Here is a 59087-nt window from a genome sequence, read left to right on the forward strand (position 1 = left end):
AATATGTATACATTTGCATTGCTAGCATTGCTATATAGTGCATAAAAGAAAACTCTAAAACCATGCCTTTATTGTACCTTCATTGATTCATGTTATCATTATAAGAAAAGAACATGGAAACCCAGGCAATCAAATTCCCACTTTAATATATATAATGCCTATAACTGATACATTCACTGCTCCAAAACCAGTGCATGTGATTACTACTGCTTTTCCATAGCAGATATAATCAAAGGATCGCTGTTTTTCTCATCTGGTTTCAGATGGAGACTGAAGTATGGTAGGATCTCACCACCAAACGAACACTCAGTAAATGAGTAGATGTGAGACTGAGACATCACATCATAAAAGGACACGAGACCTTCTTCATAATCTACATACACCCCGACTTTCCGAGGTTTCCCTTTAAATGGAAGGTGCACGGGCGGTATTGTCCGGGCTGCATATTTTTTGTCTCCATAAAAGACAATAACCCAGTAACCTTTGTCAGGGGTCACTAAAAATTTCCCCTTGCGGTAAGCATCACATCTGGCCACACCCACATCCCACCCAGTCTTGTTGCTGACCTCCACCTCCCAGTATGATTTCCCTGATTTCAGCCTGTTGAGCCCCAGGACACTTCCAAATATATCAGACCTCTGGGGAGAATTAGGATCTTTTGCTGTTTTTCCACCTTTTCTCACTTCTTTCCCATTATCAGAAATTACAAGACTTGAGTGTGCAGAAGTCGGGTCCAGCTTCACGTCCACTACAGTCAAAAGAATACACTTAATTAAAAAAACTGAACCATGTGGTAAGTAGATCTATAAACATCACACATAGGTCAACACATAAAAATCACTCTTTATTCCTTTTTTTAATCAACATTTTTGTTAAAGGGCTCCATCACACCAAAATATGGCACTAAGTATTGATGGAGTCCAATCAGACTGACCTTTCCAGACCTCACCGTAACAGAGAAGACTTACTAAATAAAGCAGGTTGCTTAGCCAGCTAGGGCTTTAATTTGTTTTATTGTTAATGTTTTTTAATGTTATTTGTCTAATATCTGTGCTAGATTTCAATTCTCACATTATTCAAATGCAACAAATTCATTTTGTTGAATTTTAGGAAAAAGATGGATGGGTTGCCCACCCAGTTCAGAAACAACATACTTGTGTTATATGGTTTCTCTATATCACCAGCTCTCGGTATCAACAGGATAACAAGTGAAAAATAATAAATAAATTCTGGATAATATTAAACTGATCTTTGCCATTATTTTCTAAACAAACGCAGAAAATTACATGAGAAAATAATATCCAGATTGGGGAAGTGCATACTAAATTGTGCTTAGAAATTACTTAACTTTAGCAAAAGAACAAATTCAACTCTAGAAATTAAAAACATGTTTAAAACTGAAATCAAAGGCTTTTATTCTGAAAACTGACTTACTGTATCAAACTGATGTCTAATTTTGAACATGTCATTATTATTTTATAAGCATATTGGTTTTCCTTTAAAAGGAAAATTTAAAATAAAACAGGGCTTTTATGTTGAAAATCTGGTGCACTGTCATGGTCCTGGGTCATTTGACCAAGTGTTTTTTGTTTTCTATTATTATAATATATTCTGGTTGTGGTTTCTAGCTCATTGGTTTTGGTTTGGTTCTTCTTCAGTTTAGTGTTAGTCATCCCTACCTGTGTGTTTCCCTCTGTGTAAAGTCTGTGTTTCTTTATATGTGTGAGTTCCTGTTTTATTTTGAAGGTCAGTGTCTCAGGTTATTGTATTCTGTTTTCATATCTCTCAGTCTCGTCAGCTCCAATTTTCCCCAGCTGTGTCTCCTCCCGTTTCTCATTTCCTGATTGCCTCTTTGTGTATATAACTCCTGTGTTTTCTGGTGTGCGTAGCTGGTTCGTCTTTGTATTTCCCAAGTCGTTTCCCTGAATCTCCCTGCATCTCTACTTCTGGTTTGTTTCTGTTAGATTTCCAAGTTTAGGTTTTGCTTAGTTTCCATGGTCACCCTTGTCATATCTGTTTGTATCACAAACTCACTTGCATCTGAGCTGCCTGCCTAAAGGGTCCTTTAATAATTTACGCACGGCTTGCCCAGCAAACTGTGACATGCACACCTGTTCCCTGTTTTTACTCACTGTTAACATTGTTTTTATACTGCTGTAATTTTTTTTTTTAAATACACACCTGCAAATGTAGAAATCCTCTTGAGGTCTGTGGAAACACACATTTGAGTAAGCTGCAGTATGTCTAAAGTTAAATTAATACAAGTCACGAGAGACCAAAAGACTTACCTTTGGATGCGAGTTTTTCTATTTCCTGGCCAATTTGCTTCATCATGGCTGAAGTCGTACCTCGCAGTGTCCCGAAGAAGAGTGAAGTGTTGTCACATAAAGTTTTCCAGTTAGCAGATTCTTTCAGGCCTGTTACAGGAGAAAGCTGTGCATGTGTGCAAAGGTAAAAGTTAGCTTACAGCAGGCACGATTAAATTGAATGAATCAGAAATAACACTGAAAATGCACAGATGTTGTAAATGAAATTTTTCCTCTTTTAAGGGAATTTATGCTCCAGTAGATGGATCTCAGATCCTTGAGGTTCACCTCCAAGTCTGGGTTGTTGTCTAGGTCATCAGTGGCTTTTTTGAGCACATCAATTTCTCTTTGCAGCTTGTGGGTGAGATCTTGTGCTTCTCTTTTCACTTTCCGTCTCCTAAAGATAACAGAGAGGGCACGTGGGAATCCATTTTATTAAAACATAATGCACCAAAGGAGCACAAAGAATCCTTGCGATGTTAAAATGTTCTTCAACGATGCTGACAGACTAACTTCTATATGCCTCACAGGACCAACCTGTCGTCCACAGTCTGGCATGCTTTCTCTTTAGCATCCTCCGCAATTTTCATCACCTCTGAGAAGAAACTGTTGATCTCCAGCCATTCGGCATCCAAGCTACCCTGAATAGCCATAAGAGAGTAACGGCGTCAAAGCAATATCAAAATAAAGGATTTTCTTTTTTTTTAAAAAATGTTGCGGTCTTTACATTGCAGTTTATTTCAGATGATTTGACCTCGGCCATCTTGTGGTCTCGGGAATCAATTTTCTGCCGTAAATCAGCTTTCATCTTTTCTTGTCTTTCCTTGAAAAGGGACAATGGAAAATGTTAAAATACTCAAAGTTTATACAGGTTATAAGTCTTATACTAGCAGTCATGTCAGCAGCTCTATGAGTCACTGCGTAGTTTGGATTTGCCAGTACTAGAGTCACACATTTTTCAGGTTTGTCATAAAAAAGCATTAGTTACCTGAGCCATGTCACAAATGTTAACCTCCTGGTGAAGCTAGACAAACAGCCAGTTCATTACCTAACTGTTAATGTGTTTATTTCAGGCTTTACCTCAAGTAATCTGAGTATTTGAACTCCACCTCTGTGCTTTTTCTAATGGAATTATCAGACAGGATTGTCTGTGAGGTACTACCTTGTGCTTCAGTTTTGGAGGATGAAACTCTGGTAATGAATGACTGTATATTCACTGTGTTGAAACTGCAGTACCTTTTGTCGCCTTTTAGCCTTCTCTCTCTCCCGTTCTCTCTCCCTTTCCCTCTCTAGTTCTCTCTCTCGTTCTTCTCTCTCTCTTTCTTGTCTCTCTCGTTCTTGTCTTGCTCGTTCTCTCTCTCGTTCTTGTCTCTCTCGCTCTTCTCTCTCCCGTTCTTGTCTCTCTCGTTCTTGTCTTGCTCGTTCTCTCTCTCGCTCTTCTCTCTCTCGTTCTTGTCTCTCTCGTTCTTGTCTCTCTCGTTCTTGTCTTGCTCGTTCTCTCTCTCGCTCTTCTCTCTCTCGTTCTTGTCTCTCTCGTTCTTGTCTTGCTCGTTCTCTCTCTCGGTCTTGTCTCTCTTGAGCCCCTGTAAGAAAAGAAGATCAATGTTATCATGTTGTTCTTCAGAGTCTTGTTCCTGTCATGAACTAACTTAAACATCTAACTCTGCATATTACTGTGGTTGTCTGACTGGAGGATCAGACAATCCTCCAGTGATCAGTTATCAGCTATGTGTTTTTGTCTTTGTTTTTTCAGTGCAGAAACTGTAAAAACCAAGCCATAGTACATATTAAATATCGTAGGAGATGGCAAAAAAGAAATCATGTTTGATGAAACTGTAGATTTAATTGATGTAAGTTTGACAAATATGGGGCAAATATTCTAAAAAAAAGTAATTATCTAAAACATGAAAATAGATTATCACTGTAAACCAGTGAGTTTTAGTTAGATAGTCACTCCCCGACCCTGTAGCAACACAAACTGACCACTGTACAAACACATTGGTAGACTCACTATAATCCAGACTCATACACATGCCCATCGAAGGCTCTCGTCTGATTAGAGATCCCATAAAGGCCGGCATAGGATGGAAACTAGATTGCCCACTTTCAGGGATCCTCATTCCCTTTGGTGTGCAGCCCATCCTTCCCTGGTGAACTCTCAGGCCACGGTAAGTTGTGAAAGACCGGCCGCAGTGACAGAAGTGTTGCTCCATGTTGGATGAGTTGAGTATCTGTAGGGGACTGATAAGGTACAAACAAGCAGGTATAAAGACATGCACTGTCCAGAAAATGTGATCAGTAGATTTTGACTTACAGTGTATTATTTTTCGTTGTGCATTATTTTTTCAATCTTAATGGAGGAAGAATTAAATAAGTAATCTGTGATCCACCCATGAGGGTGATTCAATACAAATTCATATAATAAAAAAAAAAATGAGCTAGAACTAAAGTTTTATGTCTTGGGGAATTTTGAGTTTTGAGGATTTTTTTTAATTACAGCTATTGTAAAATGTCTGAATTTAAATCTCTAAATCACTTATATTGTAGTCATGGAGTATTTGATGTCAATCTGGAGATGTGTGGACAGTGATTAGGCACCCTCTAGTGTTACAGATTACATGTTACAGTCTTGCACACAGAGCCAGATGAAAACAGGAATTTAAATAGGGAAAGTTCTGTTTCTGTAACATTATAGCTTCAAACAGTTTTCAGTAATAAACTAATAAATGCCTAGTAAAATAAAATTAAAAGCAACAATCAAAATAACTTGTGGTTTTATAGTAATCCAAATCAACTTGAAGTAGCTAACAGCATATTTAGACTACATTTAGCTATATAATGTTATAACACGATGTTTATTAAGCATATATGCAGAATTTGTTTTTTAATTAAGTTGAGTTACTGATTGAATCATCACAGTTCTAATACACACTATACTCACAGTGTCTGCATAATCTATTTTTAGAGTTCGACAATGGATATTATTATATTTTATTTGAGTCAACCCAAGTTCATTTCTCTACACACCTACACACATAACTCATGCATAGCTGTGCACATACCCTATACCCTGGATCAGGATCAATGATAACAACTTGCTGTTCTACAACTTGTGAAACACTAGACATGCAGTCTAAAGTTATGTATTTTAATTTACGTGACTTTAGATAACATCTAAGCAAGGCCCAAGGCACAATGATTTTTCTTTTAAACACATTCTTAAACACATATATACCACTGCAGCATGTCATTCACTTGTCTTTTCTTTTGCAGCCTGTGTTTTGTCCTGTCTTACGCTCTCTTTCTATTTTCCTTTCACTTTCTCCTCACCTCTCCAACTGGTTGAGGCACTTCTTGCCAGGAGGACTGGTTCTGCCGGAGGTTTGTCCTGTGGAAAGGGAGCTTTTATTTCCCACCACTGCAGTAGTGCTTACAAATGGGGAATTTCTGGATTATTGAGGTTTTCTCAAGAATATCAAAGTCTTTACCTCACATTGTAAAATGAATTCTTATTTATTTATTATTAATTCTTTAGTTTATGCAGGAATAAAAGTGAGTTAACAAGCAATTAATGTGATGATTAAAAAGTTGCTGATTTACTCGATATTTCTTTGTTCTGTTTTATGAGTGAAACTTGAATCAATGATTAAAATCCTAGGAAATGTTGTCTTAAATGAAACTCCAAGTTTTCATGTGTTAAAATGCATCACAGATTTTTTTTTTTTTAAATTCAATCTAGTGTCAAATGCTTGAATTTTAATCTCTAAGTCACTTATATTTTACTAACGGAAAAATAAACCTGGATGTTTTTATAATTTGTTATATAATATATATATATATATATATATATATATATATATATATATATATATATATATTTTTTTTTTTTTTTTTTTTTTTAAAGAACAAAAAAAACCAAATATTAAATTAAAGACGCTTAAACACACTTATCTGCCCAGCAGCCTACCTGTGCTCCTGACAGCGGTGCTCCACTGTGTGACCTGTCACCTGTTGTTGCATCTTTTTAATGCATTGTCAGTTTTTCAGTTTCATTTCAGTCAAACCCGAAACTTTTCCACCAATGCACAAAGGTGGAGCTACAATACATTTCTCTGATATACTTCTGTGTTTTGGAAACACCATTAAAAGTAAAGCTGTAATACAGAAAAAACTGAACATCTTTATTAAAACTTTTAAAAGTGACATACAAATAGTAGCAGTGAATATACATTTTGTTTCCTCAAATTTTACTCTACTTGTACTTAAAAGAAGTAAAAATATCACAATTCAAAACTTATCCAAATCCAATGCAACCTGTTAGATGACATCAATCAAAGCGCACGATCTGATATCGTCATGTTGGTGTTGTTCCCAGATCAACATAGTAAATGTTGTTCCAGGATCAAAATTGCAAGTGACCAATCAGAATGTCATAATTTTGCGACTTCGGAAAAAATCGCCGTAAAACAAGAAACTGTACTTAAGCTGCGAGAAACCGCCTCTGTCCGCCGATCAATGGACCCTGACCCTAAACCTTTAATAAACGCTAAGCAGAATTGATATTGTCCTTGCAACATTGGAATTTCATAAATGCACGAATGGCTTGGCGCGCCAAAGAATAACGTCACAACAATGTGATTGGTCACTTGCAATGTTGATCCCGAAACAACATTTACTATGTTGTTCCAGAAACAACACCAGCATGACGATATCAGATCATCCAGTCAAAGCTATTCAATGGTCACTAAAAATATCTGACAGATTTAGTCAGCCACTCTGTGGAATCTGAAGCTAAATTCCTTTTTGTCACATGAATGGAGGTCATCAAACACGCAAGGCTTGGTGTGCAGACACTCCTTATTTTTTGAGCGTGACAGGAGGTTCATATTCTCTGGTCCAATTAAACGTTGAACACAAAAGTGTGCTGTGTGTAACACTGTGTGAAAATGGTCTCTAAGAACAGACTGGACATTAAGATGCACACTGAAATAGCAGTAGAGTTCCTGAACAAAGTAAAGTGAAGTAAGACTTAACAAAAAAACAGTAATTGTTAGAAATGAGTCTGAACTGTGATATTGTAGAATGACACAAAACTTCCACATTAAAACTAAAATGAAATAAATAAAACCTACGACGCCACAATAGAACAAAACATAGCAAATGTTTAAACTGAGAAAATGTACCATACCAAGACAAATATTGGCTCATTTTAAGTTTGATGACACGAACAAGCCTCAGAAAAGTAGGGACAGGGCCGTGTTTACCACTGTGTAGCATCCTGTCCTCCTTTAACAACAGTCTGTAAATGTGTGGGACTGAGAAAATATGATATAAATATGATATAGGATTCTAGCTGCTCAAGAGTCCTCGGTCTTCGTTGTTGCATTTATTGTTTCATGATGCTCCAAACCTTTTTAGGAGGTAAAGGGTCTGGACTGCATGCATGTCGGTTCAGAACTCAGACTTCTACTCTAGTCGTGCTGGTGTAGCTTATGCAAGTTCGATGAGGAAGATCTGGAGTCTACATCTGTCTGCTTTCCCAGGTGTTGACAACTAATCTAAGCTTTAAGTCACTTTCACTTTCCAACGCTGTCAAGCTAATTGTGACATCACCGATCTAGTCCAATCATCTTTCTGCCAGCTTTCTTCAGCCCAATCAGCCTTCACTCCGCCTATCTCACTTTCACATGACATCTGACATTCTCCCTTGCAGATGCCTTCGTGCAACCCAGCTCCTCTTCGTCACTGCCTCTCCCTCATCACTCAGGCTTCATCCAAGCCTCCATAAAAATTCCTTCATGCTCTAAAACCTGTATATACCTTTCCACATTAATAGTGCCTTTCCAAAACAGGCTGGTAACAAACAAGGCGGGATAACAAAAAGAATGCTTTCTCTAATCAGGGTGAGTAGAAACACCTTGGAAAAAATAAAAGTTGAAAATAATTGAAGGTAATGAGGGAGGATGCAATTCTAAAGACAAAGCACAAAGGACACATAGCTAATAAAATGAAAGAGAGAAAATCTAAAAAGGGAAACGTCTAACGCAGAAAGTAAAATGTGATAAAAACAAAAGGACTTTGGAGAGGAGACTGATCCATGAAAAATGGTAGAAACAAAAGGTAAAAAATCAACACTACTACCAAATGCAGCTATAATCATATAACAATACCAAAATCCAACTTCGTAGTTCAAAACTAACAATGAATACTGTGAGGAGAAATTGTAGAAGGCAAAGGAACTCAGACTCAAGATATCTTTTACATGTGCACACATGGACGATCCCCCCCCTCATCGCCCGATCCATCCTGCAGCAACGTGTGCAGGACAGATGTGACAGAGAGGAAAGACCGCCCAGGGCATCCAAAATGTCCTTTATTTATACTTAAAGCAAGTTTCCACAGCAGTAGGAGTGGCATGTATGGAACTGATAATTTTCCTTAAAAGGAGAAACTGTTCGCTTGTCAGCTGAAACAGGAGATAACTTGGTATGTATAGAAATGCAGACATTCCCATAAAAGGAGAGAAAGAGAGGGAGAGCACCAGTCTGTCTGTTTAAAACCGGATGTCACCGCATTCCTCTTACACATATGGCTTCAATCTCTCTTCCTGTGTTGGCTCCAATTCACAACCTCTTCTTCATGAAGCTACAACTAAGCATAATCACAAAATTAAAAATCTTTCATCAAATACCAATGAAAGCCAAATAAAAACAGATATCATTACAGCAAAGTGTTGCAGCTTTAAGGCAGGGATGACTCCGGGAGTTGCTTTCTCACTGCATATGCTTTATTTCACAAGCAGATCCATGACAAAAACTTACAGCAGCTTCTCTCCAACTCCTAGCCCTTGGCTGCGGTGGAAAAAGAAACGACTCCAATCCCTTTCAAGGAACATATGTACAAAAAAGTTTTCCTGACACACCAATGGGGCGTTCAATGCCATCTTGTAAATATGAGTACTCTGGCAGAATAACAGTTCAAATGAAAAATACACCAGAACAAACAAGCAAACAAAAAAGATGTGTGGGGTACCTTTGAACCAATGAACAAAGTATAACAATTTATACTTTTTAACATAACCCGACTCCGTCAATATGTGTATCTCTCACAAAAGCTTAAAATGAAAACTATGTTTATATGGTCTTATTTATGATGGTATCATGATGAGGTTTCATGTATTTTTCTCTTTGTATAGCTGCAAATAAACTGTAGCTGAAAGTGTATTTAGAAGAAATGTAACTGTTCCTTTTACATGTGGATTACATTTAGGGACCAGTTGATCAAATCCATAATTCCTCATTTAGGTTTTAGAGAACAGACTGTGATACAGTGTTCCAGGGAAAAGTAATACAAAAAACACGAGACTAGACAAGGAGATAAGAGGCTAAGCAGGGAAGCTAAGGGAGAGGAGGAGGAGGAGGAGGAGGAGAGGAGAAAAGTGCGACTGCCTTCGTCAAGAGCAAGAGACGAAGCAATGTTGAATATTATTACACAGGAAATAAACAACTGCACGTAAAATAATCACACCGTGACACCTCTGCCTTTCTAAATGGAGGGACAGTAACTGCGTGTGTGTGTAAGTGTGTAAAACCTGCAAATAGTCATAGTAACAGTATTTTGTCTCTATCTGCCATTCTGCAATTCATCTCATGTAAACAATAACGTGGCGCACAGCGTGACGTGAAAAAAGGCACATACCTTTGACGTTGCGTGATAAACTCTGTGTTCCTCGTTATTAAGATATTCATTGTGTGTACTCATGTTGTACAGTGTTTAACTGCATTATGGTTACTGTGGTTTAACAGAGACAGTATTTTAGTTGTCACCACAAGGAGGCACTGTTTCATTGTAAGAGCACGGATGCTGCGTCATCACGCCCCTAAAAAAAAAAAAAAAGTAGACCACAACGAAAATGGCACCCATGAGAAAAGTTTTGCCGCGTGTTAATGAGGAATAAAGTTCCCAAAATATTAAGGACATTTTTGCCTCCGTCGTCATTTTCCTTCGAGTTGATCGCTGTCGATGCTGCAATACTCAACAGGTTATGGGCCCAGGGCCGACTCGAAGAAGAGTTTTTTCTCATGAAGATCCGGAGCCACAACGGATAGCGGGCTAACGGCTAAATAGCAACATGGATCAACGCGGAGCAAGCAGGCTGCCTCGACTCATGTTTGACGGAGATGAGACCAGATATGAACTTTGGGAAACTAAGGTGCTAGGATATTTGCACTTGTTGGGATTAAAAGACACTGTTCTGAAGGAACCGAACAGTGAGGCTGAAGTAGCAGCAGACGGTAAGAAGAACGCTTACGCTGAGTTAATCCAATTTTTGGACGATAAAAGCCTCTCACTGATTATGAGAGATGCCCCTGATAATGGGAGAAGAGCATTAGAAATATTGAGGGACTACTACGCTGAGAAGGGGAAGCCCCGAATCATCAACCTGTACACCATCACTTCAGAAAAAGAGGGAAGAGACTGTCACAGACTATGTCATTAGAGCAGAGGCCGCCATTACAGCACTGCGCAATTCGGGTGAGACTTTAGGTGATGGATTATTGATTGCTATGGTTTTAAAAGGTCTACCTGAAAGTTTTAAGCCATTTGCAATACACGTTACTCACGATAAAGACGATATGACATTTGCCGAGTTCAAAACAAAGCTACGGAGTTTCGAAGACACTGAAAAGTCAAGCGCTTCGGGGTGTAGCGACAACGTAATGAAAACAGGAGGAAGAACCGGGCGTGAGCACACGAGATCCAGCGCACAATGCAGATACAAGAGCGATGTGGACATTGTGTGTTTCAAGTGTGGACTAAAAGGCCACCGAGCAAAAGTGTGCAGATGGAGGACGTGGTGCAGTCATTGCAAAAGCAGCACACACACAGTGATACCACATGTAGACATAAAGACAAACAAGATGGCGCGCGGAAGGTCGCAGATGAGAGCGGCAACGGATCCAAAGCAGAAACGCCAGATTATGCCTTCAGGATTAAGGGCGTAGACATCAAAGTCCAGCAGTCAGCGTACAGCATTGAGGAGAAAGGCCTGTTGGTGGACACTGGGGCTACCTCACACATCATTAACAGCATCGCCAAATTCAAGAGCTTCGACAACGCGTTCAGACCGGAGTCACACAGCGTAGAACTGGTAGACGGTACCCAGTGCAGGGGCGTCGCCCAACAGAGGGGGGACGCAGAGGTGTTCCTGATTGACAGTACAGGCCAGCGACGCAAAGCAACGCTGAAAGATGCGCTGTTTATTCCATCATACCCCCAGAACATATTCTCTGTAAAGTCAGCTATTGCATTAGGAGCAACAGTCACCTTTAAACAAGGGCAGGACACGTTGACCCACAAAGACGGTACTAACTTTAACATTCATGTGTATGGCAAGTTGTACTATTTGCAGACTGAAGTTGAGGGTAATGATAAGTGTAACACCTGTCACAACATACAGGCATGGCATGAGATATTAGGTCATTGCAACTATGAAGATGTAGCAAGATTGCAAGGTGTGGTTAACGGTATGCAGATTAAGGGGAGAACCGATAGACCTGAAAAGGAATGTGAAGTGTGTATCCAGGGAAAGTTTGCACAAACCCGAAACAGAGATCCTAATACAAGAGCAAAGGCTCCTTTACAAATGGTACACACAGATTTAGCAGGTCCGATAGCCACTGAATCTATTGATGGGTACAAATATGTCCAGTCATTCACTGATAATTATTCAAACTCAGTGTTTGTATATTTCCTGAAGACGAAAACTGATACAGTGCAGGCAACAGAGAAATTTCTAGCGGCTGTTGCACCATATGGCAATGTAAAATGCATTAGATCAGACAATGGGACAGAGTTCACATGCAGAGATTTCCAAACCCTGTTAAGGAAAAATGGCATTAAGCATGAGATATCAGCCCCGTACTCACCCCATCAGAACGGTACAGCCGAGAGGGGGTGGCGTACTCTTTTCGAGATGGGCAAGTGCATGCTAATTGAGAGTCAGCTACCGAAATTGTGGCGCCCTGAGTATTTTGAGCATGAAGAACAAGTCTCAGATGTGTTCCTTATGTGTTCGTGCCCACCCCCCATCATCTTTTTTTGCTATTTGTTGTGACAATAGTTTGCATCATAACACAGAGTGAAAAGCTCATTTGCTCCCACCTGATGTGATGTTAGGGCGATATTTAGTTTCGCCAGTAGATGGCAGTGGCGGCTCAGCCAAACAGGTAACTGGCAAAATAATCCTTCACAAAAGTAACGCAGGCCAGTTATTACAATGGAAGCCGCCAGTAACGAATAAGGGAGTTGTTTCACGTTATCTGTGGGTAATGCTAATAACATTTGTGCGCTAGCTAAGTCATGTTAGCCTCCTGCATTAATCTCTGTAACCGTGTTGTTCCATCAGTAAGGTGAAAGGAAACTGTTAGCTGGTTTCAGTTAAAGTTATGGGAAATGGACCAGCCAGTACATGTTATGTTGTCTATTGTTTACTGGTCATTTTCTCTGTGTGTTAAGGGCTGATTAATACATGGCCAGTGGGAGACTGCGGCACCCACGGTGTGGGACGGAGAGATTTCGCAGGTCTTTCCTCCCCACTGCTGTCAGACTCCACAACAAAGACTTTAACTGAACAAACACACACATCCACACATGTGCAATAACACTAAGTGCAATAATCTTTTCTGGCATCGTTGTATTTTTACTCAGTTGTATATAGCATTCGTATTCTATTTTTATCTTATTGTATATTTTTATTCTATTTTATTCTACTGTATATAGTATATTATTTTATTCTATTCTGTACAGTTGTGTACTGTATTTATTCTTATTGTATTCTAATTTTTGCGTCATAACTTTTGCACTGTCCACTTCCTGCTGTGACAAAACAAATTTCCCACGTGTGGGACTAATAAAGGTTATCTTATCTTATCTTATCTTATTACACGTAATGCTACAAAAGTAACGCAGGCCAGTTATTACAATGGAAGCCGCCAGTAACACTGAATTGTTTTGCTGTGTTTCAGCGCAATAAATCTTCATGTGCACCTGAATGAACCCTGTCGTCCTTCAGTGTGTAACAAAATGCCTATGGAACTATGCCATTCAAACTGCTGCTGTAACACGGAACAGATGCTTTAATAAGCGAACAGGGAAAACACCCTGGACATTAAATATCATTTTGTAAGGAACATTGTAAATGAAGAGAAAATGTGTCTGTTATATTGCACCACTGAATAAATGGTTGCAGATGTTATGACCAAACCTGTTTCTAAGCTAAAACTTGCTAAGTTTGCTAACGTTATGTTTGGTGCTTAAAAGAAAAAAGAGAGAAAAAGAAAAAAGGAAGTGTGGTTGAGATTGTACAACTGTTTATCGTTTATTGTACAACTTTTCTTTAGATTCCAGCAACCTGAGTACAAGAGGGGGTGTTAAGATATTCATTGTGTGTACTCATGTTGTACAGTGTTTAACTGCATTATGGTTACTGTGGTTTAACAGAGACAGTATTTTAGTTGTCACCACAAGGAGGCACTGTTTCATTGTAAGAGCACGGATGCTGCGTCATCACGCCCCTAAAAAAAAAAAGTAGACCACAACGAAAATGGCACCCATGAGAAAAGTTTTGCCGCGTGTTGATGAGGAATAAAGTTCCCAAAATATTAAGGACATTTTTGCCTCCGTCGTCATTTTCCTTCGAGTTGATCGCTGTCGATGCTGCAATGCTCAACACTCGTCCACACGTAAACGCAAAAAAAGAGTTTCAAAAATCTCAGTTTTCAGTGATTCGAAACACGGTTTACGTGTGGACGAAACAGCTGCGTTTTTCAAAAATACCCGTGTAGGTGCGTAAAAGAGTTAGTAGTTTATTTTATTACTACCTGTAATTTATTGCAGATTACTTGTATTTGCTTAATTGTTTACTAAATGTTTGAGGTGTGAAATAAACCGCAATGGAGCAAAATATGTGTGTGTGGTTGGAGGATGTGTTTGTGCGCGCGAACATTTTTCTTGTAAAACAAAGGGGGGCCCAGCAAAAAAAAAAAAGTTTGGGAACCGCTGATCTAAGTGCATGATGATAATGCTTGACATGTGACACTCAGAGGTTTAGGCTTCAAATTTCCTCATGATGTACACAAAGGAAATCATTCAAATTTTATCAGGCACAGATGAGTGGGTCTCTTCTGCTCTATCTTGGACTGTAAGGACATTTTTAATTGCAAGTTGGAGACTGATCACTTGGATAATGCCAAGAGTTCTCAGGTCAATGAAGCAGTTTTTGAGAATATGACTTTTTTTTCATTAGGGTCGAACTATAAAGAATTTCCTGTATAAATAAATGTACCAAGAACTCTTGTAAGGAGTGTAGACTGTTACACTTGCAACTGAGTATTTATTTATAATGACAGACAGATCATCGGTTTGCAGCATGTCACTTTAAACAGGAGATCATTATGACAAAAAGTAGTTACATGGTTTTTGTGACAGTTTACAATATAAATGATAGGTTTGTAGCATAAACCTATTCGCTGGAACGTTAAGGACAATTTAATTACACAGCAAAGCAAGACACGAGTAGGCAAAGTTCTTCATGTTTCTCGTGCACGGGAGAGAACCGGACAAACGCCGTTCCTTCGCTTGACCCCAGTTGTTCTCGCCCGCTCCCCCGTAACACTGCTCTTTTATTGAGGTTACATGAATATGCATAGGTTCATTAACATATGACGTCTACATACAAACAAAGAGTACCTTGCCTGTGTGTGTGTGTGTGTGTGTGTGTGTGTGTGTGTGTGTGACCCCATAAAGACTTCCCTAACCCTGCTGGTCTGGAAGTCCAGCAGTTCATTTAAACAAAAGGCACTTAGACTAAAACAGATATAGCTACATTTATCCTACCGTAAAACAATAAGACAAGGTACGACCTCTCCCATGCTCCCAGAGTGCTCTGGAATGCACACAAAGTTTGCAGACTATTAAGGATCAAACCTCTACCAATCTAAACTAATTATAAAACTCTAAGCATATATGACAATCAACAATACAAATCTAACAATAAATGCTCTGGTTTGTTGGATTAGATTTTAATATTTAGAAATATTATCATTAAGACCAGTTTATAAGTGTAAGTGCACAAAGACAAAAATATTGCAAAGATAAAAAATAAACAGCAAATATGAAAACCAAAACTAACATCGTTTCTGACATCCAACAACAAAAGTGCAACAATGGAGTAATGAAGCAATAATAAAGAAAGTAAGTAAATATGATATCACTGAATCAGGCAGTCAAAAGGAAACTATATTTACTTTAGTGAATATCAGATATTGCCAATTTTTTGCTGGTTACAACAATGTTTGTTTGTTTTTTTTGTTTGTTGTTTTTCTATTAGTTGAACTTTTGCCAGTAAAAAAAAAAAAGAGCCAGTGACACACATCAGAAATCTTATTTAAAACAAACAAAATTATATGTCTCATTGTCTCTCTGACTGACCCACTCATACTGTCCTCCTCTCATCATGCCCACAGCCCTGCCACAATCCTCAGTCTTTCCCTCTCTGCTCCACTTCTCATAACAGACCAGCTTGTCATTGACCCAGAACCACAGATCCAGAGTGCAGGAGTAGCGCAGGCCGAGCCAGACAAAAGGACTCGAGGCATTCTTGGCTCTCACCTCTGCCCATCTCTGTTGGTAAGGGTTAGTGATGGAGACCAGTCCTCTGTGAGACTCTCTGCAGTAATCCAAGGCCTCCTTCCAGGTCTTGTTTTCTTTGATCAGGATCAGTTTATCTGCCATAAAGAAAAAACAACACATTCAGTTGAATCTAGTGAGCTGTAAACATGAGAAACTCTCTGTGCTGTTTATTTTGTTCCAATTAAAAAAAAAAAACCTAGAAAAAGCGTGTGTGTTGCTCTGCCCTCAGTAGAAACCAGTATAATAACAATAATGAACTTTGTGCAGACAGGTCGACAACATCCTGAAATATTTGTGTTTTTAAACTTTTAGGAATCCAAAACAACTTCTCTCCATATTTACAGACAACAGAGACTTTAAAACGTTGGTTGAACCTACCAGTAGCTCAAAGTTATCCCACAGATATTTAAAGTCATCTGACTGTCAACTAAGTGTGTTCATGTTTATGAGATTAATTCAGCAAACATGCAGATGTAGGTGGAGGAAAAATATACAACATGTTCAGTTGGATCTTGTCAGTGATTCCAGTGATCCTCCTTTTAGAGAAACCAGTCAGACACATGTTGATAAAAACTCACCATCATAACAGAAGAAGGGTTTTTCTTTGTCACATTCATCAGAGCTCCATTTTCCTGATCTGTTTAACAGAGTCATAGCACATGTCTTGTTGCTTTGTTCATCATTGAATAACTGCATATCCCAGTATCTGAAAGAGGAATTACTCCCATCTGACCACCTCCAGCTGTCTCTGAACAGACCCATCCACACACTCGTGCTACGGCCAATGAACAGAGCCTTCATTTCTTCTCCATCTACCTGATCGAGTCCACTGGCCAAGTCAGTGTGATTTGATCTGCAGTAGCTCTGAGCCTGTGTCCAGTTCATAGATGTTTCAATCAAATACAATTTTTTATTGTCTTTCTTCTTTTCTGTGAAACAAACAGAAAAACACACAAAGACATCCCCCAATAATTTGTTTGTCTTTTTTCTCAATTTACAATTATGTGATTCAATTATATTTTTATATCATGATTTTATAATATTATTTAATATTATGTACATCTCCTCACCATCATAGCAGATGAACCACATAGTACTGTCACATGAAACATCTGCCAGCTTTTTATCTCCATTATCGTATCTTTACCTCCCACAGTTCCCAGGCGGTTCTTTAACAGTTCTTCCATTCAGATTCCAGCTGCTGTCATTATGAATGTATTCCACTCCTGGCAGAGACCAATGCCACATCCTGTTTCCACCTGTGTTGTTCAGTCCAATCCAGGCTTCTCCTTGATTCTGTGCAGAGTTACGGAGTCTGCTCATGTCTGTCATGTCAAACACTTTGGCCAGGTCTGTATATTTCTCTCTGCAGTAGCTCTGTGCTTCATACCAGCTCTTGTTTTCTTTAATAAAGTGGTACTCATACAGGCGGCATGTAAAGAGGCAACACTGACCTGAAATACAGAAATATGATAAACAAAAAAGTCACATTAGCAAATCAAACATAAGGTTGAAACTGTCACATAAATGAGACTCTGACTGCAGTGATTGTGCACATATGAGAAGACTGAGTGAATCTAAGCTAAAGTCCTTTATTTGCCCCTTTCATACATACAATAGGTCCAGGTACATTGGAAATCTTATGCAGAACTGAGAGTAACAGTCAAATAAGTACAAATACACACATACATATAAGGTATAAAACAAAGTGCCTGCAGAGGTATTATATAAGATTTTTTTTAAAACAGAAATTTAAAAAAAAAACATGTCAAGTAGTAATCAGTAGTAATTAAGTAGTAATCTACAGTCATTTTATTTAAATTAAAAACTGTATATTTGGTGAAACAATCCACTTACCCATCAGAATAAGCAGATACAGACTCCACTGCATCTTTGATCTGACAGATGAAAGTGATGTTTTATTGCTCAAGGAAACAAAGATTTGAACAGAACTTCTTTGATGCACACTTTACGTCAGGAAAGAAAAGATGGATTAAACAGAAAGCTAGATAAAGAAAAATAGTGTGAACATTATGAACCAGAACAGAAATTAATTCATTTTTAATAATTCAGCAGCTCATGGAGAAGGTAATGAAACCATTAATGTTACTCATCTTGGAAGTTCTTGTTATTTTAAGCTCACAAGTCTTTTCAGTAAAAGTTGTGCAAGATAAAAGTTTCTTTTTTGTAACACATCACAAATTATTTTAAATATTCTCTACACATCACCTCTGTATCACAATCATGAAATGATATTACAGTTTTTAAACTTTCATGTGATAATTTCTTCTCTATCCGATGTGTTCATGAAGACAGCTCTCAGGTAAATATTGAAACACAGTATAGAGAGCTCTTTTTGTCCTGGTCAGGATTTGAATATTAAAATAAAAGTCTGACTTTCCCTCTGAATGAATGATCCACTGATGTGAGGGATTTTTATATTCCAGTTATGAAAGATGTCATTTACATTATGAGAAAGAGAGACAGAGACAGATTCATCATGTGCTTGGTGATATGATGCAGGACTGTTGGCCTACCAGGATAAAATTTCTGCTTCCTACATTTGAGTCATTTTAATAAATTTGACTATTAAGGCACACCGAGTAGCTAACTCTACTTCTGCTTTCGCTCATAAACAAATTCTGTGCTGTGAGTGGGATCCAAACATCATGCTCAGTGAAATGATGTCTATTTTTGTGTAAGGCATACAGACTTTAACACGTGACCATCAGGCAGTGTCATAGAGGCTGAGATCTCTCGGCTCAACTCTGGCCAGAAGTGAAGTGAAAAGATGTTTTATCTCTGTTGTGGGCCGTGCTATCCTCTATGCTGTTGCATGCTGGGGCAGCAGGTTGAGGGTCAGAGATGCCAACAGACTAAATTAACTGATCCACAAGGCCGATAAAGTTGTGGGGATGGAGCTGGACTCCATTAAGGTGGTGTCTGACAGGCAGATGTTGTCCAAGAAAAAGACAATGTTGGATAATACCTCCCACCCACTCCATGACGCACTGGCTAGTCACAGGAGCACATTCAGTGAGAGACTGAGATTACCAAAAAGCACCACAGAACGACACAGGAAATCATTCCTGCCTGTGGCCATCTCCCTGTACAACTCCTCCATCTAACACACTGTAAACACTGCAATAGTTACACCCTGGCCACTTTCTCATTACTTTCATTGCATTACATCCTGCAACACCTCGACCGCCCGGGAACTTATGCCAGGGTCCTGTTTGTGGACTTTAGTTCGGCTTTTAACACCATCGTGCCTGAACTTCTCTCCTCCAAACTCTCCCAGCTCAGCATGTCACCAGCTACCTGTCAGTGGATCACCAGCTTCCTGACAGATAGAAAGCAACAAGTGAGGCTGGGGGAGATCACCTCTGAAACTCGGTCCCTCAGTATTGGTGCCCCTCAAGGATGTGTCCTCTCACCACTACTCTTCTCCCTCTACACTAACTGTCATGAATCGCTGTGCGGCAGGCAGGAGTTGGACCCAAAAGGCAGGCACTCAGGCACGAAGTTTAAACACAAAGAACTCAGCTTTATTCGCTGGCAGGAGAAAGTCAAACAAAGCAAACTAAACTGGAAACTCACAAACTAAACCCACAGAGAGACACAGGGAGAGCCACACAGCATGAGGGACGACGCGACACTGACTCAGAGAAACACAGGGTTAAAATACACTGGGAAGTAACGAGGGGAATGAGACACAGAAGGAGGGCACAGCTGGGAGAAATCAGGACTGACGAGACAAGCAAAGCAGGACACATTCACATAAGACACGGACCTTCAAGGTAAAACAGGAAGTATCACACAGAGACGCAAACTTGACACAGTGGAGACAGCAACTAAGAAACACAGAGACATAAACCATAAGGCAGAGGACTCTAAGAACCGAGAGACACAGAGGGGAACTCAAACATGCAGACACAGACTTACACAGAACAGAGGGGACACAGAGAAACATGAAGGGCAAGGGATCGAAACTAGAAACCATAGAATAACTCACACAAGTACAATAATACAAACATCACAAGGAACTAAAAATGCTGGGTCAGGAGACCCAGGACCGTGACAGTACCCCCCCTAGTAAGGGCTGGCTCCAGACAGCCCAAAACCAGAAAAACAAAACCAAACAGAAAACAACCCAGGGCGGGCGGCGGGGGTCCAGGACGGAGGGCTCGGAACAGAAAACAAAAGCAGAGCACAGCAAACACCGGGCAGTTCAGGGGGCCGACCATGCGGACGGCAACGGCGGCGGGGAAACAGTTCAGGGGGCCGGCCGCGCGGAAGGCAGCGGTGGCGGCGAAGGAGACGACGGAGCAGTTCAGGGGGCCGGCCGCGCAGAAGGCAGCGGCGGCGGCGAAGGAGATGGAGCTGTTCAGGAGGCCGGCCGCATGGAAAGCGGCGGCGGCTCTCAAGTGTCAGGCATACTGGCCGAGGCTCGGTGGGCACAGGACCAGTCGAGGCAGGACCAGACGGGAATGAAGACTCGGAGGAGGCCGGACCAGACGAGGATGAAGACTCTGAGGCTGCAGCTGGCGAGGATGAAGACTCTGAGGCTGCAGCTGGCGAGGATGATGACGCTGGTGGAGCGACAGGAGGCTGAACGGGCCCCTCGGACCCTCCAGCGGAGACGGGAGGCTGAACAGGCCCCTCGGACCCTCCAGCGGACGAGGCGGGTGGCGGCGCGGGAGCCGCGGAGTGCTGGATGGACTCCTCCGAGCTTCCAGCAGGGGCTGATGTAGAGCCAGAGGGTATTGGGACCCCTGGCTGAATGTTAAGCTGACCAGAAGACTGTACTGCTATCGGGGACTGGGCCAATGGTTCAGGTGCGAGCTGAGCTACTGGAAACACGGGGAGCTGAGCTACTGGTGGAGGTGAAGCAGATGACTGCACGGGAGACTGATTTGAGGGCGTCTGTACTGATGTCTGTAGTAACGGTGGTGGTGAGAGTGGAGTAGGTGGTGGAGTCGATAACTTCACAGGGGAATAAACTAGAGGTAGTGGGGACGGTTGTGGTGCTGGTGGTTGAGTGGATGACTGTGCTAAGGGAGGCTGCACTGGGGAAAGCTGAGCTGCAGGAGACTGCACTAGAGACTGCAGTGACGGTTGTGGTGAGAGTGGAGTTGGTGGTTGAGTAGACGACTGAGCTAAAGGCAACTGAGGAGGTAACTGAGTGGCAGACTGAACTGAGGGAGACTGAAGTGATGGTAGGGGTGAAAACGGAGCTTGTGGTGGAGTTAACGACTGTGCTAGCGGGGACACAGGAGACGGAGCTAGCGCTTCTGGCTGGGCAGCTAAGTGAAAAAACACAGCCCCGGAATAAACAGTCCCAGAGTCAGGAAACTCCTGATTGTCCCTTCCACTCACCACAGCTGGCAACTCAGAAGTCTCGGGGTCCGGCTGTGGCGGTGGGTGTCGGCGGCGGGAACGCCGTTTCTTTTTTGATGATGGCTCTGACGGGCCGAGCAGCTCCACGTCCGGCCCTTCAGGCAGGTGGGCAGTAGCAGCTGGGGGATGAAGGTGGAGCTCATTTTGGATTAAATCCTGTTCGAGTGGGTGGAGCGCACTGAGTAGCCAAGGAAGACCAGAGATTAAACGCTGTAGTCTGGTTTCCACAGCACGGCGAAATTCCCTCCCCTCATGTTCGAGCCACAGATGCAGGAGTCTTTCCACGGAGTAGATTATGTCCAGACGCAGTTCTTCTGGTGGGTTGAGTGCTGCTGGGTCCATGTCTGGTCGCGTCGTACTGTCATGAATCGCTGTGCGGCAGGCAGGAGTTGGACCCAAAAGGCAGGCACGAAGTTTAAACACAAAGAACTCAGCTTTATTCGCTGGCAGGAGAAAGTACACAGAACAGAGGGGGACACAGAGAAACAACCATAGAATAACTCACACAAGTACAATAATACAAACATCACAAGGAACTAAAAACGCTGGGTCAGGAGACCCAGGACCGTGACACTAACGACTGCACCTCCAAGAACTCAGCTGTTAAACTCCTAAAGTTTGCAGATGACACCACTGTCATTGGCCTCATTCAGGATGGTGATGAGTCTGCATACCAGCAGGAAGTTGAGCAGCTGGTACTCTGGTGCAGTCAGCACAATCTGGAGCTGAACACTCTTAAAACTGTAGAGATGACAGTGGACTTCAGGAGACATCCCTCAACTCCGCCCCCCCCCCCCCTCACCATATCAGACAGCCCTGTGTCAACTGTGAAGACCTTCAGGTTCCTGGGTACAACCATCTCCCAGGACCTGAAGTGGGAGACCAACATCAACTCCATCCTCAAAAAGACCCAGCAGAGGATGTACTTCCTGAGACAACTGGGGAAGTACAGTCTCCCACAGGAGCTGCTGATCCAGTTCTACACTGCAGTCATTGAGTCTGTCCTGTGCTCCTCCATCACGGTCTGGTATGGTGCAGCCACTAAACAGGACAGGAGCAGACTGCAGTGGTCTGTACGGGCAGTAGAAAAGATCATTGGCGCCCCCCCCCCCTGCCCTCCATCCAGGATCTGTACCTCTCAAGAACCAGGAAACGGGAAAATCATAACAGACCCCTCACACCCTGGACACAGACTTTTTGACCTGCTGCCCTCTGGCAGACGGTACAGAAGCCTGGAGACCAGGACCACCCAAAATAGGAACAGTTTCTTTCCCCTTGCCATCTCCCTCCTAAACAGTTGACCTGTCACACTGCTCCCACTGCCAGACTGCAGCTGCACCTTATGTACATTCTGTAGTATTCATTCCACCTCATTTCTGTATTCTATGCATATAAGTTTAGATTGGTTATTTATAGTTTGTTTACACAGCTTTGTGTATGTATGTGTATGCATGTGTAATGTATATATAGACACGTGTGCGTGTGTGTGTGTGTGTGTGTGTGTGTGTGTGTGTGTGTGTGTGTGTGTGTGTGTGTGTGTGTGTGTGTGATTTACATTGCTGTGCTTGAGAGCCTCCATCTACCGGAACCAAATTCCTTGTATGTGTCTGCACATATACTTGGCCAATAAACACGATTCTGATTCTGATTCATATATTGCTTTAGTAAGTATCCAAAACATACAAGTTTCATTTATATAATTTTTCAAGGAATCTTATATCTGTTTTCACTCTTGTGTGCTTTTCATACAAGTTTCACACAAGACAGATACAAACTTAATAAGATTTATATACATCTTTTCCATATGGGTGTGTAGCTAGCACATCATTTAATACCAGCTAGCCCAACTACAGTAAACCTACAAAAGCCACTGCTATTATGTTTTCTGTCTTCGTTTATGCCGGAAGTGATAGCAGAGCTCAGGCACGTGCAGGGGGGGGGGGGCTAGAGGGGCTTGAGCACCCGCCCCTTTCCTGATGGGTGCCCAAAGTGCCCTTTTGTTGAGGCAACTTTTTAAAAAAAAAAATTATTATTATTATTTTTTTAATGTGTGTGTGCGTGCGGAGTCCTTTCTGTGCCCCTCAACAATAATATTTAACTATTAATCACAGTTTTGCTAAATAAAAGGATCTGGCTTGCATCAGTCACATGATCACTATTAACCAATGATCGCCCTTGACGGCAGAACGCGCTGGTTACGAGCCGGGAACGAGCTCACAAAGAGCACGCGCATTTGTTGCGGTCCGGAGCTGTAGGAGAAACACAAGTTAACTCAGAGACACAGACTGATGTGACAAAACCAGTAAGTAGGTGTACAGCGCACACTGTAGTGTATAGCACCAAGGAGTATTGGCTTATTACGTACACGTTGGTAAGCTGTCTTGTTGCAACTGACGAACTGAAACAAACGAGCGTGCTGTGTGTGCAACAGCGCGACAAACATTACCTGTCCTTTTATTAACTGCACAAGTAGTGCTGGTCATAGCTGCTGGCTACCTGGCTGTCATGGGTCTGTAGCTCTGTCACCGTTTTAGGGAACATATTTAGTTTTAAAGTATTTAGAAACATATTTAGTTTTAAAGTAAGTTTCCGGGCTTTTCCTGCCTTTCTGAGGGGATTATATTTCACTAAAAAACGATCTAATATGCATGTCCACATAATTATGCATTATTATAATTATAATATTTTAAAAAACACACGCTGTATTTTAAAAAACATACATTAAGAAGCAGATTATATTAGATTTATATTTTAAATAAGACAAAAGTTGGATTTTACAGCAGTAAAATTATTGTATCTCTACAGTTTAAAAATGTAAACGGTGGCGCCAGTGTCCGGCAGCCTCGCCTCTGTCAGTGCGCCCCAGGGTGGCTGTGGCTACAATGTAGCTTGCTATCGCCTGTGTGTGAATGGGTGGATGACTGAATGTAGTGTAAAGTGCTTAGGGGTCCTTAAGGACTAGAAAAGCGCTATACAAATGCAGGCCATTTACCATGTACCCATCAGGTAAAACATTGGCGACGTTTGCTTTGCCTTGTTGCCCATATTAGATTCTTGATGAATGTGTGTTGTTGTTATTCAGCCTGGTTCAATGTGCCCCTTTTTAACTTTGAGCACCCGCCCCTTTTAACCTCTCTGCACGGCCCTGGCAGAGCTGTACGTTTTAATTTTTGCTGTGGCGGTTAAGATGTCGGATTTTTGGCTTCACGACCCTCCTTTGTGGTTCGTACATGTCGAAACTCAGTTTGCTTTTCGTGGCGTTTCGGCCAACGACACGAAATACCACCATGTGGTTGCCTTGCTGGATCCACTGTCCACCCGCCATGTGATGACCCTCATCTGGGATCTCAAGGGAAATACACCGCTGTCAAGGTGCTGCAGCGTTGCTACTCCCTCTCTGATGCAGAGCGGGCCAAGAAACTCCTCTCTCTCCCAGGCCTGGGTGATGGTACCACTCTCGAGGTCATGGAGAGCATACTGTCCTTGCTAGGAATGGATGACGGCAGATTCCTCTTCACTCAAGAATTCCTCCAACATTTGGTGGTGCAAGCTGGTAAGCCTGGTACTTTTCCCATGAAGTATTTGTTAGTGCTCATTACAAGGCAAATGAGTCAATGTAAAGGTTTCTTTGACACAAACTGATACCAGATGTTACTGTTGTTTTAAATCAGGGATGTCGAACTCCAGGCCTGAAGAGCCAACAAGTTTAATATGAACAACGGAATTTTTTTCAGCAGTATCACTCAGATGTGTACAAGTGTCATAAAATAGCAGATTCACTCATTGCACTCCTTTGTATGCTTACATATAAATATAATATAAAAATAATATAAATAATATAAATATAAATGAAGAAGTTCACTCTTGTGAAGTTTTCATTGTTTACACACAATGGGTGTAAAACAATAAAACTGAAGTACAAAAAACAGAAAAGAAAACAAAGAGCACCAGCCACGGAGCTAAAATATGTCACTGCACTGTCAGGTATCACCTTTATTAATAATTCATTATATTTCACATCATTGATCATTAATAAAATAATCACAAATATGCAATCAATAAATAAAATATAGTTGAAGTATTTTTCCCTTGTACAGCATTCACACTGAGTTACTAAGTTTAATGTGAACAACTGTCTGTGAAGGTCCTCAGTCATCCAGGTCATGGTAGTCTAAGGAGCTTGGAGAGAAAAGCGTCTGGACTTCTTTAAGTTGTTTGAATATGTGAACAACTGAATTTTTTTTCAACGGTATCATGAAATAATACACACTCACGCATATGTGTACAAATGTCATAAAATAGCAAATTCACTCAGTGCACTCATTTCTACACTTTACATATAAAAATAACTTTCTTCTCTTTCTACAGGAACTAAATTCTTCTCATGACTGATGTGTGACAGAGTCATTGTGGTAGCTACAAACTTGCAGCCACTTGCGGCCCACGTCACCTCTACTTGATGTGAAGAAATATAATGCAATTTGGCCCTTGAAGTTTTTTTTGTTGTCGAGTGCGATGTTAAAATAAGTTCTTTAACCCTTTAAGACCTACCATAGAACCAAGTCCGCCAGAGCTTATATTATATTTTTACATGCTGTGGAGCCATTTTTGGGAGCATTTCAAGTTGATATACATCAATACAACCATTATAGCCCAAATTTTAATAATATGTATGCATTAAGTGCATAGTAATTACATAAATTGCAAAAAAGTGCAATAAACTACAAAAAAATTGAAAATCGTTTTTGTTTTTTTTAACATATATTTCTAGTTAGAGAAATTTAAGAGGCTTATCCCTCAAAACTCTAAATACAAAAAAGTTGCACAAAATAGTTTCCCACCACAGGAACTTTATTTTGAGTGTCTTCATAGTTTTATTTTTGAAATACACCAATTTTTATATGCTGCAGGAAAAACGAAAATAAATATTATACTGCAAATTTGCAAAAAAACCCCAAACAGAATATGCATCACAATAAACTATTCCCAACAGTGCAATATGAGTCCTAAGCATCCCAGAAACAACACAGAAAGTCATAAAGTCAAAGATAACTTTTAAAAACACCAGTATAGGCTCATGAGGCCCTGATGGTAAAAAACTACATTTCCACGAAAATGACGTCACTTCCGGTTTAGCTGATCAGATCGGCAAAGCGTGTTTCTGGAATATTGTGTTTTTGTTCCTGCAAGCGCTTTTTATGCAGTTTTTGCAAAGCTATATGTGGAAGGAAACTGTGACCTAGGACAAGCTGATGGCATAAGATGTAAGTACAACTCCTCCGGTTTCATATGCAAAAAAAATTATTGCGCTACCTTACGTGGTTGCAGTGCTACCGGGATTTAAAAATAGTTACGCAAAACAGAGCGTGCCCACTCCGACCGGTTTTAAAAGGTTAAAACCCCAAAAATGATTTCATATATAGGCAATATGTCACAATGTTTGAAACGGACTCACGTGCAGACCAGGTATCCTTGATAAAGAGAAAGTGCGTTTATTTACAGTGAGACAACAGGTGAGAATATATATACAGTGTGGCGGGGGAAAGGGTCCGGGGCTCCAGGGTCCAGGGGGAAGCAGGGATTAATCCAATAAACGCTCTCAAAACAATAGCAGAAGTGCTGCCACGTGTCTGCCAGAAAGAGAGGACCAATTTGTTTATTTGATAGTTCAATGAAAGGCTTCAGTTAGTTAAGAGTTATTAAAAAACAACTTGCATTCATGTTTGCAGTTTTGTCTTGTTATACAATATTTCAACTTTAAAAAACAAACAAAACACTGTTTACGGAAATGTTTGTGGGTGTTTTCTTGTTTGTTTGTTTTGTACACAAAAAAAGAAAAAAAAAAGAAAAAGAAAAACACTAAAGTGGCCCTCCAATGAGATGACAGTGCCAGCAGTGGCTCACACCTCATTAAAGTTTGAGACCCCTGGTCATGTTATTGAAATCACACAGTAAAGTGATCTTTGCTTACTTTTTGATGTTTTGATCATTTTATTTGCCTTGAAGTTCTCTTTCAAATCAAGCACCTGGGGCAGATTCTTCTCATATTTTGCAAAGCATCGCCTCATCATGACACTGACACACATTTTTATATAAACCTGGAAAATACTGAAGGTTTTAGGATTTAGAAACAAAGCAAGGTATGATATGCAAAGTTGGAAACTCATTTTAATAACTGTCTAGTCAAAGGGTTTGAGAAATGTCAAAAGAAAAACAAATAAAAATAAAGTGATTGTGGTTAAGGCTGCTAGCACATTAGCAGAAGTAAAGAACTGTAGTTCATGCAGTTATTTGTAAATACAAAACAAGCTTTTTGTATCTGTGAACAGAGGGTAGCTTTGTAGATTGTGATCCTTCACTGCCAAGTAACTTCTGCTTTATTATTTATATATTTTATGAAGGAAGATTAAAGTGACCTTTGCTTACCATTTTTTTTGTTTTGTTTTTTAAATTAATTCTGTTACACTATTAGAGATGTGTTTTAAATCCAAAACCTCGAGCAGATTCGTCCCATATGCTACAACATTGTATCTTTATTACACTGAAACATAATCTATGTTATTTTTATATAAACCTGGAAATAATCTGAAACTCTTAGAATTTAAAAACAAACTTTTTACTCTCTGCAGATTTTCTCATATTTACAGTGGAATTATTTTAACCTGCACAGTGTTTTCCTTTTAACTTTACAGTAGTCAGTGTGTGCACACAGGAAACACAGACCAGTTGTGTGCATTGTAACTCATTAAAAGTGACAGCCCTCAGCCAATCAAGTCATTTCTTCAGATCGACTTTAAAAATGTGCTTAATTTAAAGATAGCTTTTTCAGATGAATTAAAAAGAAACATGTTGACCCTCACTAAGAGTTCTGCCTTGTGGTTTGTGGGAAAAACTCCATAATGCAGCAGAATAATGAACCCGATCACACCTTACACAGCTTTACATGTTTAAAAGCAAACAGTGCTGACTGTGATGGACTCATTACTGACTTCTCTTACAGTTAACTGAACTCAGCCACACTGATTATTCACAAGGGTGCAGAGAAAGTCAGCACCATTCTCACATACATGACTCACAGTATCAGGTCTGCACAAACTCGTGGGGTCCATGCAGCGACAGTGTTGCTGTCAGTACAGTAAAAGTGGGAGTGGGGTCAGGGTGGGTGTTTGGAGTGGGTACTTTATCTGACTTTATATAATGAAAGTAACATGAACATCCCATTCATTATCCAGAACCTTCTTCCATATAGCACAAAGTGACACACGTTGGAGAAAGTGTGCAGCAGGAAGAAAGTCAAACACACTGGCAACATCTAGAGGACAAATAAGGAATAACAGTCTGAAAAACTACAACATCAAATACATTTTACTCTTTTAGGCTACGTTCACACTGCAGGTCTTAATGCTCAATTCCGATTTTTTGATCAAATCAGATTTTTTTTGTCTGCTTGTTCACACTACAGATAAAATGTGACAGCAAACGCGCTCTAGTGTGAACGCTCAAAGCGGCCCACATGCTCAACAGAAGATGTCACACACAACGCGCTCTGTTTAGACCCAGAGCAAACAGTATTGTTTGACTGATGGCCCTTAATATAAAGACTTCGGACTTCACGTTTCCCAATTTTTGCTGTAAGTTATTTTGTTATTTACATAATAATGTAGATAACCTAATAATTATCCTCATTGCTGTTTTAGAGGAGCGGTGCTTCAAAGGACAGTTGCAGATTTCTGTCAGAATCTGCAGATTATACAGTACAAATAAAATGTTCACGTTTCTCCAACGTTGTCTTCCCAGCAGTTTCACCGGATGGCCAGGAAGCGTTCACGATGTCTTCTCGGGCGCTTCTCCGGCGCTGATAATTGGCGTCTGTCTTGTGTCAGTGACGTAAAAGACGGATTTAATGCGATTTGACCGTTCACACAGCAGTCGCTTTCTAAAACATCAGATATGTATCGGATTCAGTGCCACATAGAAGGTTAGTAGATCGGTCAAATCTGTGTGTCAAAGTATCTTTGGGCAGGTGCTGAGCACTGAGTTGCCCCCAGTGCTCCCACTGGAGGGTGAATGTCAGGTTAAAAGAGCTTAGGCAAGAAAAAAAAACAAAACACTTTTGTCAATGAATGAATGAGGCTTGTAGTAAGAAAGTGCTTTTTGTCAGTAAGTCACACGTGTAAGGATTTTAAGGGTTTTCTGTAGAAATAAATGTACCAAGAACTACTGTAAGGAGTGTTGATTGTTACACTTGCAACTGAATATTTATTTATCTTGACACACACAGATTGTCAGAGGTTGTGTGTGGAGGCGTGGAAGAGATGACCCAAACGCAAGACTCACGGTGCAGAAATGATGAGGATTTATTGGAGTGGGTGAATAAACAACGCAGGAACGGCAGAACTGACTAGCTGACTGAAAGACTGAGTGGCTGGCTGAATAACTGAGCACTAACGGGAACGACTACATAACATCACACAAACATCAATGACACGACAAGGGCTGAAGGGAAGAGAGGGCTTAAATACACGACTAACAATGACAACGATTGGAGACAGGTGAGTGAACAGCTGAACCTAATGAACTAATGATAAATGGGAAGAGGACTGAACATAATGCACACAGACCAAGGCTAACACAATAAAACAGGAAGTGGAACAGGCAGTAGATAAACAGTGAACGTGAACTGAAAATACTGGGTCAACGACCCAGAAACCCTGACACAGATCACTAGTTTACAGCACATCACTTTAAATAGTCATATGAAAAAAATAGTTACCTTGGTGAAAGTTTACAATATAAATGCTCTGGTTTGTCGCATTAGTTTTAATATTTACTAACCATTAAAGATTAGAAATATTATCACTAAGACCAGTTTATAAGTGCACAAAGACAAAAAGATTACAAAGATAATAAAAATAAAATAAACAGCAAATATGAAAACTGAAACTAACTTTGTTTCTGACGTCCAATAAGAAAAGTGTAATAATAGAGTAATGCAATGAAGAAAGTAAGTATAATATCGCTGAATCCGACAGTCAAGAGGAAAATAATAAACCATATTACTTCAGTGCAGATCAGACTTTATCAGTGTTGAGCCATTTACAGCTAAAGATTTGATTTTTGCTTCTAGCTGAAATTTTGTCATCACCAAAAGAATCAGGCATCATGACTGAATCAGGCAGTCAAAAGGAAACTATATTTACTTTACTGAATATCAGATATTGCCAATTTTGTGCTGGTTAAAACAATGTTTGTTTTTTTTGTTTGTTGTTTTGCTATTAGTTGAACTTTTGCCAGTAAAAAAAAAAAAAGAGCCAGTGACACACATCAGAAATCTTATTTAAAACAAACAAAATTATATGTCTCATTGTCTCTCTGACTGACCCACTCGTACTGTCCTCCACTCTGCATGCCCACAGCCCTGCCACAATCCTCAGTCTTTCCCTCACTGCTCCACTTCTCATAACAGACCAGCTTGTCATTGACCCAGAACCACAGATCCAGAGTGCAGGAGTAGCGCAGGCCGAGCCAGACAAAAGGACTCGAGGCATTCTTGGCTCTCACCTCTGCCCATCTCTGTTGGTAAGGGTTAGTGATGGAGACCAGTCCTCTGTGAGACTCTCTGCAGTAATCCAAGGCCTCCTCCCAGGTCTTGTTTTCTTTGATCAGGATCAGTTTATCTGCCATAAAGAAAAAACAACACATTCAGTTGAATCTAGTGAGCTGTAAACATGAGAAACTCTCTGTGCTGTTTATTTTGTTCCAATTAAAAAAAAAAAAAACCTAGAAAAAGCGTGTGTGTTACTCTGCCCTCAGTAGAAACCAGTATAATAACAATAATGAACTTTGTGCAGACAGGTCGACAACATCCTGAAATGTTTGTGTTTTTAAACTATTAGGAATCCAAAACAACTTCTCTCCATATTTACAGACAACAGAGACTTTAAAACGTTGGTTGAACATAAAAGTAGCTCAAAGTTATCCCACAGATATTTAAAGTCATCTGACTGTCAACTAAGTGTGTTCATGTTTATGAGATTAATTCAGCAAACATGCAGATGTAGGTGGAGGAAAAATATACAACATGTTCAGTTGGATCTTGTCAGTGATTCCAGTGATCCTCCTTTTAGAGAAACCAATCAGACAAATGTTGATAAAAACTCACCATCATAACAGAAGAAGGGTTTTTCTTTGTCACATTCATCAGAGCTCCATTTTCCTGATCTGTTTAACAGAGTCATAGCACATGTCTTGTTGCTTTGTTCATCATTGAATAACTCCATATCCCAGTATCTGAAAGAGGAATTACTCCCATCTGACCACCTCCAGCTGTCTCTGAACAGACCCATCCACACACTCATGTTACGGCCAATGAACAGAGCCTTCATTTCTTCTCCATCTACCTGATCGAGTCCACTGGCCAAGTCAGTGTGATTTGATCTGCAGTAGCTCTGAGCCTGTGTCCAGTTCTTCTTCTCCTCAATCAAATACAATGTTTTATTGTCTTTTTTCTTTTCTGTAAAACAAACAGAAAAACACACAAAGACATCCCTCAATTATTTCTCACCTGAAATTCTGTCTGTCTCTATCTTCTCACTTCACAATTATGTGATTGCATTATATTTTTATATCATGATATTATAATAATATTTAATATTATTCATATCTCCTCACCATCATAGCAGATGAACCACATAGTACGGTGACATGAAACATCTGCCAGCTTTTTATCTCCATTATCGTATCTTTTCCTCCCACAGTTTCCAGGCAGTTCTTTACCAGTTCTTCCATTCAGATTCCAGCTGCTGTCATTATGAATGTATTCCACTCCTGGCAGAGACCAACGCCACGTCCTGTTTCCACCTGTGTTGTTGTTCAGTCCAATCCAGGCTTCTCCTTGATTCTGTGCGGAGTTACAGAGTCTGCTCATGTCTGTCATGTCAAACACTTTGGCCAGGTCTGTATATTTCTCTCTGCAGTATCTCTGTGCTTCATACCAGCTCTTGTTTTCTTTAATAAAGTGGTACTCATACAGGCGGCATGTAAAGAGGCAACACTGACCTAATATACAGAAATATGATATAGAGATTATATGAGATTATTGAATTCACTTAAAAAAGTAAAAAACAACAACAACAACAAAACGTGTGAGGTCATAATCTGCATTAATTTTAATTTTAAACAAACAATAAACAATCCACTTACCCATCAGAATAAGCAGATACAGACTCCACTGCATCTTTGATCTGACAGATGAAAGTGATGCTTTATTGCTCAAGGAAACAAAGATTTGAACAGAACTTCTTCGATGCACACTTTATGTCAGGAAAGAAAAGATGGATTAAACAGAAAGCAAGATAAAGAAAAATAGTGTGAACATTTTGAACCAGAACAGAAATTAATTCATTTTTAATAATTCAGCAGCTCATGGAGAAGGTAATGAAACCATTAATGTTACTCATCTTGGAAGTTCTTGTTATTTTAAGCTCACAAGTCTTTTCAGTAAACCTCGTGCAAGATAAATGTTTCTTTTTTGTAACACATCACAAAATATTTTCAATATTCTCTACACATCACCTCTGTATCACAATCATGAAATGATATTACAGTTTTTAAACTTACATGTGATAATTTCTTCTCTATCCGATGTGTTCATGAAGACAGCTCTCAGGTAAATATTGAAACACAGTATAGAGAGCTCTTTTTGTCCTGGTCAGGATTTGAATATTAAAATAAAAGTCTGACTTTCCCTCTGAATGAATGATCCACTGATGTGAGGGATTTTTATATTCCAGTTATGAAAGATGTCATTTACATTATGAGAAAGAGAGACAGAGACAGATTCATCATGTGCTTGGTGATATGATGCAGGACTGTTGGCCTACCAGGATAAAATTTCTGCTTCCTACATTTGAGTCATTTGAATAAATTTGTGTATCGAGTCACACCATATTGAGTAGTGTCGCGAAATCGATCAATGTAGAGCAGTGTCACAAACCACGGAGGCCCCAGAACAGTGCAATCAAACGTTGAGTTTATTAACAGCCCAGAGAAAACATCAACATATGTCTTCTGACCAAAATACATGTTGTGGACACTTATAAAGCAGTGGGGTACACGCCCATGGCGTCAATGACAGATTAAAATAGGTTCCAGACATTAGTCACAGTTAATCGTACATCTTGTACATCTTTAATAGCTATAACCAGACATAGAACTTCTCATTTTGATAACACCTTCAAGGTAATAATAAATAATAAAGGTAATAATCTTAAGCCCAAGGGCTGGTTATAACCTCCAGTCATCTGTTACCAAGTAGAATAAAATGCAACAGGTTTGCAACAAGAAGCTGGAAACATTTGGGCCTCTGCTCAGGCCTATTCCTAGTTTATATGTATTATATGTACTGTAAGCATGCATTGCAGTTATCCTTCTATGTTCTAGTTTCCCTCAGCATGTATCACCTGGACAGTTACGCCAGTGAAGCTTAAGACCCTTGATGAACCGAACATCAACTCAAAATAGGCACAGATATGCAATGTGTATAAAATACTTCTAACCATACTTGTAATAAAAGTTAACAAAATGGAAGGATCCTCAAATGGACATCTTCAATAAACAACTGTAATGCAGTATCAATACTGTGAGAAATATTATTAGATGAAATAATGCTGTAAAGAATGTTATTAATGCAGGTATAATGATGCAGATTATATGGCAGCAATAAAAGAATTTCTGTATCTCCACAGTAGCTAACTCTACTTCTGCTTTCGCTCATAAACAAATTCTGTGCTGTGAGTGGGATCCAAACATCATGCTCAGTGAAATGATGTCTATTTTTGTGTAAGGCATACAGACTTTAACATGAGACCATCAGGCAGTGTCATAGAGGCTGAGATCTCTCGGCTCGACTCTGGCCAGAAATGAAGTGAAAAGATCAACATCCAGTCTTATATGTGATTTATAGATTGTATAGATTAAGGAAATTGTGATTGACAGACCCAAAGTTTTAAAGAGATAGTAATGTCAAAGTGCAAAGTGACGTGCAGAGTGATGTCCTTTACAGCATATCTCATTTTTGGGGGTTCAACTGTGGTCCACAGATGGGGGAGAACTTTTTTTGACTCTACTTAATCTCTTGTGCATTATAACATCAGTGTTGTCATCTGTAGACCTCCATGGGGTCATTGTGGACGTCAAACTTTGACTCATTTTGGATGTTGTTTGTATACTGCCTCTGTAGGCTCTGTATTCACATGTTTCCAGAGGGTGGAGGACATGTTTTCTACATGCTAAGAGTTCATTTTTCTGTAGCTTTGTTTACATATTTTTATGCATCCCCAGTTATCATATGTGGCTGAGACAAACAAATGAAGTCATTGGAGAATGATCTGGAACAGCATGGCACAGTACGAAATGGGCTAGATTACAACAGTTATGTGTGAAGGAATGCAGAGAGATCAGCGGACATCTACAAGGTAGCGCAGACTCTTGACACTAACGGTGTGTTCACACCGAACGCGATGGACGCGAATAAAACGCCCCAAACGCCCCTAATTTGACTCGTGTACATTCGCGTCTCAACGCGTGTCCAAGAAAAATCCATCGCGCGTCAAAATATGATATTTTGACGCGCGTGAACCGGAAATGTGGGAGGAATGTGGGAGGGAGTTGTGCCAGACCGGTATCTTTGCAAGATGGCAGCTATCGAGCTAGCGCTTGAAGAGAGAGTCTCCCTTCTCTATGTACTGTGGAGAGCAGAGCAGCAGCGTAAAAGACGTCCTCGCCGTACCTGGGTCCATCAGGTCCTCCAGAGGCATGAGCAGTTTGGTGAGTTTCACCACTTGCTCCAGGAGCTGCGCCTGGATGACGGCCGATTCCAGCGCTATCACCATCGGCCAGTTTGAGGACCTGCTTTCCCTCGTCGGTCCCAGCATCGCCCGCCTAGACACCAACTACAGACGCTCAATCCCACCTGCAGAGCGCCTGTCCGTCTGCCTGAGGTTAGTAAAACTATTTAATACGGTAGTCCTTTATTGATATCTGTGCTAATATGCTAATCCATCCAGTTATACACTGCTAACATGGATGTGCTATGCTAACAGTGAATGCTGTCGGTGTTTACTGAAAGCAAACTGTGGTACAGAGACGACTCTTTATAATATTTCTAGTGATACTCAGAAGCTCTCATCAAGTCCCGATTTAATTCGATTTATGCTGTTATCAGTGTTTGCATGATAGCATGGCTGTGGTGTCACATCAATGTATGCGCTCGGTGTTTGCTGATATCAAACTGTAGCATTAGGACCACTGAGTTAACCTTTGTAGTGATACTCACTCCTTTTTATTTAGACCTGGTTTAATTCTGGGATAGTTGAATATTTGTATATAATCCCTGCAGCTGTCAGACTCTATAGCAGGGGTCACAGCCTTTATTAAAACAGAGTTAGATAAAACTGAACAGTTTGGTTCATCTTTAGTTACATGGTTCTATCTTGATAAGCTGTCTTATCACAGATTAATTTTTCAAAAATATTAATGATTTAAGCAAGGAAAGGGCTACATGTCAACACACAACTCTTTATTTCTATTAATGTCTTACTTAATTCCTACCTGATTGACATGTTTAGGAATTGTGAGTGATTGGCTCACTGTAGTGGCAAAAGTTGCTACCAATCAAATTATGATATGTTAAAGTTAAAACAAAACACAACTGTTTTAGATATTATCTAATATACATTTTGTAATTATCCTTATAATTACAAAAGGTTTTATGTAAGATTCATGTTTTGTGATTTAAATCTGACATCACAAAAGTATTTTGGAATTTGAATAATGTATTTTGTAACTGCAGCACACATAATACTGATTTTGAACAATTTTGTCCAGGTTCCTTGTCACCGGGGACTCCTTCAGGACCATCGCGTTCAGTTTCAGAGTCGGTGTGTCCACGGTGAGCCAGATCACCCCCCAGGCAGCGACGTCCATCTGGGACTGTCTAGTGGACGACTTCATGGCTGTGCCTTCACCTGGAGACTGGCGGTCCATCACAGAGGGATTCCAGGAGCGCTGGAACTTTCCTCTGTGCTGTGCAGCTCTGGATGGGAAGCACATCCAGACAAAGGCACCCCATATATCATATAGGAGACACACACATTGATATACACTAAATATTCATTTCATTTCTTTTTTGTGGTGCCCAAATTGATGCACCTGCTTGATTTTGTTTAAACAATTATTGCACACTTTCTGTAAATCCAGTAAACTTCTTTTCACTTCTCAAATATCACTGTGTGTGTCTCCTGTATGATATTTAACTGACATTTTTTATTGTAACAACCAACAATTTATACAGGAAAATAATGTCTATTAACAAGGTTGCCCAAACTTCTGCATCCCACTGTATCAGTATATTTTGTCATTAGTATAATATGAAATAAATTCTACATGTGTCAAGTCGTGTGCCAACATTTGCTGTGTAGTAGAACTGAGACATTAGTCATTATAAACATTTATTTAAAATAATATTAAAAGTCTCAAACAGAAAAACATTAAACATAAATATATAAAATATAAGAATTTACAGAGAGACAGGAATAAAAAGGACCAGCTGCTCTCCAGAGCAGGAACAAGGCTGAGGAGGAAATGCTCCATTGGAGACTGGTGTGGCCTCTTCAGGGACTCCAGGATGGCCAGCTCCACCGCCGATGGACCGTCCTGGGACCCGTCCCTCATCTGCCTCGGAGCCGTCCTCCTCTGTGGGCCTGTAAAACAGCACAAAACACAAAGAAATGAGAAGGCTGCTACTAGATTTTAATTTCAACATTGAAAAAAAAAAAAACAATAACAGGATATAATCAGATTGGTTGTAGATATTTAGTAAAGGTGATCACAAGGGAATCCCACCGACTAAAAAGGTATCAGTGCTTGCTGTACATATCTGTGGGTGCAGCAGCAGGAGCTCAGGGACTGGGGATGCTCTGCTGCAGAATCAGTTGGTTCTATCAATACAGTATTAAATGTTAACAGGTTCGATATAATAATCGTAGAGTAGACAGTGGTCCCTCATTTATTGCAGGGGTTCTCAGAATAACTAGCCCCTGGTCACAGTTCTCACAATTGATTCTCAAAGTGCAAACCTTTGTAGATTGCAAAACGTAAAAGTATTATTATGCCGCGGTTTGTCTTCATCTGCCCGCCACTTTCGTGCGCCTTTTTCCCTCACGGTGCAGGTGTCTATTTCCGAATGAGGCTCATAGTTATGGGTGTTTTTGTGCTGTTTTTTCTATTGGACGCGATGGTTATCAAAACCAAACGTGATAAATTTGGCAAGCGCAGGAGATTTGTCAATCAGGCTGCAGAATGCAATGCTGTACTGTGCAATAAAAAATCAGCGAAAAAGCAAAGCAGTGACGGATGAACAGCGGGACCACTGTGTGCTGTTTATTAATAAACAATAAAATATATTCCTAAATGATAACATGCATAAAAGCAGAACGGTATTTGTACATCAGTGGGAAAATAGCGGTGGCTTGCTAGCTTTTGTGCGGCTTCCCCGGGTCAGTGAAAACTTTCAAAAGAGAAATGAATGAACTTACCAGGTTGCCCGATCTCTTCACATATCTTCCTCCAAGCTCGGTCCTTTTTATTCCTGTCTCGGTACTGAAAGCAGCTGGTGTTGTACAGCTCCGAGTTGTTTGCTACCGCATTGATTAGCCTTCCCCTCCATTGAAGTATGAAAGGCTTTGGCTGGATCTGCCCCTTTGACCTAGGTAACAGCCACGTCACCAGGCTCCTGATTGGTTGTCGCGGCGCGATTTGACGCTGGAGTTCAGATTTTTCCAACTCGAGCGGTAGACGCGAAACGCGCGTATGCACAAAATGCAACACAAAAACTCACGCGCGTGGTTTTATTCGCGAGTCAAACGCGCCAGACGCGCTACACTGACGCGCGTTTCACGCGTTTTGGCGTTTTCGCGACGCAAATCTGCTTCCGAATTTTCGCGGGACCCGCAATCGCGCGTCATCGCGCCTTTCCATTGACTTTACATGTAAACCTGACGCTCTATTCGCGTCCATCGCGTTCGGTGTGAACACACCGTAAGACAAAAGTGAGCAGCTGCTCGGTGGATTTCGCAGACATGTCAAGTTTCTCACAGACAGTTTGTAAAATGTGCGGATCAACAAAGACTGTTGAGCAGACAGTTCAGCAGACGTGCACAAACTTCACAACCACATTCATTTCCTCTTACAATCATCAGCTCTCCACAATAAACCAGGAAACTTGTAAAGGTGAATCATATATAATTACCGTATTTCCCGGACTACAAAGCGCACCTGAATATTAGCCGCACAAGCTAAAATCAGGGGAAAATCCTGTTTTGTACATACATTAGCCGCACCTGACTAAAAGCCGCAGGTGTTTCAATGTTGACTTATCATATGTAAGAGAATATGCACAAAGCGAATTGTCAGGAAAGAGATGGCTGTTTGGAGACACACCCCTTTTATTAATATTTTGAAAATCAAGTTATGGGTACATATTTGCACATGTGCTGTGCTTCATAAATGAGTAACAAATGTAGTACATAACAGTAACCTACAGCACACCAGAAAAATAGATTCGGACTACCTTTTAGGCTCAGGTGCAGTGACACGGCTTTAACAAGAAGAAAAGTCAGTCATTCACCACCATCTTCCTGCGCACTAAAACCACCAAAGTCCTCTTCTCCAGTGTCGGATACGAACAGGCTCAGGGTGGCTTCGTCATCCACTCTCAGCTTCTTTCCTTCGTTGTCACTTTCAAAACCAAAGATAATCCTCATTGTCATTGTCAGTGTCGGAGTCGAACACCCTCTGAAGGGCCGTGGCGGTGTCCTCCTCTTCATCATGCAGCAGTCCAGCCCTTCGAAATCCGTTGGTGATCGTGGATGTTTGCACACTTTTCCACGCTGTCAGAATCCACCGGTGGAGTTGAGCACAACTTGCTTTTCGCAAGTTTATCGCCGCTCGTCATCCACGACTCCCGCTGAACGCATAGCGCTACTTTGAAGTTTGTTTTTCGCGCTACTTGTACGGCACTATGTTGCCTGGCGGATGGACATGTGACCAACATACCACTCTTGAACCCCGATCCTTCCGCCAGGCAACGTAGTGCCGTACAACAGCGGAACAAACAAAACAAATCGTCTTACGATATCACAAAAATCATGGAAAATCTATAGAAAAGCGGCACCTGACTAAAAGCCGCAGGGTTCAAAGCTTGTGCAAAAAGTAGCGGCTTATAGCCCGACAATTACGGTACTATATCTCTTAAACTTATTAAACACATTGTGCTCCTTTTAAAAGCAATTTCAAGAATTTTCTAAACACTTTAATTATTCTCATTTTACATTTTAATGGATTTTAACATTTTTAATATTTCAGTGCATTTTAATTTGTTATGGTCCTTAGTGTTTTCCCGTTTTGTATTATTTATCTTTGACTTCATTGTTACTGCCTAGGGTTTTGGAACATATGAGGCAACATGTTTTCCTCCAGGCAAATCCAAGTGTGTCAGCCCTCGTAGGTGATTGGCCAGCTTGAGCCCTGTGGAAAACCGGGAAGCAATGAGTGGCTGATTGAGCTCACCTGCGTCTATAAAAGACTGATGATCTGTGATTCGGCGTGGCTGCTTTAGACTGAGAGCACAGTCCGCCATTTCGGCCCACTTTGTGTTAAACTGTGTGTGTAAAGCCGAGCACTGTCCATCTTGCTTGTTCTGGGGAGGTTAGCTGAGTAGGGTTTATTGTATTGGGTGAACCTGGGACCATTTTGTGGCCTTTGCGTTTTTTAATTTCACACTATTTTCACTGTGTTGAATGGAATATAGCCAAAGTTCCTTAAATGAGCTTAAACGGCTGAGATACAGACATACATCCTTTGTCGAACCTCATGGTCGATTTCTGCCCCATTGAAAACCATTATAAACGCTATTTTTCATTGCACAATTATTATTATTATTATTATTTGTTGTTGTTTTTGTCCCGTTTAGATCTTTAGCCATCAGAATTGTTGTCTTAAGGCCAAGAAAGATGCCAAGTGGATTTATTTTACCAAGTGGATCATCATGTCCTTGCCATATTGGTCCATTTGATTGACCTTTATTATAATTATGTATTTATTTTATTTTCGGTTGCTACAAACGGGACAGACATGACTGGGGGATAGGACAGGGAGAAAGAATGAAAGAAAGAGAGGGAGAGAAAGAAAACCAAAGGGGAGAAGAGACGGTGAGAAAGGGGGGAAGAAAGAAAGAAAAACAAACAAAACACCTGGATCACCTGTATGGAGAAAAAAAAACAGAAGAGAAAGCAAAAAAAAAAGAGCAACATAATAAAAAACAGCACCATCACAATAAACTAGCTAGCAGTAGATAACAGTAGATACTAAATATTAAACGATATTGTGCAGCACGCAAGATAGACAGCGCACAATGTGCTTTGAGGCAGCAGCCAAGAAAGGTGTAGTCCACGTCTGTGAACACCCGTGTGTACACCTGTGTGCATACCTGTGTGGATCAGCATGCTTGTATTCCAAAGGTTTCTCCATGTAACGATCTGCTAGGGAGTGTGGGGAGCCATAGCCCTGTCCCCCAGGGCATGAAGCAGGTATGGAGGAGATCCAGGCCCCAGACATCCTGAGGCCCCAGAGTACGAGGACCCGAGGAGGACCACCAAAAGGGGGGGAACCGTGCCACCCTCCTGGGAAGAGCTGAGTAGAGCCCCAAACGAGAGGTCACCCAGCAGCTACAGAGCAGAGACCAGAGGGGGTTGCAGTGGCGTGCCCGTGGGCTGTGCCAGAGAGGACCGAGCTTCAGGCCCTGAGACCAGAGGCCTGAGGGCACCCCAACCCCCGGAAGGGGCCCGGCCTCGCCAATCGGCCACCAGGAGTGAGCCGGTACATACATGAGCGCCCAGCCCCAGTCGACAAGGACCACCAACACACCAACGTCTGAGGGCATCAGCCACCAGCAGGGAGTGTAGTGAGGGGAGATAGGCCTCCGTACTTTGGAGGGCCTGAGACCCAACCTGACATATTGCACAATTATTTTAACTAGGGTTAATGCAATTCTCTAAGTGAGGGTGACAGTCCGGGCCTTACAATCTTAAGGCCCAGAGGCGCAAAACAAAGAAGCGCCGGGGGAAACGTGCCGGCGTTCGGAACTTTTTTGATACATTTCACTGTGTGTTGTACTTGTACAACTATGCATGTGACAAAAAAAACAAAAAAAATGAATCTTGAATCTTATTATTCACATGTGCTATGTGACCTGTCATGCCAAATTAGACAGAACATGTTTCCACTGGGTTGGGATTATTCACGAGGTGTGGTGTCTTTGTTTCGTGAGAAACAGAAAGAGTGAAAAATTAGTGTTGTTACATTCAGTGTGAAGGCTACAACAAAGAATTATATATTTGTTTTCACATGGTATTGTATGTCTTGTGTTGGGAACACTGACACTGGGACCCAAACACTATCCCACCGCTGGAGCCGCTGGCAGCAGCCGGTGGAGCTACTGGCAACGGCCGCCGGACACCGGCAGCGGAAATCACAACTTTCCCCGATTCCCAGCAACATAAATGTTCATGTTCATCCTTCTAAAATAAATATTTTTCTGGTTCAAAGTGATCTTGTATTGTTATTTAGACAATTTTTCTTTTCTTTTCTTTTAGAACACAACAATAACAAACGTTTAGTGTAAGCAAAAAGTGAAAAACATGATATAGCACAACATTACATTTAGTGTGCTTCTGCAAAAAAAATAGTATTTGATCAAAATGAATATTGGTGCCAATCTTTGGACCATCTAAAGGCCTACTTATAATAACAATCAAATATTACTTCACCACTCTCACATACATGACTCACAGTATCAGGTCTGCACAAACTCGTGGGGTCCATGCAGCGACAGTGTTGCTGTCAGTACAGTAAAAGTGTGAGTGGGGTCAGGGTGGGTAATTAGAGTGGATACTTAATCTGACTTCATATAATGAAAGTAACATGAACATCCCATTCATTATCCAGAACTCTCTTCCATATAGCACAAAGTGACAGTAAATGGAAAAAGTGTGCAGCAGGAAAAAAGTCAAACACACTGGTAACATTTAGTGGACAAATGAGGAAAAAAGGTCTGGAAAAACTACAGCGTCAAAGATGTTTTATTGTTTTATTTGTACCAACATCCTGACAAGTTTCCAAAAGATCCCTAAATTACGGTTTCATTTATTTACATTCATCTAATCTGAGCTTTCCTCTTGCTGTGTTCTTGTTGCGCCATCTTCTTGTCTAACACCTGTATAAGTGATCCCAGGCATCTTTTATACTTGGACACATGACTGAATCGTTCTTTGAATTGTTGGACATTGTTGAATCTATGCCATGAAAAATGAAGGCATTTCTGAAGGCAAAAGCGGGTTTAACTTTGTACTAGCAAGTCTGGACACTTAAGGTAGAAGTTAAGTCTATTGTTTTTTTGTTTTGTTTTGTTTTTTTCTTTTGGGGGGGGGTTGGAGTGACCAATAAACCTGTTTACTTCTATATTCATTTCTACCCCAACAATGAGTTAGTCTACATCATGTTGACAATTCTGTCAAAAATAGTGGAACAATGAAGGCAGGAAAGTACTATCATATCTTAATCCATAATACGTCATGCACAATTCCAGATGCTGTCTATCCAGAAAGCATCTGCTTGCGAAAGTGTTATGGGTCAGAAATTTGATTGTTTCTGGGCTGTGCATTTCTGTTCCTTGTATTTTGTGGTATGTCTTCATTTTTTGCTTTGTTTGTTGTTTTGCCTTATGAGATATTTAGCCACAACGAAAAAAAGTTTCCTTCAATCTGTTTCCATAGATTTCACTTTTTCTGTCATGGCCCTAAAATCTTTCAGGAGGTTACACATGTCAGGATAATATTAATTTGTTTCAGTAACTTATCACCACTGTGGCCCATAAATTGTTAAAATTCATTTTCTAAGCTGTTTCAGCACCACTCACTCTCCAGACCTCCCATTAATATGATCAAACTGGCTGTTTGATGCTGTTTAATAATAAACTGTTCTCTTGTCTGCATCTCTGTATCGCTTATCTATCTGTATCTATCTGTACCAGTTGAACTCAGCATGAGAGCAATGAGGAAACAGTAATACATTTGCTAGCAAAAGAATTCCAGTGTTTCTGTCAATGTATAATCTCAGACACTATTAAAAAACAACTGTGCCATCATATCATTGAAACAGCTCTGGCACATGAAGGCACAATTAGCAGAAAAGAGGTGAAGTGAGACTCTGTTTTGCTATTTCCTCAAAAAGAGGCTTCATTGGTGGACAGCTCAAGATCTTGAACATTGTTAGGTAGGCTGTAAAAGTAAAGTTTATTTGAATGGCATAAATACCCTGCAAAGCACAAAAACTATGACAAGGCTGGAACTTTTCATCTCCTTTTCATTTTATGCCCTGGCCCCTAGACAGGTCATAACATGAATATAAAGATCCTCTGTTTTTCTTGTATTTCTCTTCTATGTTCACTAATTCATTCTGTGCTTATAATTCAAAGTTATATAATGTTGACAGGCTCAAAACAGAGGGACCTCCACATAGGTGTAAATACATGGCTCCTTTTGAGAAACGTGGCATTTTTTCAGGTATCAGTTTGTTGACGAATGCAGTTTAAATGCCCCAGTTTATCCTCCTCACTCCTAAAAATGCTTATAAGTTACTCCTATTTATTTGCACCCCAACAATTATTTAGTATACATTGTCAACACATAATTGTGAAGTAGGAATGGAGGTGATCCCTGTATGCTTCAAAAGTCATACATTATGGTACGTAAATTATTTACTTCAATTTTATTCATTGAGCTCACATTTTGATATTCACGATCAAGCAGAAAAAAAGCAAAACAACGTTGTTTATAAGGCAATAAACTTGAATACAGAGCTCATTCAAACTATCTTACTAAAGATTTTTTAAAACGCTATCAAAATGCAGTTAATAATAGGCAATGCAATGAAACTCAAATCAATTAAATTAACATGAACATACATTTTAAAATTATATCAAATTCAAGAGTGATAATAAAATTAAAGCACAAAATTCTTAAGCACATTTGAATGTTACAGAAATTGGTTTGATTTGTGTGAAGCATCATATTTAAAAGAAGCTCTGGCCTGTCATCCTAAGCAGACATACATTTACTTTTTCTTACGTTTGCGTGACCAAAAAACCACTAAAGGTTGTGTGGTCATCTCCCCCAACATATGTGTTTGCAGCCATGCTCACATACACTTGGTCTCCTTGCTGCAGCTGCAGGAACACAGCGTTTCCTCCATTATCAGCTCCGTCGCTTTCTGTCTTATGATCAGCTGTAAAGACCGTCATCTCATTATTCTTGAACATACGCAGATAATGTGGGTAGCTTCTTCCACCGTGATAGAAGATGGTAAAGTAATAAACACCTGCAACAGGTGCTGTAAAGACACCTGAAGAATAAAAGAGTGTTGGTCACATCAAAAAGAAAAGGAAAAAGTAATGGAGATTTGATCATTACGTCTCATCCTTTAACTACATATAAATGTCATATTTGTAAATTGCTGTTGAAATTTTTAATAATTAAGTTTAGTACATTTAATTTTACAATAACAATAAATATAATTTTCCAAAACTGTTTTTGTCTTACACCTATATCTCTTTTACTTTGTGAAATAAAACAAATGAGCATACAGGAGGCTGTAAATCTTACCTGTGACTGGACTGTAGGCATTGCCAAAGTTTGTAATTACTTTCTTATAGTCTATAATTATGTCTGTGTTGAAGGGTCCGATGTGTGCATTGCCTCTTCCTGCTGTTGCACTGAATATTATCTTGGTTCTTTCTGTGAAAATCAAATCATAAACATAAAATTGTTGTAAATGTAGGTTCCACACTGACTGATATTGTGACTTATCTGTAAGGACACACAGACGATCAGGTGTATCAGATTTCTTTGTATCAGCAGATAAATGTGACATTTAGCTTTTAATTTGGATAATTATTATGGTATTATTAATGAGCTCTTTGATAACATGGACATTATCCGGTCTTCAAAATGTCATTGTTTTAAGCTTTTCATCTTTAATTAGACAAACAGTGTAATTAATTTCGCATTCTAATATGACAATTTAGGGTGGTCCTACCAAATTTCCACGTTGTTAGAGAGTCATAAACTCTTTGTTTTTTACTCAGATATCCCGATACACAATGTTTATACATTTCAATAAATCATTCCAGCTTTTTCCAATTTTTGTAAAAATAGAAACAAGGTGTGGCTCAAGACTCTTTTTTATTTTTTTACAGCACTGAATTTCAGGGAGTTGATGCTCTATTGTCAGGTTTGAAAACATCAAATAAGAGCAACAACACCTTCCATCTTCCTTCCTATACTAATATTTTTGAAGATTGTTAACGTTGAGTCAAATTAATTGTGAGTATTCAGCCACAATGAAAAAAATGCTTAACAGTTTAATCAATGAAATCTCACTTCATTTTGTTTTACCTTTGCTTTGCAGCTCCAAAATTTGGTTTTCGCTGTCTTTCAGCCTGGTTACAGCCTCCTTTAGGCAGATTTCAGTTTCCTTCAGTCTTGTTTCCATAGATTTCACTTTTTCTGTCATGGCCCCAAAGTCTTTCAGGAGGTTACACATGTCAGGATGGTATGGATTTGTTTCAGTGGTATTAGCACCACTGTGGGCCAAAGTCAAGCCGCAAAACAAGAAAATAGACCGTAAAATGTTAAAATTCATTTTCCAAGTTGTTTCAGCACCACTCACTCTCCAGACTCTCTGATGATTATGATCAAACTGGCTGTTTTGATGTTGTTTAATAATAAACTGCTCTCTTGTCTGCATCTTTATATCTCTTATCTGTTTGTACCAGTTGGACTCTGCAAAGCACAATGGGGAAATTGTTTTTCTACTTCCTGACACAGAGGCTTGATTGGAGGACAGTTCAAGACCTTGAACATTGTTAGGTAGGCTGTAAAAGTAACATTTATTTGAATGGCAGAAATAACCTGCAGAGCACAAAAGCTATGACAAGGCTTTAAGTGGTGTTTAGGAACTTTTAATCACTATAAGGTTAATCTGCTTTTTGCAACACTACAGAATTCAGCAAATCTGGTCTACATAAAATATATCACATATTATCTTATTCTCACTCTTTGGGTAATCTAGGAAGGTCAGACTCAGTTTTAGATTTATTGTTTTATGAGGTTATTTGTGTTCCTTGGAGCTCAGTTCTGTGTTGTTTGTTGTTTTGTTCGGCTAATTTACATCATTAAGCCCTGCTCTCAAAAACTGGCAAGGGTGTAACTCTGTCTGTGAAACTGGATTTAAGAAGTAACTGTTATAGGTCCTGTGTCTTATTAGACACCATTAATTCTGTTATCAACCCTTCACCTACCCCACACTCACCAGTGTCTCCAGCCACCTGTGAAACCTTTTTACAGTTTCTTGTTAAAGATAAGATAAGCCTTTATTAGTCACACATGTGAGAAATGTGTTGTGTCACAGCAGAAAGTGGACAGTGCAGAGTTACAGTAGCAAAAATTAAGAAAAACACTGGAATAGAACAAGAGAAAAAATAATACCATATGTCACAACCCGGCTCAAAGAATGTGACACAGTCTGTCAGATATTTTAATGAAATAAAGTAAAGAAATTCCAACACAGGTGAAATGATACAACAGCCATAACTGAACATAACCAAATGAGCATAATGAGCCCCAGATGAAGAGACAGAGGTTCAGTCAAGGTAGCTTTATAACTGGGACTGGCCTTCTCAGGTGTGCTGTATCCATAATTGGGTCAGCTCCACCAACCACATATCTGAAAGAGACAGTCAACAAGAAATCAAGGCCAGCCCTTGGCTGTCACGCATGCTATATGCAATAGAATAAAATGCTACGTTGTTTGAAAAAAAAAAATACACTTAGTGTTATTGCACATAATAATAATAATGGATTGGATTTATATAGCGCTTTTCAAGGCACCCAAAGCGCTTTACAATGCCACTATTCACTCACACACTGGTGGAGGCAGCTACGGTTGTAGCCACAGCTGCTCTGGGGCAGACTGAAAGAAGCAAGGCTGCCATATCGCGCCATCGGCCCCTCTGGCCAACTGTCCACAGCCTCAATGTCTATACCTTGGATGTTTAGTGCTTGCAGTGGAGGATGTTTGTGCCTGCGGAAGTCTACCACCAGCTCCTTTGTTTTTCCAGTGTTGATCTGGAGGTAATTCTACTGGCACCAGTCCACAAAATCTTGCGTCAGTTCTCTGTACTCCCTGTCGTCCATATCAGTGATGAGGCCTAGGGTTGGGTTTTGATTATCGATTCATAGATTAAAATCGATTCTGGCTTGGATAACGTGATATCGATTCATTAAAATTCTGAATCGATTTTTTTATATAAATTTATTTTGCCCGAAATGCCAGAATCTCAGTTTCGACAACCACCAAACAGCTAAAACAGTAAATGAGAGCAGGTACACGGATTCTGCACAAAGACGCAAACACAAAGCGCGAACCCGCCGACGGATCAGAATCAGTGAGATGTCGCCTTTCTCACCCGACGGCACGGACACGGTCGGGGCTGAAAGCCGACAGCTCGCTGATTCTGATGTTTCGGCGGGTCCAAGCTTTGTGTTTATGCCCTTTTTGCGCTGATTCTAGAGCTGTTAGTTTGATCTCTCTCCAAACAATACTGACTGAACCAGCAGCAAAAGAAGATCCAAACTACGCTTCACATAAACATCGTCATGAATTCCCTCTTACTTTTGCCGTTTTGCTTCCACCATGATAAAATCACACTTCATGCACAGCTCTCTCTCTCTCTCTGTACTTCAAGAACAGTTTCCCGTCTGAAAATCTGTTTTCTTCATTATTCGCTTGCTTGTTACGCACAAGTCTACGTTGTTTACAGGCTGTCGGCCGCTGTTTTTTTCCCTTTTACTTACTTCCGAAAAGAAAACCTAATTTCTGCTGTTCAATACTGAATAAATTTAAACTTTTTAAAATTATGCAAAATGCAAAACGTTAGCAGTGTCTCTAATAAAACTGCTGTAACTTCAGAGGTAATGTTCATATGTTGATTAATGGTTTTCTTTTGTTTTTGATGAACTGCAGAATATTTTTATAAAACCCAGGCCAGGAAAACCACCTTCATGTTTTTCTGTGTTTTATCTTCTGCTGTGATGCTCACACCTTTGATAAAGTCTTGCGAGTGTCAGCTTCCTTTTTATAGATACAAGAATATGTTAATGTACTGATTTGAATTCTAATATTTCTGACTGTCTGAGGCAAAATTTCCCAGATTCAAATCGAATTGAATCGAATCGAATCGAATTGAATTGAATCGAATCGTGGATCGAATCAATTCGAGACCTTGTGAATCGGAATCGAATCGATTCTAGAAATCAGTGACGATACCCAGCCCTAATGAGGCCGACTATTGCAGAGTCATCAGAGAACTTCGGGAGGAAGCATCATCCTCTGCAATGCCAGGTTGGTAGGCAAACTGAAGTGGGTCCAGTAATGAGCTCACCAGGGGCCGAAACTTATGATCCTTCTGTTCCCTCATATTCCTCTGTTTCTCTGTGCACTTTGGCTGAAGTAGGGCTCTCTGGAAAAGTCCAGAACTCCCATTGCAAAAAAAATCTGTAAGTGTTCTTTGATGGAAATTTTTCATTTGACAAACAAACAAATAAATCCTGTTGTAAAAGCCAGCTTCTTCCAGCTCAGGGCCCTTGCAAAAATTAAGAACATGTTGTCATTTGCTGACTTCAAGAAAGTGATTTATCTATTAATTTCATCCTGGCTTGATTAGTGTAATAATCTTTATTTTGGTATCAGCCAGGCTCTGCTCTCTTCTTCAGCTTGTTCAGAATGAGGTTAGGGTTAGACAGGCACTCGTGAATGAGACCATATTTCCCCAGTCTTGGCTCGTTCACACTGGCTTCCAGTACATTGTCCTTGGGCAAGACACTTCACCCGTTGCCTACTGGTGGTGGTCAGAGGGCCCGGTGGCGCCAGTGTCCGGCAGCCTCGCCTCTGTCAGTGCGCCCCAGGGTGGCTGTGGCTACAATGTAGCTTGCCATCACCAGTGTGTGAATGTGTGTGTGAATGGGTGGATGACTGGATATGTAAAGCGCTTTGGGGTCCTTAGGGACTAGTAAAGCGCTATATAAATACAGGCCATTTACATTATAGAATTGATTTTAAGATTTTATTGCTTGTTTTTAAGTCTCTAAATTGATTAGCTTCCCTATACCTCTCTGATCTTGTAACTAAAAATACTCCAAATAGAACTCTTAGGTCAGCTGATAAGTTGCTTCTGATTGTTCCTAGCAGCAAACTAAAACCCAGAGGAGACGAGGACTTTGAGATTGCTGCGCCTAAACTTGAATAGACTGCTTCTTCAAATTAGGACCTCTCCAAAACTCGACATTTGTAAATCTCATCTAGAAACACATCTTTACTCCCTAGCTTTTAATTGTGACTGTGTTTTGTTTTGTTCTTTTTGTGTGTATTTGTTTTCCTTTTTACTATGTACAGCAGCTTGGTCGACCTGTGTTGTTGTTAAATGTGTTTATAAATAAACAGATTGATTGAAAGTGACCATCATGAGAGTATTCCAAAGTGGAGTGGATATTTTCTCTGATTTGTGTGTGGACATGAAGTATTTACTTTAATTTTCCATTCATTATACAGAACGTTCTTCTACATAACAGAAAACAACAATGGGTGGAGAATGTGTTCATCAGGATGGAGATAAAACTCACTAATGGCATCTAGTGGACAAATAAGATATGACAGTCTGGAAGTAATTTCTATATCATTATTATTATTAATGATAATAATTGATATTATATGTGTTATTTATATTTTTAAATCTATCTACAGATTTAAAAAAAATATCTACTTATCAAACTTATTTGTGGTAACATCATGACAAAAAATGCACACACAAAAAATGTTCCTAAATGACAATTTTATTCATTTCTGTCCTTTTGATGTCATAAATATATTACACACATTATTAAATGGCATATGGTGACTCCTGAAGACCACAATATAAGAAGCCTGAGTAGCAAACAGATGGAGATGGTTACAAAAAGGATCTGTAAACAAAGAGAAGTAAACATTTTGTTGATACAGTAAGTGATGGAGAATGAACAAGACACAACAAACAAGCAGAACCCATAATCCATCCTGTGGTATACAGTTATAGCAAACAGCATTTATAGTCAGAGCTGTGGGAAGGGAGTGCTGAAGTGTCTGTGTTTGTGTGTGTGTCTACCACACTCCTCTGTGCACAGCAGACAAGAATCAGCAGACAAAAAATGTTACAGATACACAGAGTTCAAGTATTCCCGTCTTGCAACTCTTAGGACAGCAGTCAAGGCATATAATTTAAGCATATTCACACAAAGTTAACTTAATATTTTAAAGTCCTGTGTGGCTTAGTGGGTAGAGCAGCCCATCTGCTAATGGCAAGGTTGGTGGTTTGATCCATGGCTCCCCTTAAACTGTGTGTCATAGATCCTGAGCCCTAAATTACCTCCTTATCCGCCAAGGCTTGAAGTATAAGAGGCAATCTGCTCAAAATGAGTAGAAAAGCACATACATACACTTATATTATTTTCTTAAGGATTAATAAAGTATTCTGATTCTGATGCATACATACACCAGTCCATGCACAACAAAGTCAAGTTCCCTGTTGCATCCAAGGGATTAATGTCAAATTACTTCTTAAAGTTACTTTCATCTAGCCGCAAGATTTTAATGCTCCCAAAAATTTGTCTAAAAGCTGATTTTGAATAATGCACAACCTCCAGCTGCTGGTGATCAGTACGTAACATCATTTGATCATAATATGTCCTAATATTTTTTTCTTAAAGAAATAACAGGAATCGTGTTCGACGTGTTTTAACAAGTTGATCTTTAGAATATATTTTGTCATTTCTGTCTTTTGCAGGTGTTTCAACAAACCCAGACATCCTAGTTCCCAGCCTTGTTTTTGTTAGTAATTTTCTGTAATTTCATTGTTCATATTGTTTCTGTAAAATCTATACATTTCCACTGTTGTATGCATGACCTATTTTTTACTTTTCAAATGTTAAAATCTAGAAAAATAGTACATAAAAGATAAAACTTTTTGATGCCTCAGTCAGAGGATTTTCATTAAGGCATGTTATAGTAAAAAATGTTGAAATTTGGCAGATGAAATGCCCGATGGGCAGGTAAGCAAACTGTTACTGCACACCCAATCATACATATTGCCAACCACATTCAGTGCATGTGATTACTACTGCTTTTGCACAGCAGTGATAATCAAAGGATCACTGTTTTTCTCATTTTGTTTCAGATGTGGACTGAAGTATGGAAGGATCTACCCACCAAACGAACACTCAGTTAATGAGTAGATGTGAGACTGAGACGTCACATCGTAAAAGGACACGAGACCTTCCTCATAATCTACAAACACCCGACTTTCCGAGGTTTCTCTTTAACCGAAAGGCTTACGGGTGGTTTTTGTCAGGGCTGCATATTTCCGGTCTTCATAATGTACAGTAGCCCAGCAACCGTTGTCAGGATTGATTGAGAGTTTCCCCTTGTGGTTTGCATCACGTCTCGCCACACCCAGATCCCATCTGATCTTTTTGCTGACCTCTACCTCCCAGTATGCCCTGTCAGAGGACAGCCTGTTGAGCCCCAGGACACTTCCAAACATATTAAACCTTTGCAGAGAATCAAGATCTTTTGACATCTTTCCACCATCTCTCACTTTTTTCCCAATTATCAGACATTTCAAGGCTTTGGTGTGCGGTATCACATAAACATTCACAGCAATGACAACAATCTCTTGACCTGAAGCTTCTCCAGGTTTGCTCAAAAAAAAAATGCTGGCACCATGAACATGCGGGCTGATCTGTGCGAGGGAGGAGGACGGTAGTGACGTGGCATTTTCAAACCATATCGTTTTATCCTTCTGCACTGAGAAGCAAAATTTCTGACTTGCTTACTTTTTATAAGTTAAGACAACTCAAATAAACTGAGTTGATCAGCTTTTGAATGAAAAGTGCTGTAACTTACTTAAACTAAGTTCTAATAACAAGTTGATAAAAACTGGGTTCAGTCTACTTAATATTTTGAATAAAACAAAATATTAGATTTTACAGTGAGGTATCTGGCAAATGTCTCACAGAGAAGCAACACATATTTCAATGATGATTAAAAAAAACGTACCGACTTTGAATATTTTTACAGAATATTTTTAAACCATCTAGGCAGTGCCTCACACAGGAAACCAGGCAAACTCACTCAGCATTCAATGCTTGTCTTTACAGGAAACAAAAAGCAACAACATCCTCTTTTCTTCCCACGAGATATGGCGGAAGAAGTGGTAATAGTAGTAAACAGTAAGTATTGTGTGTACATGACAGCTCGTTATAAGATTTGATTCTTTAATAATTCCTCTTCAAGAACAGTTTCATGCTTTGAGTTTTACAGATAGAATATTAGAAAGGTGAGGGGAGTAACAATAGCTTAGTGGAACTTTAAGGCAATATTTCATTTTTCATCAATCAATTTTCTGAAAACTAAAGGTAGTTACTGTCTAGACACAGGGATTGAGAAAATTGACAATAAAATAAAATAAATGATCAGCGACTATGGTTAAGACTGCAAGTACAATACCCGAATATATGTGTGATATGTGTCTATGATTCATACATTTTTGTGCATATAAAACTATTTTCTATAAGGTCTTTTACAAGCCTGTGCTCCCATGCACAGGTGGTGTTTTGATATATTCTCCTATCCACCACCTGTAACAGCACTCTTGCCTGACTAGAACATGTAAATATAAACTTGACCTCTTATTTACGTTTGAAGCCAACGTTGCAAAAGTGCAGAAATCCTGAGAGAAAGCAACTACAATCCAATAAATTCAAAAACAGGCTGGTAACTGAGGTGAGCAGATCGATCCAAAAATCAATAGTATTGATACCAACACTAGTATTGGTATCAGATCAATACTAGCACAACTGGGTCGATACTTGCTTTTATCATTCAAGTTCAGTATGTAGCCTGCTGAACTGTGTTAACTATTTCTTTGGAAAAAATAAACCTCACACATGCACTATGGTCTCCAAAAGCCCAATTTCAAAACACATGAAAAGCTCAAAGGTGTGTTTTGTTGTGTTAAGTAATTATTGTGGAAAGTAACAATCACAGTGATGTGATAATGTTGAATGTTTTTGTTGAAATGTCCAGCAATGTATAAACATGTTAAATGACAAGATATATGTGTTCAAATAGCATCAATTAACGCACAGCTTCAGGTTTTTTATTTCTATTTAATTCTTCATAATTATTAAACAATAAGAATAAGTAGCCTGATATCCTGTAATCAGTATGAAACTATAATTTGATGAAGCTAAAATACAATAACATTAAGTTTTTGTACAAAGTATCGGACCAGTATCGGTGATACCACCCTGAATTTTACTTCTTCTCAATTTCTCAATAGTAACCACAAAACTCAAAATATGTCAACAAAAACCCACAATTCACTCAGACTGTTTAGTTTTTTCATAACAAAATGACATAACAGAGCGAGTTGTTTAGGTGCCATAAAATAGAAACCAAAAACTATGTTAACTTCCAAAGAGATTTAGTTTTAATGTTAGCATATAAAATATAAAAAGTAAAGAGGTTTAAAATATTTGCGGGACCGTATGGAAAAGACTGACAAATAAACACAGAGAGGATCACAACGAAGCTTAAAATGAAAACCATGCTTATAAAAGACATTGTCTTATTTATGATGGTATCATGATGAATTTTCATGCGTTTCTCTCTTTGTATAGCTGCAAATAAACTGTAGCTGAAAGTGCATTCATAAGAAATTTAACTGTTCCTTTTATATGTGCAATATAGTCACATTTTTGATTTTCTCACTGAATGCTATAGGACCAGGATTTAATGAGATAAGCAAAGGACATATAACAAATAATGATATTTAATGTAGCAAAGAGCCAAAACATACAAGGAGATTGTTTATCCAAGCAAAAAAAAAATAAAAATTAGCTAACCATGACAGTGTTCATCTGTTGGCTTCTGGAACACATATTTTTCAAAGTGAACAGGACAACACTGGTTTCCAACTTTGTCACAAGCCACTATCACTTTTGTTGTGCTTTTCGTAATTCTTGTAACGCTACAGCTGCTGGTGTTCACTTCAACATCATGTATCTTAAAGGTTGAGGTACTGATGCATAAGTTATCACGAACACGCCTGCCGGAGCCATTACAGATCTTCACCACACGTTTCTCATCCTTCTTCTTGATGAAGGACTGCAGAGGTCTTTCGCAGAGTCTTTCATTCTCCAAGTACCTGAAGAGTCATATCAGTGTCCTATGTTAATGTCAGGACATTAACCTTTTTTCTTTAAAAAACAAACAAAAAAAACCCCATAACATTTAAATTAATATAAATAATATCAATAATGTTATAGTTATTTTTAGTAAATGCTAAACAGCTCTTACTGGCTATTTTGTTGAGTACACCTGTTCAAAACAAATATAATCAGTCAGTCACATAGCAGCAACTAAGTGAATTTAAATATGTAATATGGTCAAGATGATGCCCTGAAGTGCAAAACAAGCATCAAAATGGTGAAGAAAGGTGATTTAAGTGACTCAAAATGAGGTAATGTTGTGGTTGCCAGAATAACTGGTTCAAGTATTTAAAAAAAAGTGCTACAGGTGTTTTCTCATACAACCATCTCTATGGTTTACAGAGAATGGTCTGAAAAAGAGAAAATAACCAGTGAGTGTCGGGTCATTGCGCAGAAATGCCATATTTATGTCAGAGCTCAGAGGAGACTAGTCAGACTGCTCAAACTAGATTTTTGAACTAACACTGAGATCAGTGGGCTTAAATGTCCTCCATAATCACCACATCTCAATCCAATATTACCTTTGGGATTTTGGTGAAATGGGAGATTTGCATTATAAATCTGCATCCACTCTGATGCTGTCATGTCTACATGGATCAAAATCTCAGAGGAATGTTTCCAGCACCTTGTTGAATCTATGCCAAGAAGAATGTAAGCATATGGTTTGTTGAAAGCGTACTTGTGTACTGGATCCCATTGTGTTTTGCCAGTTGCACTGTTAAGGAAAAGGCAGCATTCTATCGATCCACCTATCTATAAGCCTTTAACTCACATTTGCCATGCCTCCTTTGATTTTCTGTTGAAGTTTTGCTGAAGGATGTGCTTCTGAACAAATCTGTTGAATCCATTATTGTTCCAGGTCCTCTGACATGGGCGATTGTTGTACTTGTTCCGTGGGTTGGAGTTTCGGCTTGGATTGTAAACCATTGCATTCCATCCATGCAGGAGTGCGAGAGTGCACAAGATAGTCAGAAGGACAGCGTTCATTTTATCTAGTGTGTATGAAAAAAACATTGTGAGTACATTTATTCACACATTCAGAAACAATGTAATACATGTCTAACACTACAAAGGTCTGTATTAATCAACTTTGACGTTTTCTTGTTGTTTTTTTAATCAAGCCATTATTTGACTATTAATCAAATTATAGACAAAGATGCTAAAGTGTCATGTAACTACCAATTATAGAGCACTAAAGGTTCAGCAATAACCATTTCCATACATATATTTAAAGGTGGCTATATTTGGCATAAAACTTGCTGCTTCCCTTCCTCTTTTCATTCTATATTTCCTGTCTTTATCTAAGTGTGCATGAGTGTTGGGCTTTATGTCTTCCGCCAGTCTTTCAGTGCACATGTGTGTGACACACAAATTATTGGAAATCCTACTGGTGCTACTGTAAAAGCTCCAGTGCTTCCCATCATTCTTCAGCAGATCATCCTGCCAGTTAAAACACTTAAACTGTAAACTTAACCATCTCAGGTATAAAGTAGTTCTTTATTGCTTATTGTGAGATTTATGTAACAAAACTGGTGGAAATAAATTAAAGCAAATCCACTGTAAGTCTAATATCTACTGTTTCACATCAGGGTCATCATTATCATTGTAGTGGTTTTACTACAATGTTGGAAAATTAAAGAGTTGATAAATTATAAAAGATTGTCTTTATATGTATTGTTAGAGGCAGAAACTGTGTGTGCGTGTGTGTGTGTGTGTGTGTGTGTGAAGAGGTCTTACCTGATCACATGAACTTCCTATGTTGTCAGTGTAGCTGTTTTAGTATGGAGGAGAAAAACAACTGAGGTTTGAGTCTATGAAACGTTTCCCTCTTTTAAACCAGCATCTTCTCTAGTGTGAACTATAACAACCAATCATCTCAAATTTCCACTCTCTATAAAGTATATGTTAATGATCATTTCAAGGCAAATAAGTAATGTGTAAATGTTTTTTGACACAAACTGACAGCACACCCTTCTGTTTCTGTAAATGAAGAAGTTCACACTTGTGTCTGGTGTTAGTGTGAAACTTTCCATTTTACACCCACAGTGGGTGGACAACAAATAAACTGAAGTATAGAAAAACAGAAAAAGAACACAAAGAGCACCGGCCACGAGCTAAAATATTTCACTAGACTGTCATTGAACACCTTTATTATGAATCCATCATATTCCACATGATTGGCAATCAATAAGCAAAATATGGTTGAAGTGTTTTGCTTTGTACGGCATTCACAGTGAGTTACAACAAATTTAATGTGAAGTATTGAATTGTTTTTAACATGATCATGAAATAACACACGCTCACTCAAATGTATACAAGTGACATCAAATAGCAAATTCACTCATTGCACTCCTTTCTAAACTCATGTTTTATATATAGAAATAACTTTTTTTACAGCAACTAAATTCTTTTCACGAGTAACGTGTGACAGAGTCATTGTGGTAGCTATAAAATGAATTGAGTAAAAATGTCTAACATGTTATTGAAATCACACAGTAAAGTATCCTTTGCTTATCTTTTGATGTTTTGATCATTTTGTACAATTTTTAGAGCTCTTTTTTAAATCTAGTACCCGGAGCAGATTCTTCTCATATTTTACAAAGCATTGCCTCTTCATAACACTGACACAATGTAACAATCTGTCTTATTTTTATATAAACCTGGAAAAAAATCTGACATTTTTAGGCTTTAGAAACAAGCAGAAAGCAGAAAGTCAAACTCACTGGTTACATCTAGTGGACGATTGAGGAATAACAGTCTGGAAAAACTACAAGGTCAAACATGTTTTATTGTATTATTTGAACCAACATCTTGACAAAAAATATAAAGTTGAAAAAAAAGGTTCTGTAAATGACACTTTTATTGATTTAAATACATAATATATAATGATCACAACTGTTGTGGACTTTAAATGAAAACATTTAAGAACAAGAGAAGAACTCATTCATCTTTTTACATATAAATATAATGAATAGTATTTATAGTCAGAGCTTAGAGAAGGGCCTTTAAGGAACAGTTGCTCAAGTATGTGTGTGTCTCTTGTGACTTCAAAAGCATGTCAGTCTTGCAGCTATGAGCTCTCCTAAGAAAGGGCAGACAGTACAGTATAACCTTATTTACACAAAACTGTGTTTCTAAAACATTTTTGTAATTCTCACAATTATTAGGAGGTAGAGCGGGTCAATTAATTAGAAGGTCAGTAGATTGATCCCTGGCTCCTCAAACCTGTGTGTCAACGTATCTTTGGGCAAGATGCTGACACCTGAGTTGACTCATGTGCTCCCCCTGGTGGGTGAATGTCAGGGTTAAAGAGCTTAGACACTGGAAAAAAAAGCACTTGTGTCAATGAATGAATGAGGCTTGTAGTAAGAAAGTGTTTTGAGCGCTCAAAGCAAGTAGAACAGCACGTTATAAGTACAAAATGGTCAAGTGCCCTTTTGTGTCAAAGGTGTTAATGTGAAATTAATTTACTGCTAAAATGTCACCTTCATCTATGCATGATGATAATGGTTGACATGTGACATGGCACTCAGAGGTTTTGGCTTCAAATTTACTCATGGCATTTACAAAGGACATTCTTCAAATTTTATCAGGGACAGGTGAGTGGGTCTCTTCTGCTTAATCCTGGAGTGTAAACACATTTTTAAATCCAAGTTGGAGAATGACCGCTTGGATGAAGTAAACACAGGGGTAATGCCAAGCAAGGGCGTAGATTTGGTATGGACGGAAGGGACATGTCCCCACAAATATCCAGCGCTTATTGAATTGTCCCCACCAATAATTTGATCCCTTCGAGTAAAGAAAAACAAAACCCATAGAAATAAATAAAAAAAAGCGATCTGTCAGCGTCTCATTCACCCAGCGGTGCAGAAAGAGTTAAATTACTTCTCTACTGGAGTCCTACGTCATGTGACAAATATGGCCAATGTGATTGGCTGTGCCTTTCAGGGAGCTCTGTTTAGTTTTAGCAGCGGCAAGCCTGCGCTGCCAGGACCTGCAAGGAGGAGAGGAGGATGGCAGCAAAAAGAACCTGGATATAAGAAAGTATTTTTCAAAGAAACCTGTAAGTCCCTTAAAGTCAAGTTCACTCATAAAACCTGTCCATCATAATAACGTTACAGGCTATGCAAGGCAATACATGCCAACCCTCCCG

General features: G+C 39.6%; 5 protein-coding genes and 1 pseudogene across 5 annotated transcripts; 1 reads left to right on the top strand and 5 right to left on the bottom strand.

The window, feature by feature from the left end:
* Positions 1-203: 203 nt before the first annotated feature.
* LOC146674515 (uncharacterized) lies at positions 204-6326 on the bottom strand. The gene is made up of 10 exons (XM_085401076.1): positions 6274-6326; positions 5637-5753; positions 4318-4547; positions 3543-3889; positions 3034-3129; positions 2844-2947; positions 2595-2703; positions 2289-2433; positions 2182-2208; positions 204-748 (listed from the first exon to the last, which is right to left on the bottom strand). Exons 1-10 carry the CDS (start codon positions 6324-6326, stop codon positions 204-206), a joined length of 1773 nt encoding a protein of 590 aa, XP_085257202.1.
* Positions 6327-15749: 9423 nt separating this feature from the next.
* Positions 15750-17889, bottom strand: LOC146674516 (C-type mannose receptor 2-like; annotated as a pseudogene).
* Positions 17890-30731: 12842 nt separating this feature from the next.
* On the bottom strand, positions 30732-32634 carry LOC146674517 (macrophage mannose receptor 1-like). The gene is made up of 4 exons (XM_085396654.1): positions 32601-32634; positions 32070-32456; positions 31561-31911; positions 30732-31075 (listed from the first exon to the last, which is right to left on the bottom strand). The coding sequence occupies exons 1-4, from the start codon at positions 32632-32634 to the stop codon at positions 30732-30734; spliced, it is 1116 nt and encodes a 371-aa protein (XP_085252780.1).
* A 2428-nt stretch (positions 32635-35062) lies between these two features.
* On the top strand, positions 35063-36851 carry LOC146674518 (uncharacterized). Its single transcript, XM_085396721.1, has 2 exons — positions 35063-35398; positions 36285-36851. Exons 1-2 carry the CDS (start codon positions 35139-35141, stop codon positions 36553-36555), a joined length of 531 nt encoding a protein of 176 aa, XP_085252847.1. The 5' UTR covers positions 35063-35138; the 3' UTR covers positions 36556-36851.
* A 7786-nt stretch (positions 36852-44637) lies between these two features.
* LOC146674519 (uncharacterized) lies at positions 44638-52239 on the bottom strand. The gene is made up of 5 exons (XM_085401077.1): positions 51996-52239; positions 46345-46354; positions 45968-46155; positions 45176-45307; positions 44638-44915 (listed from the first exon to the last, which is right to left on the bottom strand). Exons 1-5 carry the CDS (start codon positions 52237-52239, stop codon positions 44638-44640), a joined length of 852 nt encoding a protein of 283 aa, XP_085257203.1.
* A 2179-nt stretch (positions 52240-54418) lies between these two features.
* LOC146674520 (uncharacterized) lies at positions 54419-56727 on the bottom strand. The gene is made up of 3 exons (XM_085396788.1): positions 56672-56727; positions 55707-55926; positions 54419-54870 (listed from the first exon to the last, which is right to left on the bottom strand). The coding sequence occupies exons 2-3, from the start codon at positions 55919-55921 to the stop codon at positions 54564-54566; spliced, it is 522 nt and encodes a 173-aa protein (XP_085252914.1). The 5' UTR covers positions 55922-55926; positions 56672-56727; the 3' UTR covers positions 54419-54563.
* Between the last annotated feature and the right edge of the window lie 2360 nt (positions 56728-59087).

The sequence above is a fragment of the Rhamphochromis longiceps genome, linkage group LG3 (genome assembly GCF_057381845.1).
Source record: "Rhamphochromis longiceps isolate RC_006_pf linkage group LG3, R_longiceps_female_GT1.1, whole genome shotgun sequence".
In the NCBI taxonomy this organism is placed as follows: domain Eukaryota; kingdom Metazoa; phylum Chordata; class Actinopteri; order Cichliformes; family Cichlidae; genus Rhamphochromis; species Rhamphochromis longiceps.

Bases quoted from the DNA above. Each gene is read 5' to 3' on its own strand.
- LOC146674517 (XM_085396654.1), bottom strand. From the start codon at position 32,634: ATGCAGTGGAGTCTGTATCTGCTTATTCTGATGG. The intron at 32,457-32,600 runs GTAAGTGGATTG...TCTGTATATTAG, and splicing joins GTATCTGCTTATTCTGATGG to GTCAGTGTTGCCTCTTTACA. The intron at 31,912-32,069 runs GTGAGGAGATAT...TTTGTTTTACAG, and splicing joins GTGGTTCATCTGCTATGATG to AAAAGAAAAAAGACAATAAA.
- LOC146674518 (XM_085396721.1), top strand. From the start codon at position 35,139: ATGTACTGTGGAGAGCAGAGCAGCAGCGTAAAAGACGTCCTCGCCGTA. The intron at 35,399-36,284 runs GTTAGTAAAACT...AATTTTGTCCAG, and splicing joins CGCCTGTCCGTCTGCCTGAG to GTTCCTTGTCACCGGGGACT.
- LOC146674520 (XM_085396788.1), bottom strand. From the start codon at position 55,921: ATGAACGCTGTCCTTCTGACTATCTTGTGCACTCTCGCACTCCTGCAT. The intron at 54,871-55,706 runs GTGAGTTAAAGG...ATGACTCTTCAG, and splicing joins TCAAAGGAGGCATGGCAAAT to GTACTTGGAGAATGAAAGAC.
- LOC146674515 (XM_085401076.1), bottom strand. From the start codon at position 6,326: ATGCAACAACAGGTGACAGGTCACACAGTGGAGCACCGCTGTCAGGAG. The intron at 3,130-3,542 runs GTACTGCAGTTT...TCCCTTTTCAAG, and splicing joins AGGCTAAAAGGCGACAAAAG to GAAAGACAAGAAAAGATGAA. The intron at 2,434-2,594 runs GTGAACCTCAAG...ACACATGCACAG, and splicing joins ACAACAACCCAGACTTGGAG to CTTTCTCCTGTAACAGGCCT.
- LOC146674519 (XM_085401077.1), bottom strand. From the start codon at position 52,239: ATGTCAAAAGATCTTGATTCTCTGCAAAGGTTTAATATGTTTGGAAGT. The intron at 45,308-45,967 runs GTAAAACAAAAT...TGATTTTCACAG, and splicing joins TTTGGAGCTGCAAAGCAAAG to AAAGAACCAAGATAATATTC. The intron at 44,916-45,175 runs GTAAGATTTACA...TTTATTCTTCAG, and splicing joins TGCCTACAGTCCAGTCACAG to GTGTCTTTACAGCACCTGTT.